Source organism: Stenella coeruleoalba, assembly GCF_951394435.1.
Source record: "Stenella coeruleoalba genome assembly, chromosome: 20".
NCBI classification, from domain to species: domain Eukaryota; kingdom Metazoa; phylum Chordata; class Mammalia; order Artiodactyla; family Delphinidae; genus Stenella; species Stenella coeruleoalba.
This window is the reverse complement of record NC_137166.1, coordinates 37,658,957-37,731,045: the sequence shown is the minus strand read 5'-3', so window position 1 is coordinate 37,731,045 and position 72,089 is coordinate 37,658,957.

The following is a 72,089-nucleotide window of genomic DNA, read 5'->3' as shown; positions in this document are numbered from 1 at the left end:
TGCTTTAGGAATACCATCTGATAAGCATATGAAAGTCCCTAGAGCCCAGGATGGGCCAGGTTGGGCTGCTATATGAATAAAGTGAGGAATATATAAACAAAATGGGAAAGAAAGAGGGAGTGAAGGACTAAAGGGGGAAGAGAGAGAAAGAAAGAGAGATAAAGAGATCACACTAATTGCTTTGAGTAATACCTGAATAGGAGTTCATGGGGTTGGCATGAGTGAACTACAGAGAGGTAGAAGATCAAAGAAGACAGGAGGCTCAGCAAAAAAGCAGAAGGCTGGATGAAATATGAAATGACTACAAGAGTAGAAATGGTTGAGAGACTTTTAAAGGAGAAACATTAAGCCTCAAACTTGGATTTTTTGCTATGGTAGATATAATATAATCCCCTCCATTGCCCTGAATCTTTAAGAAAGTCCACTGCACACAGCTTTGAGTTGCCACTACTCAAAAGAATCAAGATGATGCTCAGCAAGGCAATTCAGTAAGCAAAAGAGAAAGTACACATAAACATGGTATAAAGGTAAATGCAATACAAGCCAGAGGAACTAGTAGTAACTAGAAGAACTGAAATCCCTCTTAGATATTAGAGATATTGAAACTGCCATTTACTTGTGAAAGGGATTATACCACCTTCTCTTTGAGTGAAAGAAGAGATTGACCTCGAGATATTTCATTTATTCTCTTGGGACAGGTGGATTTTTCAAAGGAGCCATATTTTAAGAATAACATTCAAACCAAAAACAGAAAAAAAATCACCCATGACTATTAGCTTTCTGAATGATTAGATGATCTTTTTGTGGTTGTAATCTTCAACTTGATCTTTGGGGCTCAAACAAGGAGAGGTCTTGGCGATAAGGCAGAAACATAATATGCTGCTTTCCACACTGGGACACAACCTCAGTTAAGCAGGCAACCTCAAAGGGTGCCAGAACTTTAAGGGATAAACCCCACATAGGAGTTGAATGATGGAGCCTGCAGCAGGGATGATGAATGGAACAGGGCATTCATAAACCTGGAGTGATAAAGAAGGCTTTCTAGCATTGGTATTCCAGCAGCTTTCTAAGATTACAGTGGAGTCACAGACAGCTACCTAGGTCTTAAATAAGAGACTCAAAATCAGTGGAAGAGTCAGATCCACAGAGAATTTATCTCAGATTGCTATATAAGGAGGGCATTGCAAGCAACATGAAGAAATCAGTAAGTTCAGACAAAGTTTCAGGACACTGCAAGAAAATATGTAATCAAAGTGTTTAGTCATATAGAAAACTCCTATGGAAAAGCTGATCCAACAAAAGAAAGAATTTACCATCTTTGGTGGATGTGGCAGGAATGACATGGCAGCATATTTCTATGAATCAGCATTTTCAAAATTAAAAAAACAGGAGATAGTGGATTATCTACTTCATTATCTGATATATACATCACCTAGTTCTCCTTTTAAGACACACAAAAACTGTGTGTGCACACAGACACACACACACACCTGGAATTTAATTTTGAAAACTATATATTCTCAAAGAACTTTAATATCTGTTATCTCAGCTTGTCTCTACATTAATCCTATAAAACAAATACAGATAAGTTTATTATTTTCCATTGACAGATAAGACCACCCCAAGTCAGAAGAAATTAAGTAAAAGATATTCCCCTCTAAGCAATTCTTATAAACCTATTAGGTCACTTTGGTTGCAAATAACATAAACTCAGCTCATATTGGCTTAAGGAAACAGGGGGACTAGTTGGCTCATGTAACTAAAGTCCAAGGGTAGATCTTCCTGACTAACGGGGTAGATAGATCTAGATTTGAAAAGGATGTCAAAGAAATAAGTCTCTCTGTCTCTTGGCACTGATTTCTTTTGGTTGTCCTCATTTTCAGGTAGCTTCTCTCTTCTTGGTGGCAAGGTGGCTACAAGCAACCCCAGAATTACTGCCTATTATCCGGACAACCTCAGTAGAAACCATGTGCCTCTTTCCCATACAAAACATAATTTGTTTTAGAGATGAATTTATAATTGAGGGGTTGTTTTCCTTTTCCTGTAGGCTCTCCTGGTGGATTGAGTCTTTGTTGCTGAAGGAAGTATTCAAATTTCTTTGGACTTTTATTCATCCATTTTACATCCATGGCAGACATCATTAGCCGATCATGGCATATTTACTCAGTGTATTCGGAATATTCTTTGCAATCCTTTTCAACACAGGACCATAAGAAGCCATTTCCAATCAGTAGTGAGTGTGAGTTGAAACCTTAAACCTCCTGAAAGCAGGAATGCACATTCTGCTGTCTTTGTTTCTTAGCTTTTCTCTTTTGGTTGAAAATTCATCAATCACCTATTTTTTTTTCCAGAAGGCTCTCTGGCTGTCAAAGATAAATATTTTCCCCAGTAAAACCTTAATGGACCAATAACAGTGGGAGTGAATCACTGAAGTGTAGGAATACTTTTCCCCATCTTCTCCTTGGCTTCCTTCTCTCCCTAGTGGACCAGGAGTTTAATCCGGAAATCCAGTAAATATTCTTCAAAGCCATTTAGCTCAGTCCTTATTTATTAAGAACAGGCTTCCATTAATATTATCCATAATGATGTCTTTTCAAAGTTGAGCCTCAATATTGACTGCTACAATATATCCAGTATAATTTGTTTTGGAAAGACTACATCAGCTGACTCTAATTTGGGCATTTTAAAGTAAATATACAGTGACAATGTTGTATTAACCAATAACTCTGTAGAAATTATAGAAATATTAAAATTGTTATGGGGGAAGGAAAGCCACACCTTCCTTTCCCTCATCTCTTATTTTCCCTCCTCACACAATGACTGATGACAATGCTGGTCTGCAGAGTGACAGCTCCAGTGTCCAGTTCTGTCTTGCCCCAAACCAGCATGTCGGTACTGGTGGTGAACTCTCAGCATGAGTGACAATAAGACAGAACCAGGGGTAAGGGAAGATGGCGGAAGAGTAAGACGCGGAGATCACCTTCCTCTCCACAGATACACCAGAAATACATCTACACGTGGAACAACTCCTGCAGAACACCTACTGAAGGCTGGCAGAAGACCTCAGACCTCCCAAAAGGCAAGAAACTCCCCACGTACCTGGGTAGGGCAAAAGGAAAAAAGAATAAACAGAGACAAAAGAATAGGGACGGCACCTGCACCAGTGGGAGGGAGCTGTGAAGGAGGAAAAGTTTCCACACACTAGGAAGCCCCTTCGCGGGCGGAGACTGCGGGAGGCGGAGGGGGGAGCTTCGAAGCCGCGGAGGAGTGCACAGCAACGGGTGCGGAGGGCAAAGCGGGGAGATTCCCGCACAGAGGATCGGTGCCGACCGGCACTCACCAGCCCGAGAGGCTTGTCTGCTCACCCGCCGGGACGGGCGGGGCTGCGAGCTGAGGCTCTGAGGCTAGGGTTTCGGTTTCGGACGGAGCGCAGGGAGAGGACTGGGGTTGGCGGCTTGAACATAGCCTGAAGGGGTTAGTGCACCACAGCTAGCCGGGAGGGAGTCCGGGGAAAAGCCTGCACCTGCCGAAGAGGCAAGAGACTTTTTCTTCCCTCTTTGTTTCCTGGTGCGTGAGGAGAGGGGTTTAAGAACGCTGCTTAAAGGAACTCCAGAGACGGGCGCGAGCCGCGGCTAAAAGCGCGAACCCCAGAGACGGGCGCGAGCCGCGGCTGAAAGCGCGGACCCCAGAGACGGGCGCGAGCCGCGGCTGAAAGCGCGGACCCCAGAGACGGGCGCGAGCCGCGGCTGAAAGCGCGGACCCCAGAGACGGGCGCGAGCCGCGGCTGAAAGCGCGGACCCCAGAGACGGGCGCGAGCCGCGGCTGAGGGCGCGGACCCCAGAGACGGGCGCGAGCCGCGGCTGAGGGCGCTGACTCCAGAGACGGGCGCAAGCCGCGGCTGGAGGCGCGGACCCCAAGGCGGGCGGGAGACGTTGGGGCTGCTGCTGCCGCCACCAAGGGGCCTGTGTGCGAGCGCAGGTCGCTCTCCACTCCCCTCTTCCGCGGAGCCTGTGCAGCCCGCCACTGCCGGGTTCCCGGGATCCGGGGACGACTTCCCCGGGAGAGCGCACGGCGGGCCTCGGGCTGGTGCAGAGTCACGCCGGACTTTGCCGCCGCAGGCCCGCCCGGCATTCCGTGCCCCTCCCTCCCCGCCGCCGGCCTCCGTACGCCAGAACCCCCGAATCAGCGGCTCCTTTAACCCCGTCCTGTCTGAGCAAAAAACAGACGCCCTCCAGCGACCTACACGCAGAGGCAGGGCCAAATCCAAAGCTGAGCCCCTGTGAGCTGTGAGAACAAAGAAGAGAAAGGGAAATCTCTCCCAGCAGCCTCAGAAGCAGCGGATTAAAGCTCCACAATCAACTTGATGTACCCTGCATCTGTGGAATACATGAATAGACAGCCAATCATCCCAAATTAAGGAGGTGGACTTTGGGAGCAAGATCTATGATTTTTCTCCCTATTCCTCTTTTTGTGAATGTGTATGTGTATGCTTCTGTGTGAGATCTTGTCTGTATAGTCTTGCTTCCACCATTTGTCCTAGGTTCTATCCGTCCATGTTTTTTTCTTAAAATTTTTTTTCTTAATAATCAATTTTAATTTTAAGAACGTTATTATACTTTACCTTCGTCCTTTCTTTCTTTCTTTCTTTCCTTCCTTCCTTCCCTCCTTTAGAAAACGAATCATCCCAAATTGAGGAGGTGGTCTCTGACAGCAAGATTTATGATTTTTCCCCCTTTACCTCTTTTTGTGAGGGTGTATGTGTACGCTTCTGTGTAAGACGTTGTCTGTATAGCTTTGCTTCCAACATTTGTCCTAAGGTTCTATCCGTCCCTTTTTTTTTTTTTTCTAATTAAGAATTTTTTAATTCAATAACTTTATTATACTCTATTTTATTTTTACTGTATCTTCTTTCTGTTTTCCCTTTTTCCCTCCTTCCTTCCTTCCTCCCTCCCTCCTTTCGTTCCTTCTTGCCTTCTTTCCTTCCTTGCTTCTTTCTTTCTTCCTTCCTTCCTTCCTTCCTTCCCTCCTTCCTTCCCTCCTTTAGACAACGAATCATCCCAAATTGAGGAGGTGGTCTCTGACAGCAAGATTTATGATTTTTCCCCCTTTACCTCTTTTTGTGAGGGTGTATGTGTACGCTTCTGTGTAAGACTTTGTCTGTACAGCTTTGCTTCCAACATTTGTCCTAAGGTTTTATCCGTCCTTTTTTTTTTTCTAATTAAGAATTTTTTAATTCAATAACTTTATTATACTTTATTTTATTTTTACTGTATCTTCTTTCTTTTTGTTTTTCCTTCTTTCCCTCCTTCCTTCCTCCCTCCCTCCCTCCCTCCTTTCGTTCCTTCTTGCCTTCTTTCCTTCTTTGCTTCTTTCTTTCTTTCTTCCTTCCTTCCTTCCTTCCTTCCCTCCTTCCTTCCCTCCTTCCTTCCTTCCCTCCTTCCTTCCCTCCTTTCCTTCTTTCTTTCCTCATACGTCTACTAATTCCCTCTACTTTTTCTCCCTTTTATTCTGAGCCGTGTGGATGAAAGGCTCTTGGTGCTCCAGCCAGGAGGCAGGGCTCTGCCTCTGAGGTAGGAGAGCCAACTTCAAGACACTGGTTCACAAGAGACCTCCCAGCTCCAGATAATATCAAACGGCGAAAATCTCCCAGAGACCTCCATCTTAACACCAGCACCCAGCTTCACTCAACGACCAGCAAGCCACAGTGCTGGACAACCTGTGCCAAACAACTAGCAAAACAGGAACACAACCCCACCCATTAGCAGAGAGGCTGCCTAAAATCATAATAAGGCCACAGACACCCCAAAACACACCACCAGACGTGAACCTGCCCACTAGAGAGACAAGATCCAGCCTCTTCCACCACAACACAGGCACTAGTCCCCTCCACCAGGAAGCCTACACAACCCACTGAACCAACCTTAGCCACTGGAGACAGACATCAAAAACAGGAGGAACTACGAACCTGCAGCCTGCAAAAAGGAGACCCCAAACACAGTAAGATAAGCAAAATGAGAAAACAGAAAAACACACAGCAGATAAAGGAGCAAGATAAAAATGCACCAGACCTAACAAATGAAGAGGAAATAGGCAGTCTACCTGAAAAAGAATTCAGAATAATGATAGTAAGGTTGATCCAAAATCTTGGAGATAGAATGGACAATAGAATGGACAAAATGCAAGAATCAGTTAACAAGGACCTAGAAGAACTAAAGATGAAACAAGCAACGATGAACAACACAATAAATGAAATTAAAAATACTCTAGATGGGATCAATAGCAGAATAACTGAGGCAGAAGAACGGATAAGTGACCTGGAAGATAAAATAGTGGAAATAACTACTGCAGAGCAGAATAAAGAAAAAAGAATGAAAAGAACTGAGGACAGTCTCAGAGACCTCTGGGACAACATTAAACGCACCAACATTCGAATTATAGGGGTTCCAGAAGAAGAAGAGAAAAAGAAAGGGACTGAGAAAATATTTGAAGAGATTATAGTTGAAAACTTCCCTAATATGGGAAAGGAAATAGTTAATCAAGTCCAGGAAGCACAGAGAGTCCCATACAGGATAAATACAAGGAGAAATACGCCAAGACACATATTAATCAAACTGTCAAAAATTAAATACAAAGAAAGCATATTAAAAGCAGCAAGGGAAAAACAACAAATAACACATAAGGGAATCCCCATAAGGTTAACAGCTGATCTTTCAGCAGAAACCCTACAAGCCAGAAGGGAGTGGCAGGACATACTGAAAGTGATGAAGGAGAAAAACCTGCAACCAAGACTACTCTACCCAGCAAGGATCTCATTCAGATTTGATGGAGAAATTAAAACCTTTACAGACAAGCAAAAGCTGAGAGAGTTCAGCACCACCAAACCAGCTTTACAACAAATGCTAAAGGATCTTCTCTAGGCAAGAAACACAAGAGAAGGAAAAGACCTATAATAACGAACCCAAAACAATATAGAAAATGGGAATAGGAACATACATATCGATAATTACCTTAAATGTAAATGGACTAAATGCTCCCACCAAAAGACACAGATTAGCTGAATGGATACAAAAACAAGACCCTTACATATGCTGTCTACAAGAGACCCACTTCAGACCTAGAGACACATACAGACTAAAAGTAAGGGGATGGAAAAAGATATTCCATGCAAATGGAAACCAAAAGAAAGCTGGAGTAGCAATTCTCATATCAGACAAAATAGACTTTAAAATAAGGACTATTAAAAGAGACAAAGAAGGACACTACATAATGATCAAGGGATCGATCCAAGAAGAAGATATAACAATTGTAAATATTTATGCACCCAACATAGGAGCACCTCAATACATAAGGCAAATACTAACAGCCATAAAAGGGGAAATTGACAGTAACACATTCATAGTAGGGGACTTAAACACCCCACTTTCACCCATGGACAGATCATCCAAAATGAAAATAAATAAGGAAACACAAGCTTTAAATGATACATTAAACAAGATGGACTTAATTGATATTTATAGGACACTCCATCCAAAAACAACAGAATACACATTTTTCTCAAGTGCTCACGGAACATTCTCCAGGATAGATCATATCTTGGGTCACAAATCAAGCCTTGGCAAATTTAAGAAAATTGAAATTGTATCAAGTATCTTTTCTGACCACAACGCCATGAGACTAGATATCAATTACAGGAAAAGATCTGTAAAAAATACAAACACATGGAGGCTAAACAATACACTACTTAATAATGAAGTGATCACTGAAGAAATCAAAGAGGAAATCAAAAAATACCTAGAAACAAATGACAATGGAGACACAACGACCCAAAACCTGTGGGATGCAGCAAAAGCAGTTCTAAGGGGGAAGTTTATAGCAATACAAGCCCACCTTAAGAAGCAGGAAACATCTAGAATAAACAACCTAACCTTGCACCTCAAGCAATTAGAGAAAGAAGAACAAAAAAACCCCAAAGCTAGCAGAAGGAAAGAAATCATAAAAATCAGATCAGAAATAAATGAAAAAGAAATGAAGGAAACAATAGCAAAGATCAATGAAACTAAAAGCTGGTTCTTTGAGAAGATAAACAAAATAGATAAACCACTAGCCAGACTTATCAAGAAAAAAAGGGAGAAGACTCAAATCAATAGAATTAGAAATGAAAAAGGAGAGGTAACAACTGACACTGCAGAAATAAAAGAGATCATGAGAGATTACTACAAGCAACTCTATGCCAATAAAATGGACAATCTGGAAGAAATGGACAAATTCTTAGAAATGCACAACCTGCCAAGACTGAATCAGGAAGAAATAGAAAATATGAACAGACCAATCACAAGCACTGAAATTGAAACTGTGATTAAAAATCTTCCAACAAAGAAAAGCCCAGGACCAGATGGCTTCACAGGCGAATTCTATCAAACATTTAGAGAAGAGCTAACACCTATCCTTCTCAAACTCTTCCAAAATATAGCAGAGGGAGGAACACTCCCAAACTCATTCTACGAGGCCACCATCACCTTGATACCAAAACCAGGCAAGGATGTCACAAAGAAAGAAAACTACAGACCAATATCACTGATGAACATAGATGCAAAAATCCTCAACAAAATACTAGCAAACAGAATCCAACAGCACATTAAAAGGATCATACACCATGATCAGGTGGGGTTTGTTCCAGGAATGCAAGGATTCTTCAATATACGCAAATCTATCAATGTGATAAACCATATTAACAAACTGAAGGAGAAAAACCATATGATCATCTCAATAGATGCAGAGAAAGCTTTTGACAAAATTCAACACCCATTTATGATAAAAACCCTGCAGAAAGTAGGCATAGAGGGAACTTTCCTCAACATAATAAAGGCCATATACGACAAGCCCACAGCCAACATCATCCTCAATGGTGAAAAACTGAAAGCATTTCCACTAAGATCAGGAACAAGACAAGGGTGCCCACTCTCACCACTCTTATTCAACATAGTTTTGGAAGTTTTAGCCACAGCAATCAGAGAAGAGAAGGAAATAAAAGGAATCCAAATCGGAAAAGAAGAAGTAAAGCTGTCACTGTTTGCAGATGACATGATCCTATACATAGAGAATCCTAAAGATGCTACCAGAAAACTACTAGAGCTAATCAATGAATTTGGTAAAGTAGCAGGATACAAAATTAATGCACAGAAATCTCTGGCATTCCTATATACTAATGATGAAAAATCTGAAAGTGAAATCAAGAAAACACTCCCATTTACCATTGCAACAAAAAGAATAAAATATCTAGGAATAAACCTACCTAAGGAGACAAAAGACCTGTATGCAGAAAACTATAAGACACTGATGAAAGAAATTAAAGATGATACAAATAGATGGAGACATATACCATGTTCTTGGATTGGAAGAATCAACATTGTGAAAATGACTCTACTACCCAAAGCAATCTATAGATTCAATGCAATCCCTATCAAACTACCATTGGCATTTTTCACAGAACTAGAACAAAAAATTTCGCAATTTGTATGGAAACACAAAAGACCCCGAATAGCCAAAGCAATCTTGAGAACAAAAAAAGGAACTGGAGGAATCAGGCTCCCTGACTTCAGACTATACTACAAAGCTACAGTTATCAAGACAGTATGGTACTGGCACAAAAACAGAAAGATAGATCAATGGAACAGGATAGAAAGCCCAGAGATAAACCCATGCACATATGGACACCTTATCTTTGATAAAGGTGGCAGGAATGTACAGTGGAAAAAGGACAGCCTCTTCAATAAATGGTGCTGGGAAAACTGGACAGGTACATGTAAAAGAATGAAATTAGAACACTCCCTAACACCATACACAAAAATAAGCTCAAAATGGATTAAAGACCTAAATATAAGGCCAGAAACTATCAAACTATTAGAGGAAAACATAGGCAGAACACTCTATGACATAAATCACAGCAAGATTCTTTCTGACCCACCCCCTAGAGTAATGGAAATAAAAACAAAAATAAACAAATGGGACCTAATGAAACTTCAAAGCTTTTGCACAGCAAAGGAAACCATAAACAAGACCAAAAGACAACCCTCAGAATGGGAGAAAATATTTGCAAATGAAGCAACTGACAAAGGATTAATCTCCAAAATTTACAAGCAGCTCATGCAGCTCAATAACAAAAAAACAAACAACCCAATCCAAAAATGGGCAGAAGACCTAAATAGACATTTCTCCAAAGAAGATATACAGACTGCCAACAAACACATGAAAGAATGCTCAACATCATTAATCATTAGAGAAATGCAAATCAAAACTACAATGAGATATCATCTCACACCAGTCAGAATGGCCATCATCAATAAATCTAGAAACAATAAATGCTGGAGAGGGTGTGGAGAAAAGGGAACCCTCTTGCACTGCTGGTGGGAATGTGAATTGGTTCAGCCACTATGGAGAACAGTATGGAGGTTCCTTAAAAATCTACAAATAGAACTACCATATGACCCAGCAATCCCACTACTGGGCATATACCCTGAGAAAACCGAAATTCAAAAAGAGTCATGTACCAAAATGTTCATCGCAGCTCTATTTACAATAGCCCGGAGATGGAAACAACCTAAGTGCCCATCATCGGATGAATGGATAAAGAAGATGTGGCACATATATACAATGGAATATTACTCAGCCATAAAAAGAAATGAAATGGAGCTATTTGTAATGAGGTGGATAGACCTAGAGTCTGTCATACACAGTGAAGTAAGTCAGAAAGAAAAAGACAAATACAGTATGCTAACACATATATATGGAATTTAAGAAAAAAAAAAATGTCATGAAGAACCTAGGGGTAAGGCAGGAATAAAGACGCAGACCTCCTAGAGAACGGACTTGAGGTTATGGGGAGGGGGAAGGGTGAGCTGTGACGGGGCGAGAGAGAGTCATGGACATATACACACTAACAAACATAGTAAGGTAGATAGCTTGTGGGAAGCAGCCGCATGGCACAGGGATATTGGCTCGGTGCTCTGTGACAGCCTGGAGGGGTGGGAAAGGGAGGGTGGGAGGGAGGGAGACGCAAGAGGGAAGAGATATGGGAACATATGTATATGTATAACTGATTCACTTTGTTATAAAGCAGAAACTAACACACCATTGTAAAGTAATTATACCCCAATAAAGATGTTAAAAAAAAAAAAAAAAAAAAAAAAGACAGAACCAGGAAGTGCTCTGATGGGTAACTGCAAGTTGCTGCTGAATTAATTGGTTGCCAACCAATAGTTGCAGAAAGTTTTGCCGATTTGTTTGATGAGACAGTTTTCCATACCTTAGAGAACAACAGCCCAAGAAAATCCTTGAAGAATCATCCTCTTGTCAGTCTCCAAAAATGTGGTTCAGGTGCTTGGTTCCATTCTACAGGCACTGGCGTGAGCAGTTGACAGCTGACTCAATATAGCCAATAGCTAGCTATACCATCCTTGTGATTGTTCAGGAATAGACATGTTAAATAGGTCAGTCTAATAAGGTCCAATTTCATAACTTTTGCCAAGACTGTTGGAAAAGGAATGTATATTATCTTAGGGACCATGAGTTGTAAGGCTTCTGGAGCAGGCCTGCCCAAGAGACAAAAGCAGAGCCAAGAGATGGAGAGGGACCAGTGTCTGATCAGAGGTAGTTAAGGCCCCAGATGGTGCCTTTGAGGTGGGATTCTCTATAGAAGGCATCATGACACTTTCTGAATAAGGATGAAGAATCTTTCAGCCAAGCTTTAATCCCAAGCAGGCTATATTGCCACCTAAAGATGTCACCGACTAAAGCCTCCTTCCAGAATGGTCCCAAAGAACACTGAAGGGGGATTTTACTGAAGGAAGTACCACAGAGAAACTTCATTTCCAAAGTCACAGTACTGGCAGGTTTGGGCAAAAAATAACTGGTAAACCAGAGGGCCACAGCATCTTGAATCATGCGTCTCCTCCACCATTTGCTTTCAGGCCGGCATTGCCTCACCTTAAATAACTATAAAAGTCCTCAGTTTTAATCCATACCTTCCTATAGTCCATTATTCATGAATCATCTATTAAAAATATAAATTCTGTCATCACTTTCCTGCTTAAAATTCTTTCATGGCTTCTCATTCAAATGGGAATAAAATCCAAATTCCTTACCATGACCTACTTGACCCTATAAGGTCTGTCCCCAACCTTCTGCTCCATCTCATCTCATACCACTCTAAAATCCAGCTGTATTGGCCTTCATTTTGTTTCTTAAACACACCAAGTTCTTTCTCAACTCAGAGCTTTGTTCTTGCTGTTTCCTCCACCTATAATGGACTACTTCATGTTCTCCTCATAGTTGAATTCTTAACCTTCTTCTGATCCTCCTAAAATGCTACCTCCCCTAAGCAGGCTTTCTCTTGCCACTATGTGTATATATATATATATATATATATATATATATATATATATACACACACACACACTCCCACCACAGATATATATATCTCCGCCACTCAGGTTACCTTGATAATTTCCTTCATTCCATTCAAACATGTAATTATATTGCCTCTTAGTAAAGTAGTATGCAAGTATACTATCCAAGTAGTATACTTAGTAAAGTAAGCTATGCAAAGACAGGGATTTGCCTATTTTGTCTACAGAAAATTTTGAACTTCTAGAATGAATCAGTCCCATATTCAGTATTTAATTAGTATTTGTTTGATAAATATATGGGTAGATAGATGGATGAGTGGATAAATGGTGATCCATGGAAATGCAGCTCCTGGTCTCTGTTGAAGGTAGTCATCCTCAGTCTGAAGCACTGGACTTAGATAACTTGGTAACCAAAGCATCTCCAGCTTTTAGTGCCATGAAACAGGTGGCAGGAAGCTGTCACATGTAGAAGCAGAAAATTCAGATTAGAGTCGATATTTTCCATTGTAGTAAGGTCAACTCTACTATTAGAATCATTTGCAATACACTTGATTATTCATATCTCGTTCCATTGGTATGATTATTAACTCCCAAACTGCTGTGTTGTTTGACCTATCTTATTTTGGAAATGAGGGAAGAACTTTAGGAATCAATTAAAAAGTGTCTATGGACACTTGTCTTCCACACTCCAAGAATAGTCCATCCTGGAATTAATCTGAACACATTCAGCTGTCCACTTCACCTGGTAGATATCAGGAAGCCAGGAGTTCAAACTTGACACAAGATGCAAGTGGCTCTGATCCTGAATTCCTTCCAGCACTGACACTCCTCAACATCATTAATCACTCCAGCCCCAGAGTGTGGGCAGAGAAAACTAAGGTCTCAAACAGTCCTTTAGCTGATAAATGTGTCTGTAGGCTCAGAGACATTTTCTGTGTGTTCTTTTGAGCAAAGTAAAATATTGTATGGTTTTAAAAATCAAAAGATAAAGATTATTATGTAAAGAAAATTTAATGCACACACCCCTTCATCTCATGTCTCAGAAAATTTCTTTAAACTCTTTATATTTGTCTTCCTCTGTTCTTTACCTTGATTGCTCTAATATAAGCATACATCTTTTTATTGATTTACTAAATTTAGACAATATCTACTGACTCTCTATAATGAGAAATTAGGGTTTAGTTCACCTACAGCACCCCTTTCCTTCTTTTCTATATTTCATAGTTATTTTAGTCCTTCCATTGATTATATTTTTTCTGAAATATTATTATGACACTTTTCAAACATACATAAAAGTTGAAAGACTTTTACAATGAATACCTATATTCACATAACTTAGATTCTGCAATTAACGTTTTACTATACTAGTTTTATCACATATCTATCCATTTATCCATGCCTGTAACTATCCATTGATCCATCTTGGTTGATGTGTGTCAAAGTAAGTTGAAACATCAGTATGCTCTACCTCTAAACATTTCAGCATTGATATTGATCCAGAATTTAATATTTGTTTACAGTTCCTTTTTTCTTTTTCTTTTTGAAGTAAAATTTACATAAATGAAGTACACCAATCTTTCGTGTACCCTTCCATGAGTTTTGATAAATGCATATTCCTATGGAACTCAAGCCTCTGCCAAGTTATAGGACACTACATTGTCCTAGAGTGTTTCTTTGTGTCTCTTCCCAGTCAATTGCTGCCTCACTCCCACCACAGAGACAATGACTGCTCAGATTTTTTCTGTTACAGATTAGTGTTCCCTGTTCTATGATTTATACAAAAGGAATCCGTTGTTATTCTTTTAAATGTTAGTTATTCTGATAGGTGTGTAGTAGTATCTCATTATACTTTTAATTTGCATTTTTCTGATGACCAATGACTCATTAAACACATTGAATAGATTTTCATGTACTTACTTGCATTTGTACATTTTTTTGTGTGTGAAGTGTGTAGTCAAATAATTTACCCATTTAAAAAAATTGTTTAATTTTTATTTTTGAATTGCAGGAAAGGTTAGCCTTTGTCCAATATGTATCTTGCAAATATTTTTTCCCAGTCTGTGGCTTGTTTATTCATTTCCTTAATTATATCTGTTGATGAGCAGATTTTAATTTTGATAAAATTAATTTTTGATTTATAATTATTGCTTTCTGTGAAATGTTTGCCTATGTCCAAGTCACAAGGATATTCCCCTATTGTTTTCTTCTAGCTTTACAAACTATATTTTATTTTATTTTTATTTATTTATTTATTTTTGTGGTATGCGGGCCTCTCACTGTTGTGGCCTCTCCCACCACGGATCACAGGCTCCGGACGCGCAGGCCCAGCGGCCATGTCTCACTGGCCCAGCCGCTCCACAGCATGTAGGATCCTCCCGGACCGGGGCACAAACCCGCGTCCCCTGCATCAGCAGGCGGACTCTCAACCACTGCGCCACCAGGGAAGCCCTACGTACTATATTTTAAAAACAGCTTTATTGAGATATAATTTATATACCATAAAGTTGTATGTATACAAGTCAATGATTTTAGTAAATTTACAGAGTTGTGTAACCATCGTCACAGTCTAGTTATAGAACATTTCTATCACCCCAGAAATTTCCTCATGTAGGTATCAAAACCCACTCCTACCCCGAGCCACAGCCAACCACTGTTCTGCTTTCTGTTTCTACAAGTTTGCCTTTTCTAAACATTTCCATTTCTAGAAATTTACCCATGAATTTAAAACATATTCTTGCACAAAGACTTGTATACAAATATTCATAGCAGCATTATTCATAATAGCCAAGAACTTGAAGTAATTTAACTTTAAATAATATATTTAAACTTTATTACTTGTCCTAATAACTCTTGACTCTCCACTTAACAAGAATCTTAGTAATCCTAGCAGTTCCTCTACCTCTTCATCTACTCCATCCTCGCTCCTCTAGGTTCTACTTTCTGTCAAGCTACACTTCTCCTTATGCCTCTGAAGGTACTAACATTTTAATACATCTTTCCACCTCAATAAAGTTTCCCATTCTTTATCCAATAGGGTTTACATTATTGAAATTTAATAAACAATGTTTATATTATTAAGGATGTATAAACATTTATTTATTCACTTGAAAGCATCAGGCAGTGTTCTAAGGTAGTAAAGTTATAGTGATGAGGCAAAGTCCTCTCAGAGTGGGGCAGGAGCAGACAATAAGTGAAAAGACATATAAATAATTTAAATATTCAATCAAGTATTGTACTACTAAGAGTAAGATTGTATTTCATCTCCAGGAGTCTGTGGGAGCCTGGGCCAGAATAGAATGTTCCTAACGGTAATGTCAAGTGGGATTTCTTTCTTTGCTCTTTATTAATTGCTTAAAATTATGGTTCATTTTGGTTTGTTTCATATTTGGACTTAAAGTAACAAGGTATTTTTAAAAGACAAAAACACAGAAAAATGAATAATAACTAAAATTTCTATCTTATCCTTCTTATTTATTATTTTTTCTAGCCTGGTCTTTATTACACGTCTCCTTTCCAGGGATTCCTGTGCTTCCATTGCAAATCTTCCAGGGCTTCTGGACTTTTTTTATATCTAGTGTTTATTAAGCAGTTACTAAGTGCTAAATACTTTACACATTTTATTCCATTTGGTCTTCACAACCTTATGGAATAGGAACTACTATTAGTCCCATTTTATGGATCAAGAACTTGAGATTTAAGGAAGTTGGGTAACTTGATAAATAGTTTGTTGACACAACATGGTTTGAGAGCAATGTGACAAGTGATGTACCAAAACCATATAACATATATATCCTTTGACCCAATTATTCTAATCTTGCTAATTTGTTTTCTGGAGTAATTCAAGAGAATAAAAGAGGTACATTCACAAAGATTTTCACTGCAGCATAATCTTAAATAGTAAAAAAATGTTGAAACAAATATCAAACAAGAGAATTTATAAAACATCAACATGATAGATTATCACATGTCTATTGAAAGAAGAAAGTAACCAGAAAAAGAAAGTAGAAATGTTTCTTTTCTGCTCTCCTATGTAGAATCCACTAGTTCCAGTAGCCCCATGTATTCTTCTTTCTTGGTTGTTTTGTTGTTGTTGTTGTTTTTCTTGTCAGACTTATGAAAATAATTTCATATGCATACATGGTATTTCCCATTTACCTTCTCCCTTCTTTCTTCCTTCCTTTCTTTTTTCTCATCTTTCTCCTTTTTTGCCTCTTCCTCTCATTTCATTTCTTCTCTTTTTCCATGTTCCACAATTTATTCTTTGTCCCCCAAGACAATTCTAATGTTTCTAATGTATAACTTACTTTATTTCTATACATTATTTCAAAATATATACTGGGATTTTTGTTTTGTTTTTCAGTTTTCTAACATCCGAGGTTACTCATGAGAGAGAAATATTGTTTCTTTTTCACTCTCATGCTTCAGAAGTGAATTTATTTTTGTCCCGTTGGAAGAATTTAGGGTATCTCCTTGTCTTTCATGAGAACATGCCCAGGCATGTGATCTTGGTGGTTCATGGTAGCCCTTTCAATCTGAAATTCAAGACTTGCAGCCCTAGGAAAGTCACTTCTAGTATTTATTTGATACTTTCCTCATATTCATTTTCTCTGTTCTCTTCTTCTGGAGCTTCTATTAGATGTTGGATCTTCTGGATTTCTTCTCTCTCTCTGTTTTTTTGTTTGTTTGTTTTGGGGTTTTTTTTGGTTTTTTTAATCTTTAGTCTGGAACATTATCTTTACTTTCTATATTTTCCATTCCTTCTTGTTATTTGTATTTAATTTACCAATTTAAACCATCTTTTTTGTTTTATGGTTATAAATTTTTTTGAGTCTTGTTGAATATATTAGGAATCTTGTCTTCTTTTCAAGTTTTCTATTCCCTGAATTTTCTGTTTCTTCTAGGGTCATGATTTCTTTCTTTTAAAAAAAAATATTTATTTATATATTTATTTTTGGCTGTGTTGGGTCTTAGTTGCAGCACAAGGGGTCTTTCATTGCAGTCCATGGGCTTCTCTCTAGTTGCAGCGTGTGAGCTCAGTAGTTGCAGCACACAGGCTTAAGCTCCACAGCATGTGGGATCTTAGTTACCCAACCAGGGATTGTACCCGCATCCCCTGCATTGGAAGGTGGATTCTTAACCACTGGACCACCAGGGAAGTTCCCGAGTCATACTTTCTATTTGTATATTTTGAGCTTTCCCTTCCATCTTGCTGACTCTCCTCATACGTTTGGTGATCCTTGGGTGGCCTCTCATTTGTACATAGGAGCTCTGTGTGGTGTGGGGAAGAATGCTAGTGTCAGACTTCAGGCCACAATCCATCTCCTTCTTTGCCAGAATGAGGAGGGCTTCCCTCTGGGGCACCATTATCCACAGAAAATGCCTTACTGTTCCCCACCTATTTTTTCAATTTTTTAGAGAAAATCCATCTCGGGCATTGCCTGGAAGAATGTTGTGTTATTTAGTGTCCTTCTCTGGAGATGTGGATGGGGTTGGTCTGTACTCTGGTGTGGCAGTACATACTTCCAATGAATTCCCCTGTTTCCAACCTCTTCTTACCTTCACCTCAGTTGTATCAAAGGACTGTAAGCCCAGATCCTATCCAGAGTGCTGAAGGACAGACTGGCTCTCACCTTCACTACAGCCCAGCATCTTTCCTAAAATGTAGTTTTCTCTGCCTGTTTCATTAACTTGTCTCCACAAAACTATTTGTCTTCTAGAAATTTGTTGATAATTTTATTTGTGGCACTCCACTTCTCTTTGCTGTTTATTCCTTTTGAACACAAACTTTTTATTTTAACACAGTTCCAAGAGGGTCACATAAACAAATGAACATTCATATTCTGCCATCTGGAACTTGCAGTTGCTAAAATACTGCCAGAGTAATCCATCAGCAAATTCGTAAGATTGTTATTATTAGGATTCCAGGCATAAGCAATATATACAGACTTTTCACATTTTAAATAAATAAAACATGTATGAAAAGATCTTTGAAGATTGTTGGTTTTTCCCTTGTGATTGGCGTGATCATTATGTCTTTCTCTTAAACAACAGGTATGCTCACTTTGACAAGATAAATGAGAACTATGCAACTGAGCCTGTTCTTGTTTTTGCCTTGGCTATCAGGAAGTACTGTGTTAAATTTAGTATACAATTATAGAAATGATCTCAACTCTGATTCTACTTTTAAATATATTTTTGGGCTTCCCTGGTGGCGCAGTGGTTGAGAGTCCGCCTGCCGATGCAGGGGACACGGGTTCGTGCCCCGGTCCGGGAAGATCCCACATGCCGCGGAGCGGCTGGGCCCGTGAGCCATGGCCGCTGAGCCTGTGCGTCCGGAGCCTGTGCTCCGCAACGGGAGAGGCCACAACAGTGAGAGGCCCGCATACAGCAGAAAAAAAAAATATATATATATATATATTTTTAAATTTTATCCCTTAAACTAAATATATATATACATATATTTATGCATATATACATATATATTTGAATTAACCTCATCTTTTAAAAAATAAGTAGAATACAAATTGTAAACACATAAAATAATTAAACTTAAATGCATACTTGATCCTCTGTATAAAAGGATTTTAGTATAACTGGGGCCTGAACCTAAGTACTGCCCACACCTGCAATCCAGGTCTAACAGGTAAACTGGTTGGGTAAGCTCCCCTGGAGACCATTTTCCAAAGCACTGGATAGTTTTTGGTAGAGTGCTCACCTTAGGGAAGAGGGAGACAGGTATAACAAGGTCCTGACAGGGAAAAAACTTCATGTTGTTGATTATTTTACAGAACAGACATTCTGAATGCTATGTGCTAGTTCTTACCTAGAACATCTTCCAGCCCAGCAACTCAGAGACTCACATTTGAGGCCTGTGGAGATGAGAAAGATCAAGAATAGCAGAATAATTTCTCTGTAAAGTCTTAATGATTCTTGATGAAAGTAACATCATGGAGTCCTTTAATAGAGGATAATCAAAAAAACAGGATGTTATATACATATAGCTTTATTTTTTCTTATTTTTAGTATTTAAACCACAGATGCTATGGTTTAGAATAAGAATATTGAATTGGAAGGCCCATTGTTTAGCTGGACCTCTTGAAGGGGAAGGTGAGTCTGGAGTTTGATTTTGGAGACACTGACATTGACATTTGACATAGTAGCTTTGCAGAGTGGAATGGTTCCATGAGGTAAAGGAAGGGGGTGAGAAGAAAAGCTAGTATGAGAGAAACAGAGAAAGAAGCCATAAAAGTTACATGGTGTCAAGTTTCAGAGCCAGTGGAAAGTTCCCTTCATGGTGTATCAGATACACTTTTAAATGGAGATGCACCCCAGAGCCTGAGTTGAGGAAGACAAGTATCTGTGCTGTCTTCCTTAGGTAATGGCCTGAGTATTCTAGCTTATTCTTACCCTGGGATAGAGCCCTTCTGAGGGTAGGCAGGGGGAAGTCTCAGTTCCAACTGCCCATCTCCCTCAGGCTCACAGCTTCATCTACTTGTAGCCATAAAAACTCAAGCTTTCTGGCCAGTGAGACTGGCAGCATGTGATTTTAACTTTAGTTTTTGGTTTCTGCTTTGGTTTTGTTTTTTTGAGTATTTGTCTTATTTATGTGAGTTAAGCTATTAATTTAAAAACATATTTGCTGCATTTTAGCCATCATTACTGGAGTGTGTGTGTATGTGGGGGGTGGGTGAAATAGATATCAAAAAATAATTTTTATTTTGTCTGCCATATTGCTGAAAAGACACTCCCCATTCACTCTTCAACCTTTTCCAATGTGAATTTTGCCCTATAACTCTAGGGACATTATTCTCACCAATGGCCTTTACTTTTGCCAAATCTACAGAAAACATTTTTATCATTAGCTTTTCATCCTCTCTGTAACTTTTGACATAAGTACTGCCTGCTCCTTCTTGAGAAGTTTCACCATCTTGTTTTCAATATAGACCAATACTTTTCACACTTATGTCTCCAGCAGAGACCTCTTCCATTAGCTCCAGGCTTGCATATCCAACTGTCTCTTAGACATCTCCATTTGGATGTTTCAGAGTGTGTCTGAAACATGTCAAAATAGTGTGTCTCAAGCACAATTTCTTGACTGCCTCACCTACTTCCACCCCCACCCCAATATTTACCTCTTTCTGTCACATCTCAGAGAATGACACCTTATCTATCACTTACTCAAGTTAGAAACTTAAATGTAATATTCGGCTATGTATTTTTCTGCTCCCCCTCTCAATATCCACCATTTTGTTTTAATGTTCAACTTGTATTCACATTCAGCCTTGAACCCACTCATGCTTCTCTGTCTTAACTGCAACACTCTTACCTAGAGCATCATCCTCTCTCATTTGGATTTCTACTTTCATCTGCCTCCATCTCATCTGCCTCCTTAACACGAGGCCTAATCCACCTGACAATTATTCCTGGCATCCTGAGAGTAGAGCCTGGGAGTAGGGCACAGTATAGCCTGAGAAGAAAGAAGGAGTCTAGTTCTATAGGAAATGCCCCGTATAATCTGGTCAGCATTGTCATCATGACCATCTGTATTTAAGAAAGGAGGGGGACACCATTTCAGCCCTAACACAGTAATTGTCATATAAAAAGCCTTGGCAATCTCTGAAGCTCTGCAAACATAAATTATTTTCCCCCAAACAGCCTACAAAAACCACAGACTCCCAAACCTACATGCTCTGATTTAGCCAGTTTCTGGCCTCTGGAGACCTCACTGTCCTCTCTCCCAAGAGAAGAAAAATTGACATGCTTCAGGGCCAAGGGCAGGGCTTTGAAACCGTCACTGAAATTAAATCTAGCTTAAGAGTCCTTGTAGAGTGTTTCAGTTTTCAGTCTGTGTGAGTGAATGCTTAGCCTGTAGATAGAATGAATTTCTGTTTCACAATGGCAGGAAGAAGATTCATTAGCCCGTCACTTATCACCAGACAGCCCAGCAGGGGACAGCAGCTCTGCAGACAGTGACAGCAGATTTGATCATCTCGCTGGGCCTTTGACTGGTGCTATTAGGGCTTTAAGATAAGCAGGAAGGTTTTTCTTCCCAAGAAATGAGTAAAAACACATACGAAGTAGAGAGGCTAGACTTTGGTGTTCCAGGGGAAGCTCTTTGGAGTTGAACAAAAGGCCCTGGGCATGAGTGGTGGAAGAATGTGTGCACCTGTCTGACCCAGGAAGGGGTGTCATGCCAGCCATGCTGCTCCTGAGGTGGTCCTGTCAACACTGGGAAGGAAATCATCCACCCACCCCGTATGACTACTTGATAGCACAGCTCCTGAGAGGTAGTACTGTGTGTTCCCCATGAGACAGTAGGGGAGTGGTGATGACCTCATGAAGAAAGGCTCTTGGTGCTCTGTGGGCCTCAATGAAGGCAGAAACTGCTGCAGACAACCTCTGCAAATCCTGGCCTGAGGGCTTTTTGTTTCTGACCATTCCTGCACAAGAGGGAAGCAGCCCTCAACCAAAGATGGAGGGGAGTTGCTGTATGAATACTCCAGCAAAGGGCGGAGTGCACACATGGTGGGAGAGGAGATGATTTTAGGCAATACACTTGTTTTATAGTCTGAGTTCCCTAGAAAACAGAAGATGAGGCAAAAACTCATTTGCTGACACTTTTTTGTGGAGTGCAATCCCAGGGAAGCAGGAGTGAAGATGGTGTGAGAGAGCTATATTTGCCCCAATTCCTGGTTAGTGAGAGCTGCTGTGCCTCTTGCCCAACATGGGGGAATGGGGGAATGAAGGTGGGAGGAGGAAGGATTAGCCATAGGTTTTTATCTCCCACTGGTCCAAATTTTACTACCATGCAGCATTAACTCTCTCTACTTTTCTACAGTGGTCCTACTTCCCCTGGGATTGCTGAGTGGGTTTCTCAAGATATCATGCTTCAGCAGCAAGAGGGAAACCTCTTGCTGTGATGACTCCAAACAGGGGGCAGAAACAACTGTGGCGAGAGTCATGTCAGCCAACGTGCACATCTGCAGCAATGCAGAGACTACCTTTTAGAAGTTATGTGTTTATTTTCACGTATTTTAGAAAAATAGGTAACCAGCATATCACACATGATAATTCAAATTTTATTTTTAAAGTTTCAAGTAAATAAGCATATGGATGGTATGTGATTATGACAAAAATTACAAAGGGGGCACATGAACGGGAAGTACTGGGACAGAAGAAAGCTGGTCATGAGCTGCCGGATTTGTGTCTGTCTTAATCCACAGATGTCTGAAAGGGAGGTGTGATACAGGACGGTGATAAATTATGTAGAGCCAGGTCCCATGGGGCCCAGAAAAGGATGACATTTACAGGAAGGTGTGTTTCGATGATATGCAAAGGTTTCTGCCAGAAGGGAAAACACAGCTATGATTTGTAACTTTGTCAAATGGAGCAAATAGGTACCTAACAGGTTTTGCCCAGGCATGAGAGAGAGCACCCCAAAATGGTACATAACCTGAAAAACCTCCTCTAATTCGAACTTTCTTTTCTTCTAAAATGAAATAGATAAAAATAGTAAAAGAGATATTGTTATAAGACAAAACTTGAATCTTTCTAAAATAATTTTTAGAAGATGAAATTAATCAAGTTTGGTGAGAATGTGGAACAAAATGGAACACTCATGCACTGATGTATCCAATCCACATTGGTGCAACCACTTTAGAAAGCCAGTTGCCAGTACCTGTAAAGGTCAAGTGTAGGCTACACTATGACCCAGTCATTACATTCATACAGAAATACCTACTTATTCACACCATAAGCAATGTATGAAAACATTCATAAGCAGCACAGTTTATAATAGCAAAATCTGAAATCTACTCAAATGCTCATCAACCATAGAACAATTAAATAAATTGTAGTAAATTCACACTGGGCAACAATTAAAATGAGTGGTCTATAACTGTACACCAAAATCTGGGTAAGTCTGGATGAATGTTGCACACCAACATTATTTTGAGGGAAAGAAGTCAGACACAAGAGCACTTAATGATTCCACTTCCATGAAGATCAAGAGCAGCAAAACTAATCAGTGGTGATAAAAGTCAGGATAACTCTTACTCCTGGGAATAGTGACTAGAAGGGGATACAAGACAGGCTTCATGGGAGCTGATTATATTCTGTTCCTTAGTCTGGATTCTGGTAATGCAGATGTTGTTCAGTCTGTGAGAATTCATCAAGCTATATACTTGTGATTTGTGAACTTTTATATATATAAGTTGTACTTTAGCAAAAGATGAAAAATAAAGGAACCAGGTAAATAATTTGTAAATGTTTATACTCTGGTACTATTTTTGGTACCAGATTATGTCAGTTCACCTTACAACTGATTGTACCAGCTAGCTGAGTAAAACTGAATCAGAGAAAGTGGAGGGGATGGTCCTAGGGGGAAGAAGTACAGCTGGGGGGACTTCTGGAGCCCATGCAAGAGGAGGAGGTGTTGGTGAGGAGGTGGTCAATGGAGGTAGCCCTAATGTTGGGACTCCCTGTGACCACAGTTGAGTGTCAGGAGGTCACCCAAGAGGTGTCAGTGAGGAACAAGGACTCACATACACTTGCAATCATTGTTCTTCTTCAAAATTAGCCAGTTAAAGGCCCCACAAATGTGCTGTTCATGGGAACAGCTTGAAATCAACACCTTGGAAGAAAAAAAGAAGACAAAAGTTTACTCACTGATCTTTTTCTCAGTATTTTTGAAGCAATTGTATAGACTTTCATTTCTTGTACTGAACATAACAGAATGTGTTGCTGTGCCCATTTGTTGATGAGACAGGTCTGTGGAACAGCAGTTACATTATTGATGAAGGCAAAACAAAACACAGTTTCTGGGACAGTGGAGACGAGGGAGCATACAGAACAGAATTCAGCAGCCGCCGGGCTGTTCAATGTTAGTAGGTACCAGAGTAGATGAGCAAACCGGCGGTTGCTCACTCTTCCTGAAACACAAGAGGGCAGCTCCTGATGCCTTGAGAAACACCAGGGCTGAGCAAAGCAGCCACTTATAAGTATAAATCATGGCTTTACCATAACTTGCATGACCTTGAGCTGATCCTTTAACTTCTCTGAACTTCAGTTTCCTCATCAGTAAAATTAATACCCGCTTCACAAGGTCGTTATGGGGATCAGGGGTGGCAAACATTTTCTGTAAATGACAAAATAGAAAATATTTTAGGTTTTGCTGGCCATATGGTCTTTGTCCCAATTACTCAACTCTGCTATCTGAGACCAGTATCCTGTGCTTTCTCATCCTGAGTCTCCTCAGGGCTCAGCCATCAGAGTCAGCTGCAGGTGCTGACTGCTAGATGGCAGGCATCCTGTTTCTATCCTGAGTTCCCTCAGGGCTCACCATCTGGGTGGCTGCAATGTGATGGCTTGATGGCTGCAACATCCTTTGATTACTGATATGGCAGGCAACACTTTTTTTCATTGGTAATACATTTCCTCCTACACAAATAATGTTTCATTAATTAGATAATTGGGTGCATGTAGAATTTATTTTACAGAAATTGATGATCTTAACCCAGAAAAGGAGCTTTGCCCTTCAGGCAGTGATCAGTCAACTTGCTGCTCTTTGCCTGAGGTGGCCCCAAAGTTCCTAAAACATCTGTATGGGACAGTGAGAAAGCAGAGCTGGGAGGAAAGGCAGCACACCCGAGAACTCACAGGGGTAATGAGTGGAGTGCCCATGCCAGGACAATAGAGAAAGTCTGCTGAGAAAAAAAAGAACTTGGAACAAGGCAGAACTGAGATCAGATCCCCAAAATCCTCCGTGTGGCTTTGGGAAAAGGACATAACATGTCTGAGTCTCAGCTTCTTCATCTGACAAATGGAGAGGGTGATGCCTGCCTCACTGATCTATTATGAGGATTAAACGAGAAAGCAAATTTGTAACAAGCAACAGAAAGTCACACTACCACCATTCATTTCATGGGAAAGACCACATTTTGGGGGAAAAAATAAATTCTCTAATAAGCCACTTGAGAGCCAAGGATTTATGGGCAAGTGATTTGTTTGGGAGGTGATTCCAGGAAGCTCAGGATCAGGTCAGAGTGTCAGGAGAAACTCTCAAAAGAGTTTGAGCATCAAGAGGAACATAAAGAGTAAGAAACTGAACATTCTGAAGCTTCTAACAATAGGAGAATGGTTAAATAAATAAAAATCATGTAATCTTCAAACATGGTTTTATAAAATCTGATAAAATGTGAAAACAAATAATATATTAAGTAAATTAATTAAAAACTATATAAATATATGTATAGCAAATGATGAGTAAGAAGAACTTCTAACTATTCAAAGTGTTAGCCTTTGAGTAGTGAAGTTACTGATGAATTTAATGTGATTTTATTTAACAATGTATATTTCCAAATGGTCTATACAAAGTATATAAAACATACTATTTTATTACATTAAAAATCTGGAAAGAAAATAAACCTAACAGCTACAATAACAAAAGACAATCCAATACAAGCACTGGTGCCTTCCTTCTAACCTGAAAGAATGTTAATACACACAGTTCTTTAAAGTAATAAATTCTCTAATTTAAAGTTTCTAAAAATTGATCAGGAGGAGGGATATTGGACTTATTGTTCAAGTTTAGCTTCTATCCCCAAATGCTTCACAATGATTTTTTCTACAGTCTAGTGTGTGACATTCATAAATGAATGCTTGTCATTGGACAGACTATACATCCTACTCAACAGAAGGATGATTCAGGCTGAATCTCCTCTCTCAAAACTACCAGAGTCACTAACCAGTGTCAAGCACAGAGGTCTTGGATGAAGACCCATGGGCCACTGGTGAGTCCATGGATGAGCTCAATTGTTCCAGCCACCTTCTAATTTTGTATGCAGAGAAGACTGCAGGCCTTTTAATCAAATCTCAAAGTGATTCCAAAAGTTTAAGAACTGCTGTTAAGTGAAGGCTTTACAGCTGTAAAATAACTAAAACACATCGAAGACCATCTCCAAATAGGCTCTCCATTTGTAAACATCTAATTTCAACTTGAGAAAGAGGTTAATAGAAGCAGTGTCCACCTCAGCAAATGAGTCTTGATACCCAGAAAGTAAAATTAGGAAACTTATGCTACTTATTTCCCCACTAACTGGGTTTTGGATGACTTGTTCCTCATGCAAGTCAGGTTGTAGAAAGAGACCATGCAGTAAATGTTATCTTCTAAACTCATCCCTGGACAACTGAACCTGTGCCTACAGAGTTACCAGGACTCGCCAGCAGGATGAGCTTCAGCCATGGTAAAGCCCTCCCCTCCAGGAGCTCATCACAAGGTTACACTCACAGATATACCATGACCCATTCACTGGGGCTGCAATATTCCCAGGATTATATTATGATTCATCCAGTTCCACATGCCTCCAGAATAAGGCATTTATCTGAGCCTGGCCAGGTAACACAGGAATGATGACTAGAGAAAGGGCTCCATTGTTTGTTAGTAATTTTCACCAGCTTGGGAAAATAATTTATATCTTGTAAAATAATGTTCTGCATGAATGCAGACACACATGTACTGAAAAAGGGAAAGAAAACAAAAAAGAATAAGAAGAAAACATAAGCTGGTCAGCAGAGGAGATAAATATAATCCAATGCAAATATATACTGACACGAAACTTCCCTTAGTCCTTTCTTAGACTCTGAAGGAACTCTCCGCAAGTACCAGTACTTCTGTACCTTAGATTAACCCAGAAGCACATCTTGTGATGATGATTTGGGAGCTATTAGTAACTCCAGGAAGTACCAGCTGAGGAGGAAGAAATTGAGAAGACAGGAAGGGAAGGGAACCAACACAAAGTGTGGGACAAAGCAGGCTACCTCATGGAAACTGGGGTCCAGTCCTGTTGGATTTCCTTTGCAGATGCTGTGTAACACTGTTCAGAGCTGTTCTATCTGAAGGACAAGGAAGTCAAAGTGTTTATTCACTATATCCCATTTGTCACTGATGGAGGGCTGCCTCACGTGGTCTGCCACCTTTGCAAGATTAAGCATGCTTCTGCTGCCAGAGAAGGCAAGTCACTGGGGTTTTCACAAACAGTAATTGCCAAGGAGAAAGTCTTAGACTTCTGGCAATGCCTGTAACACCCCTCACAAAACTACTTAGATTATTGCTGGACATGTAGAGCAGAAATCCCTCTAGCCGATGGAAAACTGGAAATTGTTATGCCTGCCCATTCCTTGGTTCTTTAATCAAGCAATACATCTCTTTTGAGTACCTTCAATGTTCCCATCCCTCTTTTTTGTCCCATTGGGGAGGCAAAAGAAAGGGACACTGATCCTTGGCTTTAAGCAGCTCATCATGAAGTTGGAGAGGTAACAACCACAAACTTGAAACAATCCATACTGCATCCATTAAGCTGTGGAGCTGACTTTGAGGACTGCAGACAACTTCTCTCCAAACAAAGGGAATCATAACTATCTCAGCAGCTAGTCATGGTGTAGGGATATTTTTTCAGCTACCAGGTCCTTCCCCAGTTATGCGATAGCTGGAAAAGCAAGGTATTGCCAGACTTCCTCTGGAGTGAGGCAGCTGTCAAGTCCATTTAAGGATAATATCCATCAATCACAAGAAGACTAGTATATTCCTTGAAAAGAAATATATTTCAGGCTGGGCTCTCCCAAGAGCAGATCTGGAAACAAATATTTTGGGGGAAAGGGTTTGCTTGGGAAGTGATCCCAGAAAGCACTGATAGGGGAGTGGGGAAGTAATCAAGAGAAGGAAAGAAGCTAATGTAGAATGGGTTAATGAGCAGGTCACTGCTGGGAGCAACCAGGGCTCACTCCACTGGGGAATTCTGAGACATAACAATCACTTGGAGTCATTGCAGCTGAGAGGCAGTGGAGAGCCATTCACATGCACCAGAATAGGGAGTGCAGAGGGGTTGTGGTTGGGAGGAGTTGGCAGCCCACTGACAGGGTCTACTTGTCTATTACAAAAAGCAAACAGCTTAATATTAGAAAAGGTTTTTGGTTACATCTTCATCTTGGATCAGTGAGTGCATTTTGGGCTTGCTGCTTAGCTCACAATAAGGTCCCTTCTTTTGCGAATGCCTCTGTTGCCTGGCACTGCCTCACTGGTCTCAAGTGATCAATCCAGTGGCAGATACCTGCCTCAGGCCGAGCCATTCAAATTTTCTCTCCAGTGAATTTGAAACATGAAAGAGAGAGGAGCTTGAAGTCACTGAACATGGGTCCTGTAGAAAGTCCATAAACTTTGCAGAGAACCCTACAGTTATCCTGTCCCCCTACCAACCTTCCTATATTTCTAAGTCCTGGTTGTTTAAACTCTTTTTCCCATTCCATATTCTTCTAATAAATTCTCTTTCTTTGTTAGTTTGTCAAACGGAGCTGGAGGAATCAGACTCCCTGACTTCAGACTATACTACAAAGCTACAATAATCAAAACAGTGTGGTACTGGCACAAAAACAGAAATATAGATCAATGGAACAAGACAGAAAGCCCAGAGATAAACCTACATACATATGATCATCTAATCTATGACAAAGGAGCCAAAACTATATGATGGAAAAGAGACAGTCTCTTCAATAAGTGGCACTGGGAAAACTGGACAGCTACATGTAAAAGAATAAAATTAGAACACTCCCTAACACCATACCCAAAAATAAGCTCAAAATGGATTAAAGTCCTAAATTTAAGACTGGACAATATAAAACTCTTTGAGGAAAATATAGGCAGAACACTCTTTGACATAAATCACAGCAAGATATTTTTTGATCCACTTCCTAGAGTAATGAAAATAAAAACAAAAGTAAACAAATGGCATCTAATTAAACTTAAAAGATTTTGCACAGCAAAGGAAACCATAAACAAAACAAAAAACAACTTTCAGAATGAGAAAATATTTGCAAATGAAGCAACCAAAAGCGGATTAATCTCCTAAATATAGAAACAGTTCATGCAGCTCAATATCAAAAAACAAACAACCTAATCAAAAAATGGGCAGAAGGTCTAAATAGACATTTCTCCAAAGAAGACATACAGATGGTCAAAAAGCACATGAAAAGATGTTCAACATCACTAATTATTAGAGTAATGCAAATCAAATCTGCAATGAGGTATCACCTCACACTGGTCAGAATGGCCATAAACAAAAAATCTACAAACAATAAATGTTGAAGAGTGTGTGGAGAAAAGGGAACCCTCCTATAATGTTGGTGGGAATGTAAATTGATACAGCCACTATGAAGAACAGTATGGAGGTTCCTTAAAAAACTTAAAAAATCATAAGAAGTAACATATGATCCAGCAATCCCACTCCTAGGCATATACCTGAAGAAAACCATAATTCAAAAAGATACATGCACCCCAATGTTCATTGCAGCACTATTTACAATAGCCAGGGCATGGAAGCAACCTAAATGTCCATCAACAGAGGAATGAATAAAGAAGGCGTGGTACATATATACAATGGAATATTACTCAACCATAAAAAAGAACAAAATAATGCCATTTGCAGCAACATGGATGGACCTAGAGATTGTCATACTGAGTGAAGTCAAAGAAAGACAAATATCATATGATACTGCTTATACATGAAATCGAAAAATAAAGGGTACAAATGAACTAATTTACAAAACAGAAGTAGAGTCACAGATGTAGAAAACAAACTTATGGTTACCAGGGGATAATGGGGAGAGGAATGAATTGGGAGATTGAAAGTGACATATACACACTGCTATATATAAAATATATAACTAATAAGAACCTACTGTATAGCACAGGGAACTCTACTCAATACTCTGTAATGACCTATATGGGAAAAGACTCTATAAAAAGAGTGGATATATGTATAGCTGATTCACCTTGCTGTACACCTGGAACTAACACAACACTGTAAATCAACTATACTCCAATAAAAATTTTAAAAAAGAAAAAGTGAGTCAGTTTGCTTTCCATTGCTTGCTATAAAGACAATGCAAAGGTGCATTTATGTGGGTTCAATTTTAAAAACACTGACAACCTGAATGCCAGAAGAGGTCTCCATGTTTTTTCTAACTCAGTGACACTTACAAACTGGATCTCCATTCAGCCCTACCCAGCAGTCATGCACCAATGCAGAGAGGTGCCCATCTAAAGAGGAAATCCAGGCAAAATGGCAGGGACATTCAACATGGAAAAAAACATACCTATATATCCTCATAGAGCACATAAACAAAAGCACATGATTCACACATTTAGTTAGTTTTAATGGGAAGAAAGCACTTAATCCCAAGCTCTCTGGTATAATGCCTCTTAAATAAAAAAGAGAGTTTAAACTGTGAGTTAAGTAATCCTTTGGGCAGAGGGCATCCATATCTCAGTATATTAAATGGTTTTCAATCATCCACTCTGTTCATTATATAAAAGTAAATTTGCTTAGCCACTAAATACCAAATTTTCATTTAGAAAACATTAAGGAATGTGATCAAGAGATTTTCTTTCTTATGAAATAATTGCTTCAAAGCTGCATAAACACAAAGTGCACATTTTCCAGGGAAACATGGGGACAAGCCTCAGCAACTGGCATATTTATAGTGTTGAAAATTACTGTTGCCTCCTTAAGCCAGCCTCTTGTGCATGAACCGTTTTCCTACCATGGGAAAAGTCTGCTATGAGATTTGGGTCCAGATATCTGGTGGGATGGTCTAGTTTTGACATCCTGCACATTTGGTTGGTATTCAGACACAAGAGCTAGGAATCCAGAGAGATGGAACAGGAAGAGTTCTAGACCAGGAGTCAGAAGATCTGTTATTTTCTATGGTCAGCCTCTATCATGAGGTGTGGCTTTGGGTAAGACACTTCCCCTCTCTGTGCCTCAGTTTCCTTATTATAAATAGTTGATCAGTTCCATTCTATAAATTAATGTTTCCCTAAGTCAATGACAGTTATCATTTAAGATATAATATTTTGATACTCCTGGATTCCATCTTTAATAGCATTCTCCCTTTCTCTTTCTATAATAATAGTAGTAGCAAGAGCTGACACATGCATGATGTTTATCATGGACAGGTACTACTCTTAACATTTTAGATGCATTACTTCATTTACTCCATACTGTTAACCTATGAGACAGGTACTATGATTATGCCCAGGTTAGAGACGGGGACACCAAGGCATAGATAGGGTAACTTGCCTAAGTTTACATAGCAAGTAAGTGAAGAAGTGAGAATTTAAATCCAGAATAATTGGCACCAGACTTAAGCACTGTGCTGTATGGTCTCTCTTTTAACAATCCACATTTGGAAAAACACTAACATATTAATTTGTTTTTCCTTTTAGATGTCTGGTTTTTTGTGACATGATTCAATCGTTTCAGAAATATCACAGAGTTGTAAAAAATATATGAGTCAGTTAATCTTTATTGTCTTGTGCAAGTATGTATATGTGTATGTGTGTATGTGAGTGTGTGTCCTAATATTAGGTAGCACAGGAGAGAAAAAAGAAGGTATTGATCCTGTCCTCAGAAAGCTTACAGTCTAATTCAAAGTCTGCCCCATGTACAGCCCAGCCTGGGGGTGAGACGGGAACAAATATCCATAACTATACAAGTTTAATACAATATTGCTATCTTAATACCCTACCTTATTTTTGATGCTGCATATTCCTGGAACTAATTCCTTGCCCAGCCAGTCATCATTGGAGTTTGGATTCATGGAACCCATGGGTGGGAAAAAAAGATGTGGTAGAATCCCAAACAACCCCTGCAAAAACCCAGAACTGGTGCCTAGCATAGGGTTCCGGTAGGAATCCCAGCTCAAGTGTGACTTCCTCCACAAATCCTTATTTACTCTATCGGTCTGAAAGACTCTCACCAAATGACCTTCTTTGGCCTCCCACATTCATGGTTTTTCATATTTATCTAGTGCATTCTGCCATTCTGTTTGGGGCCCAGTCATACCTCTTCCACTAGACTCTAAGTTCCTCAAGGACAGGGACAGTGTCTTCATCCTCCCTGATGCTGACATATTCCCAGGACAGATTCTTGCAGACAGTAAACTGTATAGATTAAGCAACAAACAAATGAGTGAAAAAGATATATCAAGACCCTTTTGGTTGCAAGAGTTGAAAGTCAACCTGAAACTAACCAAGAAAGGAAACCCATATGCTCATGTATCTGTAAGGTTGAGAAGTAAGCCTAACTCCAGGACCTTAAATGTTGCCTCTCTTCCTTACCTCTGTTTCCTTTTTGTGTCCCCTTTCTCAGGTTAGCTCGAGTGATATGGTAGCATCCACCCGTCCAAGTCTTCCATTGTAGCAGGTAAGCAAATTCAGAGAAAAGAGAGGGAAGTTTTCCCAGTGGTTGCCTCCAAGTTGTTGAGTCTGATGCTATCATGTGTTCAAAGATAAATCAGTCATGGTGGCTGGGAGATGGAGGTCACTTATGGCCAAGCACAGGCTTCAGGTATCTTCCTAGAGCTAGGTCAGAGCCTGCCCAATCACAGGGAGCTAGAGCAAGTGAGAGTCCATTCACCAAAGAGCAATCAAGAAGTGTTACCAGTAGAAAGGATGGATGTTAACCAGGTAGCATGCTATAAATCTTTTGCAGGAGATATTGGAATAGGGCCCCAGCAAGTTGGCTCAAAAGAACTTATACAAGGTAGAAAGAAGAATCTGGCCTCATAGATGTCTGGACTGTTCTCTATAAAGTAAGATTTGCCTTGTGTCTACAATGCATTTATACAATGATTAGCCCAGTTGTTGACACTGAGTAAGAGAAAAAGTGAAGTGGTTTATAAAATTCAGGGTCTATTAACCTGTCCATCATTTCAGACAAAAAAGTGTCATTCCCACAATTTGTTTGTGAGCACTTTGAGCTGAAAGTGAGCCCTAAGCTCACAGCTAGTTAGTAGTAGAACTGGAATTTGAACCTAGGGCATCTCTGGAGAGTTGCCTCTGAGAATTCTATACCAGGAGATAGCTGCCAGCTCTGGGAGACCTAACAGTTTATGCAATGTGCCCTTTGCAAAGCTGTTGTCAGTTTCAACTGCATTTATACCCAAGGCAGCTGCATACCAACATTAGCACATCCTTTGCAGGAACGGTTCTCTTACTGTCAGCGAGCAGAAATGGCTTATTTGTCCCCCGATGACCATATTGCAGCAAAACAGCCTCATTCTCCATTAGCAGGCTGGGATAGCACAGTCAGGGATTGCTTTTAAAAACAAACATTGTAGAACTTGCAGTGTGTTTCACTGTCATGGATTCACCTATTGCTGGAGCCCATTGGGCTGGCCAGCCCCTGGCCTCTCCACCAGTGTGTGATGCATCCCTTCCTCATCTACCTATGTGAAAGCATCTGTCTGTGATGAGGATGAGATGGTGGTCCACACAGAATCCAGAGACAAGAAGTAAAACCATGTGGCTGAGAGGGTTTTGGTGCTCAAGCGAGGCGTCAGGCCTGAGCCTCTGAGGTGGGAGAGCCGAGTTCAAGATATTGAACAACCGGAGACCTCCCAGCCCCATGTAATATCAATCAGCAAGAGCTCTCCCAGAGACCTCCGTTTCAATGCTAAGACCCAGCTCCACTCAACAACAAGGAAGCTCCAGTGATGGCCACCCAATACAAAACAACTAGCAAGACAGGAACACAACTCCACCCATAAGCATAGAGGCTGCCTAAAATCATAATAAGGTCACAGACACCCCAAAACACACCACCAGACATGATCCTCCCACCAGAAAGACAAGAACACAGACATGAGTCCCCTCCATCAGGAAGCCTACACAACCCATTGAACCAACCTTACCCACTTGGGATAGACAACATAAACAAGACAAGCTACGAACTTGCAGCCTGCAGAAAGGAGACCACAAACACAGTAACTTAGGCAAAATAAGACACAGAGAAATACACAGCAGATGAAGGAGCAAGGTAAAAACCCACCAGACCAAACAAATGAAGAGGAAATAAGTCTACTGGAAAAGGATTCCAAGTAATGATAGTAAAGATAATCCAAAATCTTGGAAATAGACTGGAGAAAATACAAGAAACCTTTAACAAGGACCTAGAACTAAAGAGCAAAAAAGCAGTGCTGAACAACACAATAAACACAATTAAAAATTCTCTAGGGCTTCCCTGGTGGCGCAGTGGTTGAGAGTCCACCTGCCGATGCAGGGGACATGGGTTCGTGCCCTGGTCCGGGAAGATCCCACATGCCGTGGAGCGGCTGGGCCCGTGAGCCATGGCTGCTGAGCCTGCACGTCCAGAGCCTGTGCTCCGCAATGGGAGAGGCCACAACAGTGAGAGGCCCGCGTACCACAAAAGGAAAAAAAAAGGAGCAAGGGAAAAGCAACAAATAATATACAAGGGAATCCCCATAAGATTAACAGCTGATCTATCAGCAGAAACTCTGCAAGCCAGAAGGGGCGGGCAGGACATATTTAAAGTGATGAAAAGGAAAAACCTACAACCAAGATTACTCTACCTAGCAAGGATCTCATTCAGATTTGAAGGTGGCATTGAAACCTTTACAGACAAGCAAAAACTAAGAGAATTCAGCACCACCAAACCAGCTTTACAACAAATGCTAAAGGACCTTCTCTAGGCAGGAAACACAAGAGAAGGAAAAGACCTACAACAACAAACCCAAAACAATTAAGAAAATGGTAATAGGAACATACATATGGATAACTACCTTAAATGTAAATGGATTAAATGCTCCAGCCAAAAGACATAGACTGGCTGAATGGATACAAAAACAGGACCCATATATATGCTGTCTACAGAGAAGCACTTCAGACCTAGGGACACATACAGACTGAAAGTGAGGGGATGGAAAAAGATACTCCATGCAAATTGAAATCAAAAGAAAGCTGGAGTAGCAATGCTCATATCAGACAAAATACACTTTAAAATAAAGACAATTACAAGAGATAAAGAAGGACACTACATAATGATCAAGGCATCAATCCAAAAAGAACATAGAACAATTGTAAATATTTATGCACCCAATATAGGAACAACTAATATATAAGGCAAATGCTAGCAGTCATAAAGGGGGAAGTCAACAGTAACACAATAATAGTAGGGGACTTTAACACCCCACTTTCACTAATGGACAGATCATCCAAAATGAAAATAAATAAGGAAACACAAGCTTTAAACGACACATTAAACAAGATAGACTTAATTGACATTTATAGACATTCTATTCAAAAACAACAGTATATACTTTCTTCTCAAGTGCTCATGGAGAGAGTCTCCAGGAGAGATCATATCTTGGGTCACAAATCAAGCCTTGGTAAATTTAAGAAAATTGAAATCACATCAAGTATCTTTTCCAAGGACTACGCTGTGAAACTAGATATCAATTACAGGGGGAAAAAACTGTAAAAAAACAAATCCATGGAAGCTAAATAACACACTACTAAATAACCAAGAAATCACTGAAGAAATCAAAGAGGAAATTAAAAATTAAGTAGAAACAAATGACAATGAAAACACTATGACCCAAAAACTGTGGGATGCAGCAAAAGCAGTTCTAAGAGGGAAGTTTATAGAAATACAATCCTACCTCAAGAAACAAAGAAAAATATAAAAAAACCTAAGCTTATACCTAAAGCAACTAGAGAAAGAAGAAAAAGAAAACCGCAAAGTTAGCAGAAGGAAAGAAATCATAAAGATCAGATCAGAAATAAATGAAAAAGAAATGAAGGAAATGATAGCAAAGATCAATAAAACTAAAAGCTGGTTATTTGAGAAGATTAAAAAAACTGAAAAACCATTAGCTAGACTCATTGAAAAAAATGGGAGAAGACTCAAATCAACAGAATTAGAAATGAAAAGGGAGAAGTAACAACTGACACTGCAGAAATACAAAGGATCATGAGAGAATACTAGAAGCAACGATATGCCAATAAAATGGACAACCTGGAAAAAATACATATAGCTGATTCACTTTGTTTTATAGCAGAAGTTAACACACCATTGTAAAGCAACTATACTCCAATAAAGATGTTTTAAAAAATGCTTTGTTGAAACCTTTGGGGAGTTCAGGTTTTTTGAGCATGAGTCACTCACCTCTCCTTGCTCGGCCCTGCAATAAACGTTTCTCCGCTCCAGCTCTGACTGTTTTGGTTTGTTTGGCCTCACTGTGCTTCTGGCATACAAATGCGTTCGGTAACACACTCTGTTCAGTGCTGAACAGAAAAGCACAGAGAGCTTGAGAAAAAAAACTGTGGGATAATCCAGTTTGAAGAAGAGGGGAAGGGATGGTCATCACAGGTGTGAGAGAGGGAGGAGTAGCTGGAGCCAAGTACCTCACAGCCTTGGAGGAAATGGGGTTCTGTCACGATCCTGCCACTGTAGCCCTTCCTATAGCTTTTAAAAGAAGGTCATCCAAAGATCCACCAGGTGGCGCTACAGGATAACGTATTGTTCAACACCAGTACACCGGCATCAAGGATTTGTGTAATTAATGAGCACCTTAGAAATCTGGGTGGGGTAAAAACTCCTTCAGACAGGAGGCCTAGGGCCAGAAGTCCAGAAACAGATTCTAGTCCAGTTCAGCTCTCACATTTGTTTTCTTCAGCACATTTTTTAATCCCTGGGGCCTCACATGTAAAAGGAGTAGTTGAACAAAAATTGTCCTTTTTCTGATTCAAGATCCTGTCCTTGATACTGTGGGTGTAACCATGTCCGTGGGGGAGTGAGATAGAGGAGGGAAACTCCTGTTCTGAATATCCAGGTACTATTTGCCCCAGTGTATTTGAGAGCTGTTTCTAAAGAGAGACTCACGGCATTGGGTCTCAACAATTTAACCTATGGTCTGGAACATCACTGATACCCTTTCCCCTTCCCCTCTTCCCCTTCTCTTAGCCTCACCTTATCTTCTTTCTCATTCCATTCCTCCCCCACATGAAGGTGAGTGGGAGGTCACTGCTCAGTGGTCCAGGGCCTGGAATTCAGATCTAAGCTTTGCCAGGGACTTACTGTGGGACCCTTTGGACAAGTGACTCCCAAGAGGACTTCTAACTTCCCTTGGAAAGCATCAGGAAAAAAAGCTCTGACCCAGCCTGTGGTCTGCAGTCTTCCTCAGGCAGAAACAGGCCCAGTTCATGCTCTCCCCATAGGAGGCCACCAAGAGTTTATTCCAGGGTAGACTTCCTATCTCCAAGCTGCAATCCTGAAGCTGGCCAAAAGCTTGAGCCAAAGTTTTCTGATTAGAAGAATAGGGAGTTAATAGAGAGAAGAAGCTAGTTCCTGTGGAGAGTTACCCCACTGAGCATCCACCAGCACAGGGGTCCCCAACCTCCAGGCCACGGACCAGTACCAGTCCATGGCCTGTTAGGAACCTGACCGCACAGCAGGAGGTGAGTGACAGGAGAGTGAGTGAAGCTTCATCTGCTGCTCCCCATCGCTCTCATTACCACCTGAACCGTCCCCGCCTTCCCCGCACCCCATCTGTGGAAAAACTGTTTTCCATGAAACCGGGCCCTGGTGCCAAAAAGGTTGGGGACTGCGGCCCCAGCAGGTTGGCCACCAGTCACTGTGACACGATTGTCAAATGTCCTTTGTATGACAGGATGGTTACTCTCATTTACAAGAGGGAATTAATTCATGTGGGAGGGAGGCATACGAAGCAAGTTTCAAAGGGACATTTTGACAAAAGCATTTGTTCCCCTCTGTGAGGGATAGTTCAGCATGGCCATCGAAGCTGAAATGTTTTCAGGTAAGGGAGTCATGGACTGGCCTTTGCTCGTCCTACCCTCTGAGGGCTGGGTGGTCAGGTCAGGAAAGGCCTCACAAGGCAAACTGCACACTGGAGAGATGTTTGGCACTTGGGAGGTGCCTGATGGATGTATGCTAAAATGGAGAAGAAAGGGCTGAAGGGCAGGTACCTCAAGGACAGAGATTCAGCCTTCTCTTGCTCTTTGTCAATATTCATCCCATCAGTCAACACTTCTTGGGAACCCACCACAGACCAAGCACCTTGCAGGAGCCTCTAAACAAGGTCCTTTAAGGGGGTCACAAAAGCCAAGGACTCTTTCTTTTATGAGTGGTAGAAACCAAATTCACACTGATGTGGGGAAACAAAAACAAAAATGCCTTGGTTCATGCATAGAGCTGTCACTTTGCAAGGTCTGACTGCAGGCACTGACAGATCCGGGCATCAAAAAGGGACAGAAATCTGTCTCCATGGCTCCCCTCTGCTTCCCCAGAAGGTGGTTTTGTGTTCGACATGATTTCTCCTATTATACCAACTTAGCCCCCACGGCCCATCCAAAAATAAACTTATATTTCCCAGTATTTCAACCCAAAATCTGTAGACCAACCATCCTTTGAACTATTTGTGTCACATCCCCACCTGTTAATCAACTGCTACGGTCATTCAGTGGAATAAGATTGGCCAGATCTAAGCAATATGCTGTTGGTGGGTTGTAGGATCAATTCCATCCAAACTACATGGACTGAGACTGGGGGAGGCAAGATTTCCCAAAATACAATGAGAATGTCACGAACAGGATACGGGTGAATAGATTCTAGATCGGCCACAACAGTTATTCTAGACGTATAAACAGAGTGCTGTGGGACACATCTGCTTTGACAAGATGAAAGCTCAATGGAGGGAGGGGTCAGTACAAGGAGGGAAGACTATAAGGGAAGATTGAAGAGACAAATAAGCTAAGGGTTGTTTGAGTTAAGATGTGAAAGAGTATAGGTTCAGCAGGTTGAGGGAGAAGGAGTCAATGCAGACAGCGGCACCAGTTTGGGCAAAGACCTAGACAGACACACAAATGCAGGGAGAGTCAGCTCCGTGGCTGCAGGCACTTAACTAGATGTGTTACACACTTTTTTCCAGTTTAATTACCACGGTAACCCTACCAGAAAGCTCACATTTTATGGGTCTAGTATGGGGCTTGATAACTTGAAATTTTAACAAGTTCTGTGGTGATGCTGATATTGCTGTTGCAAGGACCACAACGAGTCAGACATGTCATCAGCAAATCTGCAGAATCTTTATATTGAGATCTTATTTGGAGGTTGAACTCAAATATAAATACTGGGGCACAACTACACTGTGAGAACTCAGTGCCCTGTTCTTAATCTCAGGGAACAATCCATATATCTGAGAAGACTTAAGATCCAGAAACCTGGAGAGTACCTTGAGATGTGCTCATAGCTGGATGATATGGGAATAGGTAGCCTCACCTGCTTAGTGTAAAATCATAAGGTCATTGGTTTTATAACCAGTGATCCCAATGTCACACAACTTTTGAGAAAAAATCTAGACCCCATCTCACTCCTCTGCACAGTTACCGGGCTGCATCACAATCAATGACCCCTGCATAATCTGCCGTTAAGCTCTCTGTGGAGTATGCACAGAAGGGCTCAACTGCTCATCTTCCCAAAGCCTAAGGAAGCCCTATCTGGGAGAGTGTGCAATGTTCATCACTGCATTTTCTCTTTTCTAATTCAGCCCATTTACCCCCTTGCACCACTCCCCACAAGTTTCTTCTTTCTCTGCCCCAAATCTGCATCAGCTTGGAGTCAAGCACAACCAACAATCAATGCATACTTCTGGGAGTCCATATGGCAGTCATCAGTCTCCTGCCACCCAAGAACAATAAGATGCCCCAGGTCAGGGAGAGCCTGGGACATTGATGCCTAATCATGGAAAGCAAGTGCCCTGTCCAGAGGCAGGATTTCTGGTTTATTGGTTCAAGGTTTATTGCAGGAAACAGAAACCATTCTAGCTATTTCAAGCAGAGGGGGGTTTAAAACTAGAAATAACATACTTACAAAATCCCTGGAAGGCCTAGGGTTCTACAGGCTTTACAAGACTGAGAACAAGACCATCACTGTAGAAGTGGCCACCAAAATGAACTCCTTGCTACTTTTTTTTTTTTTCGGTACGCGGGCCTCTCACTGTTGTGGCCTCTCTCATTGCGGAGCGCAGGCTCCGGACTCTCAGGCTCAGCTGCCATGGCTCATGGGCCCAGCCGCTCCGTGGCATGTGGGAACTTTCCGGACCGGGGCACAAACCCATGTCCCCTGCATTGGCAGGCAGACTCTCACCACTGCACCACCAGGGAAGCCCTCCTTGCTACTTTTGTCACAGTCACGCAGGGGTAAATCAACATGTCTCTGTCCTAAGCACTAACTCCAGGTTCTACCACTTTGGCAGAATATAGAGACTAAGAAACACCCCTACAACTGCTATCTCTGCACAAGTATTGATAAAATGATGTCTCCTCTCTTTCGCCATTTATCTTGGCTGTAAATCAAGTCTTACAGGAATGCATCTGATTGGTAAAACCTTAATCACATACAGAGTCCTAGCTGTAAGAACTCTTTGATTTGGAGCTTTTAGCTTCCCCTCCGCCATTCCTTCAGTAAAGGAAAACCCACTAGAAAGAGACTGGAAATGATGTTGAGTAAACCAATCTACTGTATTCCCCACTGAGACCCAGTGTCTCAGAACTATGAGTGTTGAAAGTGAAAGAAAACTCACCACAAACTGGCCAAGAATAGAGGGAATTAATTGCCTCACATAACTGGAAAATGCAACGTTTGTTATCTTCAAGTGTGCTTTGATCCAGGGGCTCATAAAAAGAAAAAAATAATGTACTGGAACCCAATCTTTTGTCTCTGCTTTCCTCCCTGATGTTTTATTCTCAGATTCCACCTGGTGGTTAAAGGACTCCCAAATGTTACACCCTCACATTCTCCCAACATCGAATCCAGTGGGAAAGAAATTGTTATTCCCAATAGCTCCTACACTCATCCTGGGTGCCATTCTCATTGGACTAGGTTGGGTCACAGGATGTGCCATGAATTAATCACCATCTCTAGGGCATTTGAGGGTCCAACTGCCCAGGCTTGAGTCACATGCAATCCCTTGGAACCAGAGGGCCCTGGAGTCTAACTGGGGCACATAAATTAAATGTGGGGGTGGAGGTGATTTCCCAGAAGAATATACATGTATCCTGGAAGCAGAACAACACAACACAACACAAAAGAACAGCTGTTTACCTCCTCTGGGATCTTGGACAAGTCCTTCCACCTTTCTGATCCCCTCTTGCTTACATATACAATGAGAGGATTTGACCGCCAGACATCTAGAAGGCCCCTGACAGATCCAAGTTACCTGGATCTGTGGTACTTCCCAAGCAGTTCTCCCATGTTGCCTTTACCATTTCTTTAAAAATCCTTAGGTCTTGAGTAATTTCTCCATTCTCAGGTGTGGAGACTATTTTATCACTGCCTCTTTTCCATATCCAACCTGTTACCATGCTGCTCCCAGCCCTCACTCCTCAACTCTCTCATATATTTGTTTTGTTTTGTTTTGTTTATTTTTAATTACACCTTCCAGGGCAGCATCACCAGAAGGTCTCATCAGCAGGTGGATTAAGATCGATAAGAAAGTTAAATGACAACACAGATGACCCATTTCCACAGAATTCCAGGAGACATAATCCCACTCCTTGAAGGAAAACAATTTGAGTGCCATTTGCAAGCATTTCTTTCTGAAACACATTATAGTAGTCACCATTAATTAATTGCCTACTACATATCATGCAAGGTAATGGGTACTTTGCCTACGTTATCTTTAATCCTCCCAACACCCCTAAAAGGTGTACATCCATTATTGTTCCTATTAAAGAGTAAGATTTGGGGCTCAAACAGGCATTATCAAACAAGTGGCTACTCAGAGCTGAAATGCCCGTCACTGCCAGACGCTGAGTGAGTGAGCAAAAGAAAGTGAGAACCAGCTCCTGCTTCTCCAGAAAACAGTCTGGAAAGGCAAATTTAGACAACAAAGAACAGTCAAGGCGTCATACACTGAAATCCTAAAATGCAGAATATCTGACCCTTTGGCAAGTTGGCTCAGTGAATACATCATGGAGGTAGTGTGGCTTCCATCGGGGCTTAGAGGCATTCCTTGTAAATATCATCACAAAGTTCAAATGCAGTTCATGAAAAGGGTTCATTCTTACTCTAATGTGATGATTATATTAGGGAGAGAAAAGGAATGTGTGCCTTAACTCCTCCACAAAAGCTCGTCTGAGACCCCCACGTCTGCAACTCCACATGCCATCTGTCCCCTTCTTAAAAGACCTTACATAATTGGCTCTGATCTAGAGCTATGGGTCAGCAATTTTTCATATTATATCTAGAAAAAGTAATAAAATGGTTTTCCTCACAGGCTTTGCCAACTGGATGGTGTTATTTCAAATTAAAAAACAAAAGCTGAAAACAAGAAAGGAAACCAGATTACGCACTTGTGGAAAGAAAGGTACACAAATCATTCATAGGGTCCCTTCCAGGCTGCTCACAACCTGCCTCAACCTGGCTGCATTTGGGGTATCCTGGTCCCTGGTAACTCCCTGAAGTCTCACAGTGTGCAGTGTGAGACCTGGCTGCAGCCCCAGTTGCTTAGTGCAAGATCTACAGAATCACAAACACCTGTTTTGAAATCCTGATCTGACACTTAGCAGTTCTGTGACTGGGAAAGTCAGTTAACCTCTCTCTGCCTCTTATTCATTTGTAAAGTGAAAAAGATAATAATGCCTGCCTCCTAGTGTTAAAATAAAGTGAGACAATGCACGTGAGGTGCTGGTGCGGTGTCTGGCACATAATAAGAGCTTGGCAAATGGTAGTGATCATGATTACTGTTAATCACTTTGCTTGCTAATTGATTTTCCCAGGCCTACCACTGTTTAATAAAACATGAATCCACTGTCTCTTTCTAAACACAGAGAAAACAGGAGCAATGAGAGCAACATTCAGCATGAAGGGCCGTTTTGTCAAAGGCAGTGATAAGGGCTGGGTTTCCTGGTAGAAATAGGCTGTTGAAGAAATATCTTTGGGGGAAAATAAAGCTTCCATCTAACATGTAACCCACACTGCCTGAGGGTCCTCTAAGAAAACCTCTTAAGGAGGCTGAGATGGGGACATCAAGGTTGATTTCTGTGAAAGATCTTCCTTTGAGTACTGAGAGCTAAACAGCCCAAATTTTTTGGCAATGGGAACCGTCCTGTGAGAAGATAGGTAGCACAAAGGCACATTTAGGGTGTCCTTCTCCATGTGCTCCCATAATGGTCTCCTAACATGGAGGCAAAAGGATTATGGAACCTAGGAAAATGTGAAGGCTGGTTATTTTAATTCTTTAAAATCCATGTGTGCGCAAAGGTGTTAATATATTTTTCTGTAACATAACCTTTGCATCATAGTTAATCCAGATAAATTTAATCCAGAAATTTTATTCTCCCCAGAGTAGCATCTAAATATGTAAGACATCTTGCTTTGAAACAGTTTTGAGGAGAGGGGGGTTTATCCTTGGGCAGCCTCTGTCCACACTGACATCTACAGTGCTGTCTTGTTCTTATTGCGCTTCGGTCATTGTACACACACTCTGAATGCCCAAGATTCTGTTAACAAGGTCTACTTAAGCCACTTTCTCATCTTTGCAGTATTGAGCTGTGAGATACTTCAGTGCCTGCTCACTTGTGAGCTGTGAGGGACTACTATCTGCCCCATGCTGAGCTCTAAGGTAGTTGGTGTCTGCACAGACCTGGGTTGTAGGGAATAAAATGTGTGCACCGTCCTGGGCTGTGAGGGACTATGGTGTCTGCTCAGTCCTGGGTATGAGGGATGACTATGTTGGCACCATCCTGTGTTATGTAGGACTAAGATATCTGCACCGTCCTAAGCTGGAGGGACAACTGTGTCTTCCAGTCCTGAGCTGTGGGAAACTATATTGTGGGCACACTCTGGGCTGTTAGGAACTACAGTTTCTGCCCAGCCTGGGCTCTGAGGAACTACCTTGTCTGCCCTAATACTCTGGGCTTTGGGAAGATCCCATCTTCCGGGCTTTGGGGAGATCCCATAACAGAGACATGTGATTCCATGGAAATTAGCATAGGTCCTGAGTTCAGATTCCCCAGCGTTTCTGGGATTTCCATACCTTTTCTTGGATCACCAGGGGCTCACATTCCCATCTCAGAGACTTTTCAAATGTCCATGTCTCTTGCTACTCCTCAGCTCCCCTCAACCTCCCAGCTCAGCCCAAACCAGTCTTCTATATTAAGGGCAGTGAATGCAAAACTTAATTAGAATGAAGAGAAGGGGAACAAGGAAAAAAATAGAGGTGCGTGTGTGGGAGATTCAACATCAGCCCACCCAGAGAATCCTAGATTTCCTTCTCTTCTTGGTTGCTGCCTCTGGAGGAGGGCTCTGCTTCTGGAATTCCAACTAAAACTGTTCAAGTTTTACAGGGAGGTAGAGCCCTCTGTGGCTCCATGAAGGGAAAGGGAACCCAAGCCTGGGTTTCCTTTCCTGCTGCCTGCTCTCAGCTGTGTCATTTGTGGAACTATCATAATTTCCTGCCTGAAGCGGGATGAGAACTCTGTCCCTGAGGTCCTCACAGATTCTAACTGAGAAGTTTAGTGAGGGAGGGTCAGTCACTGGGGCGGACTAATCACAGAAGAGGGCCAGTCACTGGGAAGGATCATAAAGTGGGAAAGGGCAACATGGGGTGGGGAGGGCCATATCCCAGAGGAAAGCCAATCACAGAGGACAGCCAGTCACTGGGGGGAACCATTTGAGGGGGTGGAGGGAGGAGCCAATAGCCAGGAAGGACCACGTTGTGCGCTCTCGAGTCTACCTAACCCGCAAGTTCTCTAGTTTGCTGTTACGCCAGACCGGGGAGAAAATGATCCCTCAGGCAGCAAAATGAGGTTGATCGGGGGAAAAAAAGAATTTAGTAGGAGACAAGATCCAAAGGAATTGCTTAAAGGAAAAACGGTGGGTAACAAAGGGCACAAATGTTTGTGGGTGAGGAGGGATGGGGGTGCTGGCAGGGAAGGGATGCTAATGAGAACCCTGGAGGACTCCAGACCCTGGGAGAGGTCACTAGACAGGAGATATTATTTACTTGCTTTTCTGGCTCTTCCTGAAATGGAGGAAATAGGGGAGCCCTCAGAGAGTACTAGAGACCAATTCAAAGGATTCCTTTTTCTTCTAGGTTTTTTTCTTTTCTTTTTTGAGGTAACATTAGTGTATAACATTATATAAGTTTTGTATATAGTTTATATACACATTATGTGTAGTTTATATATGCATTATGTATGTATAGTGTATAACGTTGAATACACTATAAGAGTGCTCACCGTCAAAATTTTAGTTTCCATCAGAGAGATTATCTTGGTTAGGCTAATAGATTGAGCAAATCAAGCACTGCTGGAGTATTATTCTTAATATCAAATAATTGTAAACAATTTCAATGCCTGCCTTTTAGAGATGGCTGAAATAAATTATAGTACAATGTGATATTCTGAAGATTTCTATTTCTATTATATGAAAGGACGTGGTTAAAAGATATTAAATGCCACAGATTAGGTGTTAAATGAAAAGAAGCAGGTTGAAAAACAACTCCTATAGTGCTGTGTCCCAAGTCTGTTATTTTCTCTTCTTCACCTCATCTCTCATCTACTTCCTGCTTCACCCCTGCCTGGCCTCACTTCCCTTACTCTCCCCATCAAATGCTTTTCTCCATAAGCAGCTAGAGAATTTTTGTAAAGGATAAATTGTATCATCTCACCCCCTTGCTTAAAAACCTCCAATGGTTTCCCAATTGCATTTAGAATCAAATAGAAATGTCCTACTATGACCTACAGGCCCCAGTTGTCTGGGCCCTCCTAGATCTTTGGATTTCTCTCCTCCTCCTCTCTCTTTGGGTCCTGGTCACTATGTTCCAGCCACACTGGCCGTCCTTCTGTCTGTTAAATTCTCTAAGCACATACCACTTTAGGGCATTTGCACTAGCTGCTCCCTCACTTGGAACGCTTTCCCTGTAGAGAAGGGTCAATAAACTATGACCCATAGCCTGTTTTTGTACAGCCATGAGCTAAAAACGTTTTTATAATTTTAGAGGGGTTTTTGTTGTTGTTCTTTTTTAGAAGAAGATGTGACAGAGATCACATGTAGCCTACAAAGGCTAAAACATTTACTGTATTGCACTGTACAAAAAAAGTTTGCCAATCCCTGACCTAGATTTTTCTTTGGGTGTCTCTTTCCCGTCATTCTGGTTTTAGCTCAAATGTTGACATTACACAGAGGCCTTTCTTAACCTCCTTCAACCTAAAGTGACCTCCTTTCCTTGACTTGATACACCTACTCTTCATCAAACAAAAACAATCATTATTGAAAATTTACCACGTGCCAGGGAATGTTCTAGTTTCCTGAAAAATCATGGATTTTGCAGTTTGGGGAGAGAGGCAAACACAAATAAGGCCTATGAAGAACAGTGAAGCGGCGGGTGGTGGGGGGGCCCTTTTATATATACTTGTCAGGAAAGGCCTCTCTGATAAGATAATATTTGAGAAAAGACCTGAAATAATGAGGAAGAGTGTTCCATGGCAGAGAGAGCAGCCAAGTAATTGTACAAAAAAAAATAACTAAGAGTTTGATGCTGGGGAAGAAGGGGGTGCTTTGGAAACAACAGATCAAGGTCACTCATTTAAAGTATGCAGATCATATTTCACACACTCCTGCTGTTTTAATCTAGGATAGTTTCTAGCCTTAAATCATTAAATGTCCCCTTATGTTGGTTTCTCTTTATATTCAGCAGTATTTTGGCAAAGAACACACAATATCTATTTTAAAGTTTGAGAAAATAGGGATAAGAAAACTTTTAAAATACTACTGTAATAGACCCTGAGTGCCAAAGACCATTTAAATCTTGCTAGAGTTGTCTTATTTTCAGCTTATCCTAAAACCTACTCTCTTTTTATAGGAGAACAGCAGAATATCACCACTTATTTAACTGGAATTTGTATCTCTCTCATCATATCACCTGTTTTTGCACAGTTATTATTTGAAATTCTTAGTTATAATGTGTTTGTTTTCTGTGACCTTCAATGGAATGCCAGCAAACTTGTATGATTTTTCACCTTGGTGTTTCAAGAGCTTAGAATAGATTTTGGACAATTTTAGCATACTCACTAATGCTGAATGTGTGTGTGTGTGTGTGTGTGTGTGTGTGTGTGTGTGTGTGTGTGTGTGTGTTTATGAAGGGTGTGCACCAAAAAAGTTTATGGTAGTATTCTCTGTGCCATAAGATTATGGGTTATTTACTTACCTACATTTTTCTAATCGTGCTACAATAAACATGCATTATATATTACTTATGTAATGGCAAAAAATATCAACCCCCCAAAAAATACTACCATTCAAAGAGAGGAGCTATACAGTCTGCTGAGCCTACTAGAGCAAGAAGGGAGGGTTCTTATGAACCATGCAAATTGTCTTCAATAGAGACCCAAAGAGGGTGCCACACAGCTGATTAAAAGCAGAGCTGAGATGCAAGCCAGGGCATCCTGAGTCAGTGTTCCCCGTTCCATCACAGAGCCCTGGCGGGTTTTTTCATTCCTGTCATGAAGCTCTGGATCCAAAGAATGATGGTGAGTCCTCCACTTACTTGGGGCAGCCAAGAAAGAGGCAAAAAATCCTGAGAACTCTGAACCCAGAGTTGGAATCCAGGGTTCCCAGTCAAGATCTGGACCCCATATATCTCTTGACTCCATATTTAAAGAGCAATTACAGCAGATGTCATCAGTGCTCACCCACCACTCCGCAGTGCTCACCATTTCTGTGTACTCTGCTCAGAATCCCAACAGCTAAGACCTGCGTTCTTCTGCCTGAAGACTTTGGCTGGCTGCCAGAACCATACCAGGTTCAAAGGGTTAGGCAATCAATTAGGAGCGGCCCAAAAATGACTAACAGGGGTTGTTGGATGAATATCTTAGCTCCCTCACCCCTGGGGTGGGATAACTCTGTGTTCAACACTGTCCCCCAGTGTTCCCCAGTGGGATTCAGCTCAGTTGCCCCTGGTGGTCCCTGACTTGATAACACACCTCTTACTGCTGCCTTCCCTTCCTTGACTTATTTCATCAAAATAAACTACTTGTATTCAAATCCTTGTCTCAAGCTCTACTTTGGGGAATATTTAAACCAAGACCACCTTTGATCCGCAAGGAAGACGGAGGCCCCTAAATGTGTTTCTTTCTGCTGCCCTCTCATGGTGGTTGTTTGAATCATGAAGAAAATTTGAGTTAACTTAATAAACAGACATTTATTTAGCTTCTGGCACTTATTGGTCACTTTATCAAATGCAGAATGAGACAAAAAGGAAAAAAATAATGACACATGGTTGCTGCCTTAAGGAAAATACAGTCAAGCTGGGAATATGTGGCTTCTGCACTTGGAGAAACTACTGCCTAACACAAGAAATATTGCAAAGCATTACTCATGTTAATATTCACTTATTTATTAATTATATTGTGTATTTATTGAGAATTCAACTGGGCACCAGAGGTTCAAAAATGAATGACAAGGCCCCAGATCTTGCAGGGATCCCAGAGGATGTGAGAATCATCACAAAGCTAGTGTCAGAGTGGGAGGGTTTAGGAAAAGGCAAGTTCAAGCCACATTTGTGGGAGCCCAGAGAGGGCAAGATGGATTCCTCATATCTGGTTGAAGGGATGAGGAGTAGTGGTTCATTTTTTTCCTCTATGTCATTTTTTTGCTGCATGATTTAGGATAAATCTTTACAATGTCTCTGCATAGACCTCTACAGTCCTGTGAAAGTAGCCCAGCATGGTTATGAAGCTTCACTAAAAACTCAGAAACACACAAAATCAATTTTAAATTGTTAAAAATGAGGATTAATGGGATAATATGTGTGAAATGCAAATTTATATGTTTTATAAATTCAAGGATTATTACTGTCATTTCTGATGCATCCCTTCATGTGTTCCTAATTGCTCAATTCTTCAGCATTCATCAGGGCTTTTATTTTTTTTATTTATATTTTAAGTAACACACTCTCCCTTTCCCATCACAGTGTGAAACTAGCAGACTCGTTTTACAACCTTGTCTAGATCAAGGGTGCCCAGGAACCTGGTCTCTTTCCTAAAAACCTAAACAGGCTCCAGTTCGGGAAATTTGCCTAAAGCTCATGATTTGAGTGGCCTGTGCTGAGTCCTGGGAATTGAGCAGCCCTGACCCAGCCTAGCCAGAAGGCCAGCCCCAGCCTGCTGGTTTCCCTGCCCTGCACTTTGGGGCCATAATTACCTCCAGAATGACTTGGCTGTTACCAATTTTCTGGCCGCTCTAAACAAAAAGTCCTGGAGCAGGCATGGTCCCCCAAGAAGGGCAGATACCTTACTTCACAGCAAGAGAATTTGTATACATTTCTTTTGGGGGGGGCCGCGTCACAGGGCATGCAAAATCTTAGTGCTCCAAACCCATGCCCCCTGCAGTGGAAGCAAGGAGTCTTAACCACTGGACCGTCAGGCAAGTCCCCTGTATATTTTTGTTAAATCCCACAATAACTTTGACACCCTGTGTTTGGAAGGGCAACTTCGTTTGCCAGTTTCCAGTCTTCTGAAGGCCATTAGAGGCACCATTCCCTTTGTTTAACACTATGTGAGATTGATGGTGATCTATAAGGACCATGTGGCAAATGTTATGAACAGTGAATTTTCCTTTTTATTTCAGTTACTTTGTGTGTTGGGATTTCTGAATTTGGAATCCCTTTGCATTGTTGTCTACTTGCATTTTTAATCAACCGATTTTATTGGGCATCTATTATGCCCTCAGCTCTGGGTACTCATGCAAAGATGTATAAACTGGATATTTGCTTTGAGGAGCTGATAATCTGGCAGGGAAGCCCATGGGATGTATCTGTCTCTCTCTCCTCAGAGCAGAGAGTCTCTTTCCTACTGCCTTGATTTTACTTAAATGTTTCCTCCTCTGTGAGTGCCTTAAGATAAGGGCTGCTCCATTCTGGTCCCCAGACCCTGTTTCTAGCACAGTGCCAGGCACAAAGCCCATACTCAGGAGATACTGGTTGAATGGGTAGGGAGAGGTGTACATGGCTACCTCTTCCCGGGACACAGCACAACACACTGGGTGTGCTGGTTCAGGTGGAGTCTGGCCTGGCAGATGGGAATTGGTGGCAATGATCACGGACACACCACTGCCCCCTTCCCAGTACCCCATGTTGCCCCAAACTGTTAGGTAAGCAGAAGGGTCATGGCCCTCCCCAGAATGATATGAGGGAGGAAACATGTCCTTGTATAATCCTCTCCTTTCAAAATTAGCTATATTCAAGTCAGCATTCTGTGTCAACTGCAAGAAATTGGGCAGAAATGCTTATTTTTCAGACTGAAGGACACATCCAAATAGCACTGTCAGAGCTGGCAGTGCACTGTTACAGGAACCACTCTGTCAGGTGCTTCCTGACACTTACCATGGCTGACAAGGTCAACCCCTGTCTGTGAGGCAGTAAGCTTGGAGTCGCCTAAAGGCCTGGGAATGCCCTTTGTGTGTTCTCATCTGTGTGCCGGGCACCATGTCAAGTGGCCTATCTCAAGTATTCCATGCAGTACTTCACAAGCCTGAGAAAGTTGTCATAAACCCTCATTCTCACTTGCAGATAACAGATTCCCCAAAGATCTTCTCACCAATATATAACACCTAACAATCATGAAGTGTTTCCTATGAGCTTAGCCCTCCACTACTTCCTTCAGAGCTAGATGAAGGTGAGGCAAGAGTGCCACCTAGGGGGCAAAATTTGAGACATTCATTCTCAGGGTCCTGAAAATGCAGAGTTGACCTCCTTCCATTTTGCACTTCAGGCATGTTTTCTGTCTCACCTTAGCTTCTTCCCTTTCATGTAAAACAATCCTGCAAGGTAAAGATTATTTTACTCCCTTATTGAGGAGGACTTTCAGAGAAGTGACTTAGGTTATTCGAGGGGCACAAAGAAAGCAGAACCTAGGGTTGGACCCTTAGTTCTGTGTTCCTACCACCATACAGCTCAAGGTCATACTGCTGGTGCATGATGGAGCTAATGACAACTGCAGCGTTCCCCCACTGCATGCCTTACTGTAACAGCACCGATGCCAGCTACATGGGCACTGTTCCACCTCAGCCCCTACGGAGGCCTGAATGTCCAGAGTGAATCTGACCTCTTTCCATGAGATTCTCCTGGCTCAGCCCCAGTCAGCCAGGTTTGGTCTTCAAGCTAACTTCCCAGGCAAGGTGATAGGGGCCTAGAGAGGTATCAGAGCTCCATTACAGGGCAAAACAGGCATCGGGCACTCTAGGCAGTAGCTGTCCATGCTTGACCTACAGACAGCATTTGGCTTTTGAGCACACAGCTTTGCTTCAGATCCCAGTGCCTCAGTTACTTGCTAGCTGGCTTTAGACAAGTTACATAATCTCTCTGCACTTGTTTTCTTATCAAGAAAATGGGAGTAAAATGGTGCCTAATAGGGTTGTTAAAAATTACATAAGTTAGTATGTATGGAAGTGCTTGCAAGAGCACCTGGTACTTTGTAATTGCTTTGTGAGTGTTTGCTATTATTATATAACTAATAGACATATTTGACCCTCACAGTGTTAAAATGTGAATCAGTTATAAATATTTACAAATTAAAGGATGTAATAATATGGATTTCTAGCTTTTTGCAAAAAATCAGGTATTTTTGCCAGTGCTGGAATTGTTATGTACAAATGGCCAGCAGCTGACTCCTACTGCCAGGATCTCCCCTCCCAGACTTTGTAGGTCCTGCCTGGGACTCTTTGCCCACCTGTACCACTCACCTGGCCTTGTACAGGCCTTTGAGTCTGCACCTTTTTATTCAGTGTATGCTCACTGTGCACCTGGCATAGGAGCTGAAAAGATACTGTCCCCACTTTTGAGGCAAAACAATAGGAGAAAAACAGGTTAGGGTTTGCATCTGGAGAGTGTGACCCAGGATGAGGGGCCATAGGGGGAGAGTGGGGAGAAGCTGGGGCAGGGGCCCTCTGTATGGTATGTCTCCTGATGGTGGAAACCATACGTCTCAGCGTAAAGCTCCAGCCAAGAGAATGTTGCCAGCTTGAAAATAGTGGTCCACTCCCTGACATGCCCTCACCTGCTAATTTACAGAGCTTGAAACTATTCAGAATACATGGACACACATTCCAGTCATCTCCTAAGGGAACACAATAAGGAGGCCCCAGCACAGGCATCTGGCACAGGTACTCATTGTCCAGCTGAATGAAGTGCAAGCTGCTCCTCATGGCCACAAGGTCCCACCAGTCTGGCCCCTGCCCACCTTCCTGACCCTATTTCCTATCAGCTTCTACCTGGCCCAACATGTGCCAGCTCTACTGGCCTTCTCCCTATTTCAGGCACTTTCTCAGCTCAGTTGCTTCCCCTACCTCCTATGGTTGGCTCCTTCTCAGTCAAAATGTCCCACCCTCAAACTGTCCCTGAACTCTCCATCCCCACTTCTTATCACATCACTTTGATTCATTTCCTTTGTGGCTCTTATTACTATCAGGAATTATTTACTGACTTTTTCCCCTCAATAGACTGCAGCTCCCCAGACAGGGACCTCAGTTCCTTGTTCACCTCTGATCACCCTGTGCTTAGAAGAGTATGGATACATAGTAGGTGCTCAATAAACAGGGTAGTATGCATAGATGAACAGTCTGCATACTGAAGGTGCTCAGTAACTATGTAGTGAATGTATGATCGAACTGAAAAGAGTTTCATTTGAGAGACACATGTGTCCATCCAGTTAATGTAAGGAAAGAAATGCCACAAGAAAAGTACGGATAAGGATGGGAGGGGACATGACACAGGAGTCATTTGTTTTACCCAAGGAGAAAATGGCATGCAGTCTGGGTCAAGGAAAAACAACAGAGAGAAGGCAGCAAACCAAACCTCCTTGGATTAATGTCACTAAAGTAGTCTTAAGTCTGCCCAAAGATACCTGTCAAAAATCTTTGAAAGAAGGCCTTCCAAATTCCATGAGTCTAAAAGAGTGTTCCTTCTGCCTTATGACAATGAAAACAAAGTAGAAATTAAGCAACTTTGCACATTTCTCTGCCATTTTGAAACACAACCAATACAATTTTATGCCCTTAGTCTGCTCAATTAATTTATATTCCACTTTAGGAAGTTCTGCATTCTATTTCCTATGTAGTTGAGCCCTTTCTATTTAGTTAATGGCTGACTACATGTGGCCTTTGTGGCCAGTTGTGGAAATTCAGGCAAGTCATTCATGCACAGAGGTACACAATCCCTATGGCAATACTGTTTCCATGAGACAATTGCATATTATGTTGTTTCTTTTTTCAGGAGTATCACAGCCTTCTACAATGGAAAAAAGTCTTTAATATTCTGTACACACACATATACACATGTACATGTATGCACATGACAATTAATAAACAAATCTTGGTGTAAAATATCTCTGCCCTTCAAACTGAAGCTAGATAAAAATTTCTCTTGGCCTGTGACATGATTGATTTGTCTCCTCAGCTCTTTTCCCCTATCTTAGGTGTGCTTTTCCTCATTTACTGAGCCGCAGATATGTATGCAAGGGATTTACTGAGAAAGTACACTCTGGAGAACCCCATAGGAATTAGGGGAAGAAGGAACTGGAAGAAGAAGTTGCAGAAAAGGTCTTTAGAATATAGGTAACACCTGAGAGTTTGTGGGTGTGGCATAAACACACTTCCAGTCTACGCTCTTGAAGGTCAAGTGGCTTTAGCCTGAGACAGCGTTCAGGCTGTTGGAAGCTAAAGAAATTGGAAACTGGAGGAGGGATCCAAGGGGATGCAGGCAAAGCACCATCAATATCCCTTACACTCCTCATTCTGTTCTCCTCTTCTCCCCTTTTCTTTCTTTCTTTTTCTTTCTTTCTTTCTTTTCTTTCTTTCTTTCTTCTTTATCTCATTCTTTCTCTTTCTTTCTTCTTTTTCTCTTTCTTTCTTTCTTCTTTTTCTCTTTCTTTCTTTTTCTTTCTCTCTCTAATTTCCAGGGCCAGGGAGGTTAATGCCAATAATCCTGGCTGAGTTTGTACTGCTTTCTATTTCTCTCCAAGAAGACTATAACTGACATGATCCCCGTTTCACTGATGCAGAATCCACAGTCCAGGAAGCAAAATAACAGATTTAACTAAGGCCATGGGACAAGTTGGTGGCAATGCTGGGTCTACAGTCAGCTCACAGTCCACAGTCCCATGTGGTCTCTGAGGGGCACTGAGCACAGTGGCTCCACTAACTCAGGTGCTGCCCGTGGTAAAGCCATTCCAGTCACCCAATCATATGTGACATTTATGTACCCAATATGCACATTGTAATGTACATCCAATTACGACCATTTTAATGATGTCATACACCTGCATGCAGCCTCTGGGACATTCCTTGCCCTGACCCAAGCGGTAGATCTTGTGAGCTGACAGCTTCACTTTAATACATCTAATAAAATTAAATGGCATCATATAAAAATTAAAGCCATAATTAAAAATTGATTAGCATGTACTGTCTGCTGGCTTCAGTATCTACTGTAGTATCTAAAACACTAGCTATATAGCATTATTGATTGGAAAAAGATAAAGTGAAAAATAAAACTAGCAAGTTAGCTGTCCACAGATGAAAGTAACCAGATTGTCCAATCACAAACGCTACACAAAGTGTCAGATCTGATGTTTTAGAAGCGTGTTCTGGCAAGGGGAAGTCAGGGAAGGAGATACTGACCTGGACAGCAAAATGCCTCTGGGAGTCCTTCACAGAAGGGCAAATGCTTGCTTTTATACAGGCAATATTGGTGGAATTTTAGTCACTTGGCGAGTTAACAATTGCATTAAAAGTCCAACTGTAAGTATCAAACACAAAAACATTTTTTCCTTTCAGTGAAATGTGGGGAAATCAATATTCAGATCTCACCTGGTCATCTTTTCCATGTATATTTTTAGTCATGGGGAACTGCAGAAGGGCAAAACATTTTTTTTTTTTTTTTTTTTTTTTTTTTTTTTTTTTGTGGTACGCGGGCCTCTCACTGTTGTGGCCTCTCCCATTGCGGAGCACAGGCTCCGGACGCACAGGCTCAGCGGCCATGGGTAACGGGCCCAGCCGCTCCGAGGCATGTGGGATTTTCCCGGACCAGAGCACGAACCCGTGTCCCCTGCGTCGACAGGCAGACTCTCAACAACTGCATCATCAGGGAATCCCAGGGGAACACATTTCAACTTCAGACAAATGACAATAACATCATACTCTGTTTCCAGAGGGCTTATTTCTTTTCTATGTTTGTAAATTTCCTGTAGTGTTGTTTTTAATGTTTTATTTTTTCTGGGTTAATATATAAATAATGCTGTTTTTTAACTTGCTATCATCAATTCTACCAAAGTAGAAATAAAAGGAACCATTTTGTGTCTGCTTTTTCTCTGCCAAAAAAAATCCTTAAATTGGGTTTATGCAAATAAGGAGCTAGGGAATGCTGGCCCTCTAGAGGATGTGGGACCTTGGATTTCCTTAGGGAAGCTAAGCTCAGACAGGATGGAAAGACTAGCAAACAGAAATGTGGAAGCAAAGCTAGACCTTGATCAATTGAGTCGGAGTCACTGGATTCCTTAGCTACCTAATAACTGCCATTTGCTGACCGCTGTCTGTACTAGCCATGGTGAAAGCACTGCATATAAATGATCTGGTGAAATTGGCACTGATACTACCCCATGAAATATATGGTGGGATCAAGACTCTGAACATGGTGATTTTTCCCATCACCACGATGTTAGTAAAGCCAGAGTGGGGATGCAGACCTGGTTGGCCCAATTCTGGTTCTCATATGTTGCCTATTCCTAAATTTCTACTTTTTCTTCAATTCAGGGCCTGAAAACTGATATTTTTAGCAGTTTTAGCAGTTTAGCAGAGTGAGAGTTCTGAGTCCCACATTGGGCTCCCTTGCACCAGGAAGATAAGCCTCCAGAGTATCTGGCTTTGAAGACAATTGGGACTTAATTTCAGGAGCCCCATAGGACTGGGAGAAATAGAGACTTCACTCTTAAAGGGTGCACACAAGATCTCATGTGCATCCAGGGCAAAAGCGGTAATCTGATAAGAGCCAGGGCTAGACTTGCCTGCTGGTCGTGGAGAGTCTCCTGGAGAGGCAGAAGGGGTGGCTATGGCTTACCTGTGGGACATAGACATTGGTGGCAGCCACATTTGGGAATATTCTACCACAAGAACACTCCTGCTGGTGACTGCCATCTTGAGATCTTAGCTCATTAGCACCAAGACCTAACCACACCCAATAGTCTGTAGGTGCCAGAACTGGGACATCTCAGGCCAAACAACTGACTGGGTGAGGACAGACTAACCTATCAGCAGGCAGGCTGCCTAAAGACTTCCTGAGCCCACAGTTACCTCTAGACACACCCCTAGACATGGGCCTGCCCTCCAGAAAGCCTGCACTAGACTCTAGACCAGCCTACTCACCAGTGGGCAGACATCAGAAGCAAGAAAACCACCATCCTACAGCCTGAAGACACAGCCTGCCCACAACAGGCCAGCCTCTACCCTGGGACCAGCCGAGACTTAGCACTGTACACTAGCAGGACAACATAGGATTTTGGACATCCCAAACCCCATACACAACTGTGTAGGAACCGATCCTCCCTCCACCAATAATCTTAAATGACCTCTGGGATCCCTGGGCTTTGCAACCAGACTCCAGGAACCATCTCTGCCTTCCAGTACTCCAGCACTAACCCCAGGATCTGGCTTCACCTACCCGTGGACAGGCAACAGCCCCAGAGTCTTTGAGACTCTAGACTCTGCCCATGGTGAGCCAGCACTAGCCCCAGGACACCCTACAATTCTACAGCCAGCTGTCTCATGAACAGACCCTGCCAAACAGCAGCCTGCAGCATCCACAGAAGGAAGGATCTGGCAACCAACCCAGGCTAGGGGCCAACAGAGCCTACTAGACCAGTCACACAGTCAGCCCACCACAAAAGAAGGACACTTGCAGCCCTCTTAGGGGAAATCCCTAGAGTGCATAGCTTGGGTAAAGAGATGGGTGTGCACTGCTGGATGCATAGGACATCTCCTACAGAAGCCTACTTCTCCAAGGTCGAGACAGTTTAACAAACCTCAGGGACAACATCAAACTCATTAATATTTGCATTTAGGGGTTCCACGAGGAGAAGAGAGAGAGAAAGGGCCTGAGAAAATATTTGAAGACATGCTAGCTGAAAACTTTCTTATCCTGGGAAAAGAAACATGACCCAAATCCAAGAAGGAGTGTCCCATACAGGATTAACTCAGAAAAGAACACAGTAAGACACATCATAATTAAAATGACAAAAATGGATAAAGAGAAAATATTAAAAGCAGCAAGGGAAAAGAGACAAAAAATATACAAGGGAAATCCCATAAAGCTATGAGCTGATTTTTCAGCAAAAACTCTGCTGGCCAGGAGTGACACAATATATTTAAAATGATGAGAGAGAAAAACCTACAATCAAGAATACATTTGGGCTTCCCTGGTGGTGCAGTGGTTGACAGTCCGCCTGACAATGCAGGGGACATGGGTTAGTGCCCCCGTCCAGGAGGATCCCACATGCTGCGGAGCGGCTAGGCCCGTGAGCCATGGTTGCTAAACCTGCGCGTTTGGAGCCTGTGCTCCACAGCGGGAGAGGCCACAAGAGTGAGAGGACCGCATACAGCAAAAAAAAAAAAAAAAAAAAAAAAGAATACCCTACACAACACTGTTCTTGGTCACATTTTATAGAGAAATCAAAAAATTTATAGATAAGGAAAAACTAAAAGTTCAGCAAATGCCAAACTAGCTTTACAACAAATGTTGTAAAAGAACTCCTCTAGGACAAAAAATAAAGGCCATAACTAGAAACAAGAAATTTACAAAATGAAAAAGCTCACCAGGAAAGACAAATGTACAGTAAAGATAGGAAACAATCCACACACAAAGCTATTAGGAAGGTTAAAAGATAAAATTCAAAAGATAAAAGTAGAAAAATCAACTATAAAAAAATCAACTATGTTTGTGCTTCTGGCCAGCATCACACAAGGACTTTGACACGCAGGATTCTTACCTTTACTGTAAGCTGTCCCTGTTGGCTGAAGCAGTCGGCGTGTCTGTAGCGCAGCCTGGGAGGCAGGGTGTTGGGGGGAGTCTGCCAAGTGACTGGCCTCCATTATATAGCTAACTGAGAAAAACGCGTCGAGGCTTTCGGGAGCCACTTACAGGGAAAGGTTGCAATTCGGAATTGGAGACTGTGCTGGCAAACGTCAGCAGCTCCTCTGCCTCGGAGTGCTCTTGGTGTGCCGACTCCTAACAGCCACCACGGTCCCCAGCGTGGGAACGGTCCCATTGCGAGCCGGTTTCATCCGTGCAAGATCCACGGGAGGCTGATCTCCAACGATCGGGCTCCACACCTTGAGCCTTTGGGACAGGGCAGTCCTGAGCCGATGTGCCCACCAGGGGACGCAACCAAAGTTTACTTACCACAGGAAAGCGCATCAAGGCCTCGTGTTCTCTCCATGAAATGAACGTGAGCTTGAAGGGTGATGCGCCAGAGTACGCTGTGAACAGCTCGCTGGTATGCCTGTCTTGCCCCCTCTCATGGTCTCACGCACCCGGGCTCACTTCCGTGTAGGAATGCTGAGAAGGAGCGCCAGGCTTGCTTCTGGACTCTGAAACCTTCCACCCCTAATGGCAAGCCTGTGTGTCTCTTAAGAGGGGGGAGGAATGAGGTCGCCCACAGAGGTTCTGACATGAAAGAACTAAAGACGCACGGTGCTGAGGAGCTGGTTCCTCATGGAGGGAGCCCAAAGGCCAGAATGCCGAAGGTCTCTTTCAAAGCTGCCGGACGCTCTGTCGTTCTAGGCCTGAGATACGGACCTTGGGACGGCACGGAAACCCTGCGAGATTTAGGAGACATCGCCAGTGCAAGTGGCAATCCGGAAGGAAGAACCTTCAAGGCAGAGTGTGCTTTCCTGTACAAAACTGCGCCCAAGTGGCTGAGGCAGGTAGGCTTTTACTTCACAGAACCGGTATCCACGTATGCATGTGGGTTACTCTAAAGAAACGACACTGTGAGCAACCTCTTCTAAAAAGCCTTCGCAAACGGCTTTGGAGACAACAGCAGCGAGCGCAGTGGAGGCACAGACCATTATCCTAGATAGCAGCACAGTGGCTCTAGCAGCGATCGCTTCCCGGAGTATACTTACGCCACACAGAGATTCCAGCAGGGAGTTTTGCCTTGTAGCAGTACAACTCGCTCAAGAAACAGGGATGAGGTGTAGGGCTAATCTACGTGCGCTCACTCTATGTGTCCGCGAGAAGGTTTCACGGAGCAGAATGCATCACCAACTGCGACCACGTGTGTGCACCAAAGAAGCCCTGGGCCGTGGGTGTTCTCAGGCCGACAGAGAAGACTTAGGTGTGTGCTGCACCCGCTCTCGGTGGTTCACACGTTGTGTGACCCTGTGCCTTTGGAAGGTTTTCAGAGCGGGTGGCACCTGTGTGCTGCGAGCGCGAAGAGGCGTAGAGGCCTTTCACACTGAAGGAAGGGCTTGCATCTCATGGAGAAAATGTGTACGTCGCCCGGCAGATGGAGGCGCGCTCTTGACACCATTTCTTCTGCCCGTTTAAAACACAAGTCTTTGTACTCGATCTGGGCTGCCTGGTGAAGTACTTGGCAGTCCGCATCAGCCTGAGTACCTTTCCTGAAGTTTGATTCGTAGCTGGGTAAACTCGGGCTTCAGAGGCTAGATGAGACCAAACGTGTTCAGCTTGTGGCGAAAGCCTTTGACCAGAGGCCTATACGCCTGTGCTTGTGGCGAGGGCTAGGCAAGAACGTTTACACACTGGGTTTTTACCTTTACTCTAAAGCTGTCCCTTTCGGCTGCAGCAGGCGGCGTGTCCGTATCCCAGCCAGGGAAGCAGGCCACTGGGGGAGTCTGCCAGGCGACAGGCCTCCACTCTAGATAACGGCGAAAATGCATCACGGCCTTTGGAAGCCCCTTTAAAGGAAAGGCTCCTCTTCGGATTAGAAGACTTTGCTAGCGGACTTCAGCAGCTCCTCTCCTTCAGGGTGCTCGAGCTGTGAAGACTAGTGAAAGCCACCACGGTCCCCAGCTTTTGAACGGCTCTTTCCCGAGTTGGTTCCATCCGTAGAAGCGCCGAAGGGGCTGATCTCAACCAATCGGGCTGCGCACCGTGAGTCTCTGGGGTAGGGCACTCCTGAGCCAGTGTGCCACCCAAGGAATGAAAAGCAAAGTTCCCTTACCCACAAGAAGGCACACTGAGGCCCGGTGTGTTCTCTATGACATTTACATGGGCTTGATGGGTGATGTCTATACTACATTGTGGAAAGGCGCGGGGTCACGGCTCTCTTTCTCCCTCTCTCAGTCCCATATTCTGGTGCTCAGCTGTTATGAGAATGCTGAGTGAGAGACACTGCCTCTGTGCTGGACTCAGAAGGCTTCCTCCCTTTATGGCAATTCTGTTTGTCTCTTACGCCGAGGAGCAATGAGGGTGCACACAGGTATTCTGAAATCAACTAACTGACGACAGAGGATCCAGAGAACCCACGTCACCAACGGGTTGGGACTGAGGCAGGCAGGAGTAGCCTCACAACAGAGGGCCCACAGATAAAAAGTGTGAGGATGCAGGAGCTGGACCCTCCCAACAGGCGGCCCAGGGTAACGAGGCTATGGGATAAATGCCAGAGTGAACTCACACAAGGGGCCCACATCAAGGAACTGTGAGCAACCCAGCCGTTGGGACCTCAGAGCAGAAGGCCCACATCCCCATGAGGATGGGAACCTGGCAGGAGTGTCCTCGCACCACTGGGCGCACAGCAGAAAATGTGGGGAACCAATCAGTTAGGGGCTGACGACACGGGGCCCTCATCTCCGAGGGTAAGAGGCTCCCAGCAGGCTCCAACTGCCAACAGATGGCCCACGTCGCCAAGGTACGTGTGCCAAGCAGGCAGGAATGACCTCCGAGCAGAGGGCCCAACTTAGAGAACGGTGAGGGACCCAGCCAGGATCAGACTCTCACCAGAGGGCCCACATGACCAAGGGGATGGGAATCTGGCAGGCGTGTCCTCACATTAGTTGGGCCACATCATCGAAATGTTAGAAACCCAGCACATGTGGCCTCAACCCAGAGGACCCACATCACCAAGGGGCTGGGAGTGAGGCAGGCAGGAGTAGCCTCACCACAGAGGGCCCATAGAATAAAAAAGGTGAGGAATCCAGCAGTTGGAACCTCCCATCAGGCGGCCAGGAACACAGAGGCCATGGGATCCTGGTCGGAGTGAACTTACATCAGAGAGCCCACACCATGGAACTGTGAGCAACCCAGCCGTTGGGACCTCAGAGCAGAAGGCCCACATCCCCAGCAGGATGAGAACCTGGCAGGAGTGTCCTGGCATCACTGGCTGCACATCAGAAAACGTGGGGAGCCCAGCAGTTAGGATCTTAAGCCATAGGGACCTCATCAACCAGGGGAGGAGGCGCCCAGCGGGCTCCAACTGCCACCCGAGGGCCCACGTCGCCAAGGCGACATGTGCGAGCCAGGCAGGAGTGACCGCACATCAGAGGGCCCACCTCACAGAAGTCTGAGGAACCCAGCCAGGATCAGACTCTCACCAGAGGGCCCACATCACGAAGGGGATGGGAACCAGGCAGGAGTGTCCTCACACCAGGGGGGCAATATCATCGAAAGGGGAGGCACGCTGCACACGTGGCCTCAAACCAGAGAACCCACAACACGAAGGGGCTGGGACTGAGGCAGGCAGGAGTAGCCTCACAGCAGAGGGCCCACAGAGTAAAAAATGTGAGGAATCCAGGAGCTGGGCCCTCCCAACAGGCGGCCCAGGGCCACGAGACCATGGGATCAATGCCAGAGTGAACTCATACAAGAGGGCCCACTCCAAGGAACTGTGAGCAACCCAGCCATTGGGACCTCAGAGCAGAAGGCCCACATCCCCAGCAGGATGGGAACCTGGCAGGAGTGTCCTCGCGCCCCTGGGCGCACAGCAGAAAATGTGGGGAGCCCAGGACTTAGGGCCTGATGCCAGAGGGCCCTGATCACCCAGGGGAGGAGGCTCCCAGCAGGCTCCAACTGTGACCAGAGGGCCCATGTCGCCAAGGCGATGAGTGCCAGCCAGGCAGGAGTGACCTCACAGCAGAGGGCCCACCTCACAGAACGTTGAGGGACCCAGGCAGGATCAGATGCTCACCGAAAAGGCCCACATTACCAAGGGGATGGGAAGCAGGCAGGAGTGTTCTCAAACTAGCAGGGCCACATCGTCGAAAGGTGAGGAACCCAGCACATATGGCCTCAAACCAGAGGACCCACGTCGGCAAGGGGCTGGGAGTGAGGCACGCAGGAGTAGCCTCACACCAGAGGGCCCATAGAATCAAAAAGGTGAGGACTCCAGCATTTGGAATCTCCCAGCATGTGGCCCAAAGCACCAAATCTATGGGATCCTGGTCTGAGTGATGTCACACCACAGGTTCCACTTCATGAAACTGTGAGGTACGCAGCAACTGGGACCTCAGAGCAGAAGGCCCACGTCCCCATGGGTATGGAAACCTGGCAGGAGTGTCCTCGCACCACTGGGCGCACATCAGAAAACATGGAGAGCCCAGCAGTTAGGTCCTGAAGCCAGAGGCCCCTCATCACCGAGGGGAGGAGGCACCCAGCAGGCTCCAACTGCCAACAGACGGCCCACGTCGCCAAGGTGACGTGTTCCAGCCAGGTAGGAGTGACCTCACAGAAGAGGGCCTACCTCACAGAAGGGTGAGGAACCCAGCCAGGATAAGACTCTTGCCAGAGGGCCCACATCACCAAGGGGATGGGAACCCGGCAGGAGTGTCCTCACACCAGTGTGGCCACATCAACGAAAGATGTGGAACCCAGCGCACGTGGACTCTAATCAGAGAACCCACATCACGAAGGGGCTTGGAGTGAGGAAGGCAGGAGGAGCCCCACAACAGAGGGCCCACAGAATAAAAAAGTTGAGGAATCCATCAGTTGACACTTCCCAGCACGCGGCCCAGAGCACGGAGGCTATGGGGTCCAGGCCGGAATGAACTCACAACAGAGTGCCCACATCATGAAACTGTGAGTAACTCAGCCGTTGGGACCTCAGACCAGACGGCCCACATCCCCATGGGAATGGGAACCTGGCAGGACTGGCCTCTAACCACTGGGGGCACATTCAGAAAATGTGGAGAGACCAGCAGTTTAGGGCCTGACGCGAGAGGGCCCTCATCAATGAGGGGAGGAGGCACCCAGCAGGCTCCAATTGCCACCAGAGGGCCCACGTCGCCAAGGCGAAGCGTGCCAACCAGGCAGGAGTGACCTCACAGCAGAGGGCCCACCTCACAAAAGGGTGAGGAACCCAGCCAGGATCAGACTCCCACCAGAGGGCCCACATCACCAAGGGGATGGGAACCAGACAGGAGTGTCCTCATACCAGTGGGGTCACACCATCGAAAGGTGAGGAACCCAGCACATGTGGACTCAAACCTGAGGACCCACATCACCAAGGGGCTCTGAGTGAGGCATGCTGGAGAAATCTCACAACTCAGGGCCCATAGAATAAAAAAGGTGAGGAATCTAGCAGTTGGCACCTCCCAGCAGGTGGCCCAGAGCGCCGAGGCTACGGGATTCAGGCCGCAGTGAACTCACACCAGACAGCCCACATCATGGAACTGAGCAACCCAGACTTTGGAACCTCAGAGCAGAAGGCCCATATCCCCAAGTGGATGGGAAGCTGGCAGGAGTTTCCTCGCACCACGGGGTGAACATCAGAAAATGTGGGGAGCCCATCAGTTAGGCCTTGACGGCAGACGGCCCTCATCTCCGAGGGTAAGAGGCTCCCAGCAGGCTCCAACTGCCAACAGATGGCCCACGTCGCCAAGGTGACGTGTGCCAAGCAGGCAGGAATGACCTCCGAGCAGAGGGCCCAACTTAGAGAACGGTGAGGGACCCAGCCAGGATCAGACTCTCACCAGAGGGCCCACATGACCAAGGGGATGGGAATCTGGCAGGCGTGTCCTCACACTAGTTGGGCCACATCATTGAAATGTAAGAAACCCAGCACATGTGGCCTCAACCCAGAGGACCCACATCACCAAGGGGCTGGGAGTGAGGCAGGCAGGAGTAGCCTCACCACAGAGGGCCCATGGAATAAAAAAGATGAGGAATCCAGCAGTTGGAACCTCCCATCAGGCGGCCAGGAACACAGAGGCCACGGGATTCTGGTCGGAGTGAACTTACATCAGAGAGCCCACACCATGGAACTGTGAGCAACCCAGCCGTTGGGACCTCAGAGCAGAAGGCCCACATCCCCAGCAGGATGGGAACCTGGCAGGAGTGTCCTGGCATCACTGGCTGCACATCAGAAAACGTGGGGAGCCCAGCAGTTAGGATCTTAAGCCATAGGGACCTCATCAACCAGGGGAGGAGGCGCCCAGCGGGCTCCAACTGCCACCCGAGGGCCCACGTCGCCAAGGCGACATGTGCGAGCCAGGCAGGAGTGACCGCACATCAGAGGGCCCACCTCACAGAAGTCTGAGGAACCCAGCCAGGATCAGACTCTCACCAGAGGGCCCACATCACGAAGGGGATGGGAACCAGGCAGGAGTGTCCTCACACCAGGGGGGCAACATCATCGAAAGGGGAGGCACCCTGCACACGTGGCCTCAAACCAGAGAACCCACATCACCAACGGGCTGGGACTGAGGCAGGCAAGAGTAGCCTCACAACAGAGGGCCCACAGAATAAAAAATGTGAGGAATCCAGGAGCTGGGCCCTCCCAACAGGCGGCACAGGGTCACGAGACCATGGGATCAATGCCGGAGTGAACTCACACAAGAGGGCCCACACCATGGAACTGTGAGCAACCCAGCCGTTGGGACCTCAGAACAGAAGGCCCACATCCCCAGCAGGATGGGAACCTGGCAGGAGTGTCCTCGCACCACTGGGCGCACAGCAGAAAATGTGGGGAGCCCAGGACTTAGGGCCTGACGCCAGAGGGCCCTGATCACCCAGGGGAGGAGGCTCCCAGCAGGCTCCAACTGCGACCAGAGGGCCCACGTCGCCAAGGCGACGAGTGCCAGCCAGGCAGGAGTGACCTCACAGCAGAGGGCCCACCTCACAGAACGTTGAGGGACCCAGGCAGGATCAGATGCTCACCGAAAAGGCCCACATTACCAAGGGGATGGGAAGCAGGCAGGAGTGTTCTCAAACTAGCAGGGCCACATCGTCGAAAGGTGAGGAACCCAGCACATATGGCCTCAAACCAGAGGACCCACATCGGCAAGGGGCTGGGAGTGAGGCACGCAGGAGTAGCCTCACACCAGAGGGCCCATAGAATCAAAAAGGTGAGGACTCCAGCATTTGGAATCTCCCAGCATGTGGCCCAAAGCACCAAATCTATGGGATCCTGGTCTGAGTGATGTCACACCACAGGTTCCACTTCATGAAACTGTGAGGTACGCAGCAACTGGGAGCTCAGAGCAGAAGGCCCACGTCCCCATGGGTATGGAAACCTGGCAGGAGTGTCCTCGCACCACTGGGTGCACATCAGAAAACGTGGGGAGCCTAGGAGTTTGGTCCTGAAGCCAGAGGCCCCTCATCACCGAGGGAAGGAGGCACCAAGCAGGCTCCAACTGCCAACAGAGGGCCCACGTCACCAAGGTGACGTGTTCCAGCCAGGTAGGAGTGACCTCACAGAAGAGGGCCTACCTCACAGAAGGGTGAGGAACCCAGCCAGGATAAGACTCTCGCCAGAAGGCCCACATCACCAAGGGGATGGGAACCCGGCAGGAGTGTCCTCACACCAGTGTGGCCACATCAACGAAAGATGCGGAACCCAGCGCACGTGGACTCTAATCAGAGAACCCACATCACGAAGGGGCTTGGAGTGAGGAAGGCAGGAGGAGCCTCACAACAGAGGGCCCACAGAGTAAAAAAGTTGAGGAATCCCTCAGTTGGCACCTCCCAGCACGCGGCCCAGAGCACGGAGGCTATGGGGTCCAGGCCGGAATGAACTCACACCAGAGTGCCCACATCGTGAAACTGTGAGCAACCCAGCAGATGGGACGTCAGAGCCGAAGGCCCACATCCCGATGGGGATGGGAACCTGGCAGGATGTTATCGCACCACTAGACGAACAAATACTTGTGTTCTAAACTGGCAGAAGAAATGGTGTCAAGAGCGCGCCTCCATCTGCCGGGCGACGTACACATTTTCTCCATGAGATGCAAGCCCTTCCTTCAGTGTGAAAGGCCTCTACGCCTCTTCGGGCTAGCAGCACACAGGTGCCTCCCGCTCTGAAAACCTTCCAAAGGCACAGGTCACGCAACGTGTGAACCACCGAGAGCGGGTGCAGCACACACCTAGGTCTTCTCTGTCGGCCTGAGAACACCCACGGCACAGGGCTTCTTTGTTGCACACGCGTGGTCGCGGTCGGTGAAGGATTCCCCTCCGTCAAACCTTCTCGCGGACACATAGAGTGAGCGCACGTAGATTAGCCCTACACCTCATCCCTGTTTCTTGAGCGAGTTGTACTGCTACAAGGAAAAACTCCCTGCTGGAATCTCGGTGTGGCGTAAGTATACTCCGGGAAGCGATCGCTGCTAGAGCCACTGTGCTGCTATCTAGGATAATGGTCTGTGCCTCCACTGCGCTCGCTGCTGTTGTCTCCAAAGCCGTTTGCGAAGGCTTTTAGGAAGAGGTTGCTCACAGTGTCGTTTCTTTAGAGTAACCCACATGCATACGTGGATACCGGTTCTGTGAAGTAAAAGCCTACCTGCCTCAGCCACTTGGGCGCAGTTTTGTACAGGAAAGGACACTCCGCCTTGAAGGTTCTTCCTTCCGGATTGCCACTTGCACTTGGCGATGTCTCCTAAATCTCGCAGGGTTTCCGTGCCGTCACACAAGGTCCGTATCTCAGGCCTAGAACGGCAGAGCGTCCGGCAGCTTTGAAAGAGACCTTCGGCTTTCTGGCCTTTGGGCTCCTTCCATGAGGAACCAGCTCCTCAGCACCGTGCGTCTTTAGTTCTTTCATGTCAGAACCTCTGTGGGCGACCTCATTCCGCCCCCCCCGCCACCCCCCCTCCCCCCCACGTAAGAGACACACAGACTCACCATTGGGGTGGAAGGCTTCAGAATCCAGAAGGGAGGCTGGCGCTCCCACTCAGCATTCCTACACGGACCTGAGCCCGGGTGCGTGAGACCGTGAGAGGGGGCAAGACAGGGGTACCAGCGAGCTGTTCACAGCGTACTCTGACGCATCACCCTTCAAGCTCACGTTCATTTCATGGAGAGAACACGAGGCCTTGATGCTCTTTCCTGTGGTAAGTAAACTTTGGTTGCGTCCCCTGGTGGGCACATCGGCTCAGGACTGCCCTGTCCAAAGGCTCAAGGTGTGGAGCCCGATCGTTGGAGATCAGCCTCCCGTGGATCTTGCACGGATGAAACCGGCTCGCAATGGGACCGTTCCCACGCTGGGGACCGTGGTGGCTGTTAGGAGTCGGCACACCAAGAGCACTCCGAGGCAGAGGAGCTGCTGACGTTTGCCAGCACAGTCTCCAATTCCGAATTGCAACCTTTCCCTGTAAGTGGCTCCCGAAAGCCTCGACGCGTTTTTCTCAGTTAGCTATATAATGGAGGCCAGTCACTTGGCAGACTCCCCCCAACACCCTGCCTCCCAGGCTGCGCTACAGACACGCCGACTGCTTCAGCCAACAGGGACAGCTTAGAGGTCAAGGTAAGAATCCTGCGTGTCAAAGTCCTTGCGTGACGCTGGCCAGAAGCACAAACATTTAGGGCAGGGCATCAAGGCTCTTCGCCGCACGCTGAGCAAGTTTGTTCTCATCTCGCCTCTGAACGCCGAGTGTAAGCAGCTAGGAAGCAAACTTCAGGAAAGGTACTCAGGGTGCCGCCGATTCCAAATTCTTTCACCAGACGGCCCAAATCGTGTCCGCCTCATTGTATTTTCCGTGGGCAGAACAAACTGGTGTCCACCTGCACGCCTCCAGCTGGGGGTGGAGTGGGGTGGGGTGGGGGTGGGGGGTGGGCGACGTACACTTTCTCCCTGGGAAACAAGCCCACGCCTTCAGTGTGAAAGGCCTCTACGCCTCTCTGCTTTCGCAGCCCAGGGGTAGCCTCAGCTCTGAAAAGCTTCCAGAGGAGGAAGGTCAGAGAACCTTTGAAGCACGCAGCAGGTGCAGCACAGAACAAGGACTTCTCTCTTGGCCTGAGAACACCCAGTGCCCGGCGCTCCTTTGGTGTACACACGTGGTGGAGGAAGGGTGCTGGATTTGGCTCCGTGACAACTTCTCCGGGCCACGTAGTATGAACGCAAGTAGATGAGCCCTACATCTCTTGCCACTTTCCTGTGCAAGTTGGACAAGGCAAACCCCCTGCTTGAATCCCTGGGTGGGTTAAGTACCCTCCGGGGAAGGATCGTTGCTTGGGACACGGGGCTGGTATCGAGGTGACTGTTCTGTGCATCCACTTGGCAGCTGTTCTCTCTCAGCGGGTTCCGAAGACTCTGCTGAAGAGTTTCCTGAGGGTGGCGGAAACGGGGAAGTAGCCGTCAGGCCCACGAGGGTACCAACCCTCTCAAGCAAAACGCTACCAGCCTCAGACGCTTGGGCTCGCTTTCGTACATGAAACCACACTGTGCTTCGAAGGTTCCTGGCACCCAGCTTGCGAGTCGCACTTCCACCGTGTCTTAGGGTTCCCAGGCTCTCCATGCCGTCACAATGTCCAAGTGTTAGGCCTAAGACGGCAGGGTGTCCGGGAGCTCTAGAGGAGACCTTAAGAAGGTGGGCCTTTTGGCTCCTTCCACCGAGAAACCAGCTCCCCCGGATCCTCTGTCGTCAGTTAGTTGATTTCAGAATACCTGTGTGCACCCTCATCGCCCCTCGACGTAAGAGACAAACAGAATTGTCATAAAGGGAGGAAGCCTTCTGAGTCCAGCACAGAGGCAGTGTCTGTCTCTCAGCATGCTCACAACAGCTGAGCACCAGGCTATGGGACCGAGAGAGGGAGAAAGAGAGCCGTGACCCCGAGCCTTTCCACAACGTAGTATAGGCATCACCCTTCAAGCCCACGTAAATGTCACAGAGAACACACCGGGCCTCAGTGTGCCTTCTTGTGGGTAAGGGAACTTTGCCTTTCATTCCTTGGGTGGCACACTGGCTCAGGAGTGCCCTACCCCAGAGACTCACGGTGCGCAGCCCGATTGGTGGAGATCAGCCCCTTCGGCGCTTCCACGGATGGAACCAACTCGGGAAAGAGCCGTTCAAAAGCTGGGGACCGTGGTGGCTTTCACTAGTCTTCACAGCCCGAGCACCCTGAAGGAGAGGAGCTGCTGAAGTCCGCTAGCAAAGTCTTCTAATCCGAAGAGGAGCCTTTCCTTTAAAGGGGCTTCCAAAGGCCGTGATGCATTTTCGCCGTTATCTAGAGTGGAGGCCTGTCGCCTGGCAGACTCCCCCAGTGGCCTGCTTCCCTGGCTGGGATACGGACACGCCGCCTGCTGCAGCCGAAAGGGACAGCTTTAGAGTAAAGGTAAAAACCCAGTGTGTAAACGTTCTTGCCTAGCCCTCGCCACAAGCACAGACATATAGGCCTCTGGTCAAAGGCTTTCGCCACAAGCTGAACACGTTTGGTCTCATCTAGCCTCTGAAGCCCGAGTTTACCCAGCTACGAATCAAACTTCAGGAAAGGTACTCAGGGTGATGCGGACTGCCAAGTACTTCACCAGGCAGCCCAGATCGAGTACAAAGACTTGTGTTTTAAACGGGCAGAAGAAATGGTGTCAAGAGCGCGCCTCCATCTGCCGGGCGACGTACACATTTTCTCCATGAGATGCAAGCCCTTCCTTCAGTGTGAAAGGCCTCTACGCCTCTTCGGGCTAGCAGCACACAGGTGCCTCCCGCTCTGAAAACCTTCCAAAGGCACAGGTCACGCAACGTGTGAACCACCGAGAGCGGGTGCAGCACACACCTAGGTCTTCTCTGTCGGCCTGAGAACACCCACGGCACAGGGCTTCTTTGTTGCACACGCGTGGTCGCGGTCGGTGAAGGATTCCCCTCCGTCAAACCTTCTCGCGGACACATAGAGTGAGCGCACGTAGATTAGCCCTACACCTCATCCCTGTTTTTTGAGTGAGTCGTACTGCTACAAGGAAAAACTCCCTGCTGGAATCTCGGTGTGGCGTAAGTATACTCCGGGAAGCGATCGCTGCTAGAGCCACTGTGCTGCTATCTAGGATAATGGTCTGTGCCTCCACTGCGCTCGCTGCTGTTGTCTCCAAAGCCGTTTGCGAAGGCTTTTAGGAAGAGGTTGCTCACAGTGTCGTTTCTTTAGAGTAACCCACATGCATACGTGGATACCGGTTCTGTGAAGTAAAAGCCTACCTGCCTCAGCCACTTGGGCGCAGTTTTGTACAGGAAAGGACACTTCGCCTTGAAGGTTCTTCCTTCCGGATTGCCACTTGCACTTGGCGATGTCTCCTAAATCTCGCAGGGTATCCGTGCGAGGCTCTTTGACGACTGGGCCACTCAAGCCAGGCAAGCCAGAGAGCAGTACGTTGCCCTTGCTATGAATGTGAAGAGCTTTCTCCAGGGGCCTGTTTAGGCTAAGGTCCCTCAGAAGCCAGGAGCCGCCGTTCCGGCACGGAGAGAACTCATCCTGCGAAATTGGCGAACGAGCTCCTATCCTGTGTGCCCCCAGGCGCCCCCAGGTTTCATTTGGGAAGCACCTTGGTGTCTCACAGAAGAGCCCAAATTCCTAACTGGGGGCACACCAGCATGAAATGTAAGGCTGTTTAGAACTGCGTAGCATGAAGCCGTTGGAAGGCCTTACAATCGAGAGCTTTCGAGCGAACAGGGCAGCGCTTCGCCATCGTCGTTGCACGTTCACGGAGCTTAATCAAACGAATGCATTTACTTCCTGTGGCTCAAACGCAACAGAGGAGTTGGAAGGCATACAGTGCCCTTTGACAGTTGTTACAACGAACGTGAGTGCACAGTGTCTCGTGAAATAAATCCCTAGCACTGTTGAAGCATTCCGTTAACGCATGCTCCTTTGCTCCTATGGCACTCTGAGATGTTACGGACGGGGGAAATCTGGACTTTTACTTGAGGCCGGGGGGGCTCACAATTCTTTTGTCGGCGAGCTCCAGAGTTCTCTTGCTGAAGCTCCCAGCAAGGAATTGAGAGCAGCAGGCCTCACACGAGTACACTCAGACGGCTTCCGTCACGAGTAAACTCAGGCCTCTTATGTGAGGCCTTCCGGCAGCAAAGAGAAGGTGGGCGCGAGGAGTATGCTGCAGGCAGCTTAGGACCCGCAACTGTCTCGTCTACCACGGAGGGGAATAAGGTTTGCCCAGGGTCGCCCAGTTTCAAAGCAGAGCTCACGTAGTTATCCTCGGTGGTTTCTGATTACCTCAAGGAAACACACGGGAGGAACAGGGCCCTTCCATGGAGGCCCTTTTGGGCACAGGGACCTCTGCGTGGGATCTAGTGGGTAAGTATGGCAGTACCTTAGATAGGCCTCAGTGACCAAGGCTATCGTCTGGCTCATGCCTTAGCTGTGTTAAGTGTGGACAACGTGCTGGTCCTCAGGCTGGGCCCACAGCCTAGCTTTCGCTTCTGTGAGAGTGCTGTCCCGAGTCTCCTCCTGGAGCCAGTCGTCAGCACGGTGCCTTTTGGCACGGCAGTTCTCTTTCAGTCAAGGAGGCCGTGCGACTGGCAGAGGGAGTCTGCGCAGCACTGCCTTCGCGAGGCTCTTTGACGACTGGGGCATTCAACCCAGGCAAGCCAGAGAGCA